Below are 72,089 nucleotides of genomic sequence, written 5' to 3'. Positions count from 1 at the left end.
TAAATATAATAAAAGAATTATAAATAATTTTAAAACAAATAAATATATATATAATAATATATAATATTAAATATAAACCTTTACATTAATATATATATCTGTGTATAGCAGCTGATATTACATTAAGAGGACAGGTCTCCATTCCAAAATGGGAAAGAAGAAAACCAAAGGATGAATGACACAAGGAAGATAAAAAGGCTATAAACAAGTACACAGCAAGTCAGAAATAAGCTTCTAATCATCACAACAGTGAGGTTTTAGAACAGCTTTCCAGTACTGTTTGTGCAAGTAAGAGTTTATTAAAATTGAAATGGTCCTAATGCTGTTCATGAGAAAAAAATTATGACTGATTGACTGTGAGTAAAATCTTGTAGCCCATACTTTTGGAATCTGGAATTTTCTGGCAAAAAGTACACTGTTAAAGAGGTAAAAGTTATACTTTCAAAAGTGACCTTCTCAAAAACAGTTTGTTTATTTCCACAAGCACTATAAAATACTTATTTGACAGGAATGATCAGGGTAAATAGAAAGGACTTTGACAAATTAAAGTGCAACAGAGCTAGCATTCAAAAGGGTATGGCCTATATGCATTCCCTGGGTTGGAATTTCTGGGTAGGTAACTAGGATGCTGGTGTCCAGCTAAAAAGAAAGATAGTTTCTGACTGATGGGTTCAGAAATCCCAAGAGGTCTTAATTTGGATTATATTTTAGTTCCATGGGCTTTCCAAGGTTCTATTATCCCAGATTTTCAATGTAAACTTCTGAGGGAATTAAATATTGTATGGCAAATTCCCTTATTATGCCTTTGCAATCTTTTACAGGTGCCAAATTTCAAATACCATTAAAAAGATCAGATGATTTTCCTGAATCACTGTGATATCACAATTCATATACAAGTAACTTTTCTAAATTTATTAATTTCCTGATGCCAATTACATATTTGAAAGGGCCCAACTCCCTTCTGGTTTCTATGGTTTTATGCATGTGAGAAACTTTGTTGAACCCAAGTTGCTATAGATTTATTTTGGTGGAGGAAACAAGTGATATATCTAATATTCTAATTTGTTTCTATGGTCAGAATTGTAGTGCCATTTAAGAAGACAAAAAATAGATTTATGTATATTTTTTTTTTCCTGGCTCCAAGATCCACCAAGGGCCTGCAATTCTAGTATGAGCTCTGCTTTATCTTGGTTAAAAATTCTTTTCTCATGTGTGAATCAAATTGAGGTTGTGTTGCAATTAACTTCAACAACATCTTCTGTTCATGATTACACTGTTATAAAATGAGTAAAAATTCACTTAAGTGAATGCAGTTCAGTGCTGTCTTGTCCAAAGTAATGACAAGTGACTATGTTTTGACCATAAAAAAATTGATAATGAGTCTCGCAAGGCTGATAAAATTTTCATTAAGAATACAATTCACTTTGGATTTTCAGTCACCCACATTTAACTATTTAGTACTATTTGTGATAGCTAGAGTATTTCACTTGGAATCTAACCAGTGTTTAAGAATTCCAAATATGTGATGTCATGTGTTGCAGTTCCTTGTGGATGTCTTAAGTTTCCTTACAATATTTTTATCCATTTGTATGAAACAGGATCAGGCCATATATTTGTATTAGGTGATATTCCACATTAAGAAAGAAAAAATATCAAAGGAAAATATGTTCTCAATGGAATACAATAGTGCAGCAAAAATAAGCTGCAGCTCAGAAAGCATTTAATATTTTTATTAAAAGTGTGTGTGGTAGGAAATAGCTACAGGAAGACTTGAAGAAGATTTAAAATGGTCACTTAAGATATATACATGGGAATGGACTGTATGGGTAATGCAGTGCACAGAAGTTCTTTTTAATAATTTTCATTGCTAATGCAATCTTTAATCAAGCAACAGAATATATCTTGAACTTGAGTCTGCCTTCCACTGCATGCAGTAACTAACTCTGTTTAAGTAATTTGGAATTCTACTAGCACAAAAGTGATGTAAAAATTTAATCAGGACTATTACATCTTCTGGCTGTAAACCAAATATGCATTTGGATTTCCTTGTGGAAATTCCAGTAGGACTACTATTAAAAACAAACTAACAAAACCCCAAAACCACCCCCACCCAAAAAAGGCCCCTCCAAACCCACCCCCACACATAATGAACTATGGAGATTAATCAAAACCCTGTAGCATCTTTTCATTCTCTCTCTATTCACTCTGTTTTCAGATGTCAAAACTCAATAATAAATAAATTTCTTTCTGTTTAGTCAGTTGAATGTATTCTTGCATTCCTACATTAATATTCCAGTAGTAAAGCTGCTCAAAGACTTGAGATTTTTGAGAGCTTACACACAAAAGAGAACATATAAAACAATCAGTAAAGATGAAAGTAAAAATAAATAATCAGATTCAGGCTTAAACGTTCTTAATAAGGAAAAGACTGGGTAGATCACTGTTGTATGTCTAAAATCCACAGCTATTTTATGTCTCTTAGGAAACTGGCAGGAATTTTCTTTTTAATTTCTATTGGACTTAGAACTTTCCAGAGCAAACTTTCCAGAGAACTTTATGTAAGTTTACAGTAGCATTTTATGCTATGTAAAAATTAGTATGTCAGTCACTTATTGTATTGAAACAGCACTGTGCTATGCACTGCTAAAACACAGTGGGGTACAAACCTTACATCTGAACACCTTTTGGGCTATGAAGGCAAGAAAAAGGCAAAGTGTGAGAAGATAAACAGCACTGGAAAGGTAAATCACTTGCATGCAGCCAGGACTGTGTCAGAGGCATTGAAAAAAATTCAAATGTCCCTGAGGGTCCCTCACACTGTGGGACTAGCTCTGTCTCTCTCTTCAACTCATTTCTCGTAGCAGATCAGCTGTGCAATTCTTAACAGATCTGTGGGCACCTTCCAGCAGCTATGGATGCTGACAACAGTTCTCAGCTGTTCCATGCTTCTTCAAACTTTTTCCTGAATCTATGTTTTCTTCTCCTAATGTTCCTTTTCTGTTCAGTCATTTCCATGCTGGGATAAATTTTGTAAATCTGTTAAGAACAAAATTAAGGACAAAAGATACCAAGTCTCCTGACTGATCCTTAAGTCTCCTGCTGGACAAGGCAGTGCTTTAATTTAACCTCCAAGCTTCCATTTTTTCATAGGAAACAGCTATTTGCAAATCAGTGTTGTTAAATTGTACTCACATGGGAAGCCAGTCTTGCTTCTCCAGTGGTTGCCAGTTCAATTTCTTTGAGACAGATTTTTTTCACGAGCACACAAGTTGGAACTCTTGCAGTATGAAATTGTCTTTGTGATTGGAAATCTCAGGAGGATGGTGCCATCTGATTCTCTTTGGGATCTTTTTGGAGCTGGACCTAATCTTGTTTAATCAAGATTTTCAGTTCTGTTTCTTTTGTTTCTCATTTTTAATGAATTTCCATGCCAATGTTTTTTTCTCCAGATCACAAGCCTTTTAGAGCACAACTATCGCTATCTCAACTGTTTCATGTCCATCTTTGCTTTTACATTTCTCATCTTGCATGGCTTTCATCTACAAACATCCCCCTAATAGCTGAAGGGTGGGTGGCAAGAGGGTGGATCCAGGTTCTTCTCAGTGGTACCCAGCGATAGGACAAGAGGTAACGGCCAGAAACTGATGCACAGGAAGTTCCACCTGAACATGAGGAAGAACTTCATTCCTGTGCAGCTGACTGAGCACTGGAATAGGTTGCCCAGAAATGTTATGGAGTCTCCCTACCTGGAGATATTCAAGAACTGCGTGGACACACTCCTCTGTTCTGGGATGACCAGAATCATTAGGCAGGGAGGTTGGACCAGAGGACCCACTGGTCCCTTCCAACCTGACCTATTCTGTTGATTCTGTGAAACTTCTGTGAAAGTCAATACTACTCTTCAGAAAGGCTAAATGAAGGTCACATAGCTGCGTCACATAAAACTGGGCTGTGTGTTACACCCAGGTGTTGCACAACAAATATAAGGATACCATAACCTTTATTTTCAGTGAATGTAGGCAAAATTCATTCCACCTACCTTTAGCCAAATGAATTCAAAGATCAATTATGTGGAGTGTGATGTCCCATACTTAAGGAGAAGGAAACACCTAAACTCATAAATAAACACTTAGACTCGTAAATACTAGTGACTGAAAAGAAGGATAAAAGTCAGAGGGTCCAAAAACAATCAGAAAGTTTTTTAGTAAACTGAACACTTGGCATGGAAATTGGTGTTTGTCCCTGCCACATATATAAACACACAGCAGTGGGTTTTGGATAAAAGGGTATGGTGGAAGGGAAGACATAAAGGAAAATATGAACTAAAGAGGGAGAGAGAAAGAGAGAATGAAGGAGAGAAAAAGAGAGAGAAAAAGAGATCCCCAGTCCTGGTTTTAGTGTCAATCCAGCTGATTGGATGTTAATCCTGACTTCAGCATGGATCCAGCTGCATCAGTCTCGCTGATGGGATGAGCAGGGTCCTGGGGCCACCACCCAGGCTCAGTGGGGTACATTTTCATGAGTAGATTTCTTTGCCTGGAAGATAGGTTTTCTTGCTTTCTATGAAAGCTAGTTACCATGTGAAGTCTGTTCTTTCAGACCATTCTGGAAACAAGTAAGAGGGGTTTGGGATTCTTGGGTGGTTTTGCTATTCCCCTACAGTCTGCTCCTACTTCTTGGCCTCATTCCTACACTTCTACTGTCTTTTTTCTGTTGTCCCTCTGTGGACTAGAACAAGGATATTTGTCTCAGAATAGTGCTGCCCTCTCTCTGTATGACTCCCTCCTTCTCCAGCCTTGTTCTTTCTCATGTTAATATTAACAGTCCTTTCTTATTAGTAACAATTCTTGTCTGTTATTTAAAACAGTCTTTGGTTGACTCCACAGTCAGCTGGCTATGGGTGTTTGAGACATACAAATTAGCCTCCCATATTCTGGGATTCTACACAGAATGAGAAAGGCGTCCTCCTTAAAGAAATTCATCCTGCCAAAAGATGGTTTTCCAAGCAAAGTGGGATGAATCAGACCCAGAGCTTCTGTTATCACTTCATTGATTTCTAAAGGAGTCTAAGTTACTAGTTTTGGCCAAAAATTTACCTGCTTTGGGACTGGGGGAAGGGTATTAGGGATGATTATTGCTCTATGTGATCAAAAAGATTTTGTTATTGTTATGAAGAAATAGAAATTCAGAAAACTGAAAATAGCTGCATTAATACCTCTGATAATTTGAAAAGGAACAACTTATAAAAGATCTTTTATGAAGTACACCAAGAAACCAGCTTTCAATTTATTCTGAATACATTTTTCCCCTTCTTTCTCTCATGCCTACAGGTCTGCTTTTTTAAAAGGCTTTTCAAAAAACTTAAATCAAATATCTTACTTAATCAATGCTCATTTATATGATATTTAGGAAAGCACAAACCAATAATTTATCTGAATATAAAAGTGGATGACAAAGAGAGGATGACAAGTGAAGAATTAGATCAACAGATTGAAAAGTGTTTGGATTCCATCTCATTTACTCCAAAGATCTAATTTAATAAAAAAAAAAAACTCTACAAAAGAACATATATGAAGTTGATCAATAGGGTTTATTTAAAATCAAAGATTAATTATTTGAACTGGATTAGAAAGACTCCTTTGAAAATAGATAACATTCACCTCTCAAAATTGGATGTATTTACAGGTGATGACTAATTAAAAGTAAAGAATGTCATTTGTACTGCAGGCCAAAAAAAACCATTCCTGTAATACATATTGAAAGTGAAAGTACTTCTGAAAAAAAACGCAGTTAAACCACTATGTGACAGTGCTGCAATATGCCCTGTCCTGTAGAGAGCTGAGTTCATAATCAAATGGGAATTTTGCTTTGTAGACTGATGGAGGCTGGGAGGCCTTTGAGGTGCAATGAAAAGATTTTCCTCTGTGAGGTTTCTGTTCATGTGCATATGTCTATCACCCACTGTGAGATAATTCAGAGTGACATGAAGCAGTAACTTCACATCATAGAGACTTTCTGCTACTTGGTGAGCACTGGTGATGGAACATTGTTAAAGAAGTATGACCTCACTATATAATGGGATGAAAAAAAGGCTTCTTTTAAGAAGGGGCATAATTGCATGTAACTGTAACCTGATGAAATGCTAATACATGAAAAGTAAGTACACATGGAAAAAAAAAATCCCCATTTAGTAAGTACTCTAATACACATTTCTCATGCTTCTAATATGTGTAAATCACCTATATTTTTCAGCTTGGCAATCTGTAAAAAATGTTTCCATAGAAAAAAATGCTGAAACTTTACTCAAAGGAAACAAAAAGCTTCAAATCTTGTAGTGTGGTATAGCAAGCTATTATCTGTTTCTGTTCAATAATTCTCATTAAGGATGATAACCAGGTTGGAACAATTTTGATCTAATCAAATCGCCTAACTCTGCATCACGTCCCAAAAATGCTGGTACTGTAAGCTACATCTGTGTTATGAGGATTTGCACCACAGGTAGGAAAACAGAGCAGTAATATAACATTAAAGAGCTGGTCTAACATCCTTTTCAATGCCTTTGAACATGGTGAAATTTGTTACTGTGAAATCTTATTGACTCTACTCAGTCAAAAGGAGACAGATTGAGAAGTGTTTATTAACTTACATTACTAAAGTTACGTTCCTGACCAAAAAAAATACTTCTAACATGCTAGGAGCCTTTGTGAAGGTTTTATGTGACTTATAAATTACACAGACCTTGTAACAGAAGAAAGCTGTATAGATATGTGACCTCTCATTTTCTTGTCTAGCACTTTTCCTCTCCTTAAATAGGGAGCTGCTCCTACCATCCCTGAATAGACAATGAGAGTAGCAAGGGCAGGGATGAATGTCAGTGTCCTAACACCTGGCTGACACACTAGAAAACAGATATATAAAACACAGTTTATTTCCTTGTTCTAGGCTGCTTTATCTGTTTTAGACAAATCAAATGTTGATTGGGGTATCATAGCTCACTTTTCCCATTGTATTCTCCCCTTTTCCTAATTCTCTTCTCAAATCTTTGCTCCCAATACAAGAGAAGCAGCCCATCCTTTCCAGTAGAAGTGTTCCATATACTGTGTCCAAATGGGCTACAAAGACATAGACCTTTGTTCTGACCTTGCCTACTATTTTCAATTCATTCTCTAAAAAAATTAGCTTTAAAAAGAACAACAGGCCTACTCATCAAATGGTTGCTCTGCATCATTTCAGTTATCACCTCAATTATATCTCAAGAAAGACCTGTCCCAGCAATTCCATGCTTTTGCACTTTTTGTACACAAGCCATTTTGTCAGCCATCATACTCCCAGCCCTTTTTTCTTTTCTTCCCACAGCTCAATTGTACATTTGTCATTCTCCAGCAGTCAGACCAGGCTGGGAATGGCGGCTGGGATGGAAATGAAAGTCTCAAAGCAAGTTATGTCTCAAAAAAACAACTCTTTCATGTAGTGAACACTAGCTTAATTATGTATTTTTCAGATTTTTGAAATGCTATAAAATTACTTCAGAGGTTTTGCCTTCACCAATCTCACATCTGTATGGCAAGTGCTATGATAAAATCTTTCTAAAACATTTATCTGAGAAATTAATTAACCTTTGAATAAAAATATTGCTGACCCAAGTTAGCTGGTCTGATTTGCTAGCTGTGACCCACTCACTACTCCTAATGACAACTTCTGCCAAAAGGGTGAGAAATATTTGGTCTTTGTAGGTTTCTTTTCATGTACTTCCAGAGTTCACTCTGTAATGGGAAATTTAGGTCTCTCTTTGCAGAGCTTCAGTGTTTCTGCAGACTTTCCAAACTTTTATATAATATCCTCATTTTTAAAGCAGCTGAACTGGGAGGTGACACAGGAGACTCCAGTTTAGCTCTTTAAATAGAAATTAAGTTTTATAACATCCTAGTTGCCTGAGGTTACAGTGCACAACAGCTAAAAATGTTCTTGGACTTTGGATGATTTTGATTTTACAAGTCCCTGTCTATTACAGTGTAAATTGTTTAGAAATGATGGAAAGATTGATTTTGTATCTCTTCTATGTTTTTACCTGTTTTATTTCCATAAAACTCACAAGAAATACATCCTGACATCCACATTATGTAATTGGGAAATTCCATTTCTTTTTCTTAGAAGAACTGAACAGCCTTTCTAGCTTTAATTTCATACCTATTGTTTATATGTTATATTTTATATCACAAGTATTGCTATGGGCATGAATCTGCAAAAGTCACTCAGAAACCTGGATTTTGGCAAGCATTCACTTAGGTTTCAAGAGACCAGGCTTTCCAGTTCTGTTGCTTGGGGTTTTTTTATGAATGTGTTCATCTCTTTCTGTGCCCAAATTACACATTTGTGAAATGGTCACTGTGACCCACAGCTCTAGAGGAGGCTGAGACAATAGAAGGGAAATATGTTTATTACGATTAACATATCTTAATATTTGATTAGATGTAGGTTGGGCCTGGATAAGAGACTACTTCAAGCTTAAGGTGTATCCCCTAATAAGAGGAGAGACCTCAGCTTTTTCTGTGTTTTGTTTGTGATTCAAAGACCCCACTGGGCACAAAGAATGGTTGGGTGTGCACTGACAAATAAAAGTCTGTGAAGCCTCTTTCACAAACGGGTATTTTCCACTGCTTAAATAATTATCAAAGCTTTTGTCAAAAAACAGGTTTTGGTATGAAGTTAGTGTGAATTTGTGACTATAACAAAGTTATCCTTCTCTACCAGTGTGTTCCCAACCCCTGATCTGAGCAGATATTGGGGATGGCCTTGACTCAGGTGCAGCAGCCTAACATAGTATCATTTGCAAACTTGCTAAGGATGCTTTGAAATTTACTAAAAATGCCATTGATGAAGATTTTATATAATATTCATTACAATATAGACCCTTGAAGGATACTACTTGATTTCCATTTGCACATTGAGAAATTGACAGTAACTCTTTGAATGTGGCCATTCCAGCCAATTCCTTTTCCATCTAACAGTCCATCCATCTAATCCATGTGTCTCCTACTTAGAAGTAAAAATGTCATGCGGATCCATATCAAAGATCTTACAGAAGATTAGGTAGATGATAACTGAACCTCTTCACTTATTCCCTGATGCAGTCACTCCATCTTGGAAGTCCACTGTTAGATTAGTCGGACAGAATTTGGCCTTGGTAAAGCCATGTGAGTTTATTCTAGTCCCCTGTCCCTATATTCTATGCACTTTATCATAACTTCTGGGATAATCTTGCCATGCACAGAAATGAATCTGGTAGTTCCCAGGGTCTTTCTTATTACCTTCTTTGATAGTGGTTGTAATACTCTCTTTTCTCCCAGTCACCAGGGACTTCACCTGGCTGCCACAACTTCTCAAATGCAATAGAATAGCTTAATGACTACATCTGTCAATTTTCCTGAGACCCTGGGATTCATCTTGTCAAGTCCCATGGACTTGTGTGCATTCAGATTTCTCAGATTATCTTGAAACTGCTCTTCTTCTATTACTAGAGATTTAGAGACATGGGAACAGTGATTGCCAGTAAAATCTGAGGCAAAAAATTTTAATACTCATGTTGCTGTATAGCAGAGAGAGTGGATTTCACTGAATCGTGTCACATAAAGCAGTAGACATCTGAAATTTGGAGCAAATTGACTTAGTGCATGACTTCATGTACAAGTGTTCAAGTACACAACAGTAATGAAAGAAAACTAGAGTGTTTGTTCAGAAGTATATTTCAAAATATACGAGCCAAGTGGTATAATAATTCTAAAATGCAGAAAAAGGATTTCCTCATCCCCTGAATGAGGCCATTTCTTGAAATTTTAAATGTTTCATAAATCAATTTTTCAAAATAATCCTCTTGATTTCAACATTAACAGAATAAAATTATGATTATCATATGTTAATAAAAGTCTCAGTTAAATCCAGCTCTTTTCAGTTTCTTTGTAGTGAAGGTGAAACCATCTTGTGGTCAGAGTTTTGGGTTCTCACATAGGGACACAACTTTTTGAGAATTAATCAATTTCTCTTGTGTTCTAGTTTAACTCCAGGTGACAACCCAGCCCCATGCAACTGCTCACTCACTCCCCCACCAGTGGAATCGGAGAGAGAGTAAAAGTGAGAAAACTTGGGGGTTGAGATAAAGATCCCTTTTAATGGGTAAAGCAAAAGCTGCACATGCAAGCAGAGTGAAGCAAGGAATTCATTCACCACTTCCCACAGGCAGGAAAGTTTTCTGCCATCCCTAGAAACTCAGGGGTCCATTATGTGTAACAAAGTCACATGCCATCACTCTAAACATCTCTCTCACTCTTCCCCTTTTATTTGCTGAAGACAATGTCATATGATATGGAACATTCCTTAGGTCAGTTGGAGTGTTCTGTGTTCCCTCCCAACTATTTGTGCACACAGAGCACACGCAGCTTTTTCTCTGCTGCTGTGGTGTCAGAGGCAGAAAAGGCCTCAAGTCACTGTAAACACTGCCCCTCTGTAAAAAGAACATCTCTCTGTTACCAATTCTGTTTCCAGAACATGCTACTATACCAGCTACTATGAAAAAGAATTATGTCTACCCCAGCCAAAATTAGCACATCTTGAAAGTCTGTTTCCTGGATCTAAAATGCAAATAGGACCCTGCAAATAAGAACCAAACTTCAGTTAAAATAACACTGTAAACCACAAAACAAAAACTAATAGGTTTGAGACATCTAAGCATCTTTACTTCTCCCAACACAAGGCTGATTATGAACATAAGTATATTCATTCAAGCTTCTCACTGGTCACCACAGCATTGCTTCTCATGACCAGAGACTCAGCTATTAATCCTTCTCCTCTAGGTCCACAAAAGACTGCAAATGGTCCTTACCTGAAATAAATAAATAAATAAATAAATAAATAAATAAATAAATCTTTTTTCTTTGCCCTGGCGCATTCAGCAGTGCAATTATATAGTACCTCAACCAAATAAAGGAAATGTGAACAGCCTATGTCCTTGGCACTATGTAAGTCAGAAGAAAAAGAAGTAAAAAAAACACCAAAAAAACCACCAAACCAAAGCAATAATATTAAGCTTCCTCATTTGGATAGAAAAGACAAAAGGGAGATAATAATCTGTCTAAGGGAGAGGCTTGGATTGCTTTTTATTTTGAAATACTAATTGTCCTGAAAACACACATGTAGCTTGGAACAGCTGAATGCCTAATATCTCTTTGTGAATTTCTGACCCGCTGAAGATAAGCAGACTTTTATTCAAGATCCAAACCCCTGTTTTAATGAGATCTTAAAAATGCTTTCACTTTGGCTTTTTCTCTCACCAGCTTTGTCTGAATTTCCTGGCAACTTTGTGTAAGAGAGTTCTGGACTTGGATAAAATACATCAGCATTATTTGGCAGAAGATTAGCAACCTACCCAGAACATGAAGGGTACATTGTGACCTGCTGTAGAGGACAGGTATCTGGTCTCCTAGTACCAGTTCTGCTAATGGATGTCTGAGGGACAATCTGCTAGAACCTGGTTCCATGTACGCTCTCAGAGTTTTTTATCTGAAGATTGCAGACTCAAGCCTTCAACCTTGTTATCTTCTACATTATATAAACACTGCTACTAAAGTCAATGAAACTAGAAAAACATCAAGAAAATAATGAAATTAAGTATCATACTATACTGGGGGAAAAGTGTTGTCAAGGAATTTCTTTGAAAAAGAAATCTTATTATAACTGTACCTTTGGATGTCAGGATGGTGGTTCATCATGCTCAGTTTAGTAGTGCAAATGCTTATAGGACACTCATGATGAAAGAAATGGAGTTGAAAGAGAGAAAGAATGATTGCTTGCAACTACAAGTTCTACATGACCTTGAAAATGGAATATCACAAAGAATTCAAATATATGATGCAGCATAGAAAAGATTTAAAATACTCTTAAACGAAACAGCTGTAGCAAGATGAGAAGAAAACAGATAATTGACACCAGATGTCCCTCTCAGACAGTGATGAAAGAGTAATTACAGAGGGAGAGATAGCATCCTGCAGAGAGCAGATGAGCTTTACCAGCAGCTCTACAAGAATGCATAGAGACAAACATGACAAGTTTCACCACCTCCTATGACATAAAGAAACATGAAGAAAAAGATCTTATCTTATGCCCTCAAAAAGAAGATAGAGAAAGTTGTGAAACCTTTAAGAGGAAAAATACCTGGAACAGATGGCATCACTAGTAATATCATAAAAGTTGGAGGGAAACCAGTAACCCAGGCAGAAAAGCTAATCAACTTGAACTATAGTGAATGAAGTGTCAAAGGACTGGAATTATATTATAATCACTTTTCTGCTTTGTAAAAATGCCAAAGGTGCTAAGAAACATGCAGCCTTCTTATAGACTTGCAGCCATTTCTTATATTGCTGAATTGCTCAGCAATTGACTTCTGTAACAGCTACAGTTCAACTACCCTAAAATAGATAAAAATACTTAATAAAGCATATTTCATACTTATCTAGTAAACTACTAAATACACATCATTTCATGAAATAAAGACTCTCTGTCAGACTGTCTACACACCTAAGTAGTAGGTGTGAAAAATGTGTGAAAAATAAATTCCTCCAAATCAAACTCTAACAAAATGCCTCAGTGCTCTAAACACACTCCCTAGGGAGAGGACAGGAACTATATATGACAGATGTTATCAGAGTGCTTAAAGTTCTACTGGAAAGCAATTGCATTATAGTGATGAGGGTGAGAATCTACAGAGAGGACAAAATTATGATCAAAAAATAACCTCTGAATATGTCTACATATCCCTTCTGCATTAATTTTAATATTGATAAGAATGTTTTCAATATATGACAGAAAAATATTTTGCAAAATTTAAACTTAATATTTTTAAAGAATTTTTAAAGTTACTTTAGACAAAATGTTCAGAACCAATCAGATTAGATTCGTTCAGTACCTGAGCTTGTATAAAGATCCTTAGTTGTTAGACAACACTAACAGCATCTTTAATAAACTCATCTGTATTTCATAGGTGCTGAATAATACTGATACCCTATTATGTATCTGTATCATATATTACTTTCTGGATACTGAAGAAAACAACTTTTAAATGGCCTTTTACTTTATGATTTTTTTCCTAATTTGATTCTAATTTGCTAACATTGTGTTAGTCCAAAAACCCAACAAATTTTTTTTGTTTTAAAACCAGAATTAGTTTTGAATTATATGTTCATGACAAATACGCTCTTCTATTTCCTTGGAACTTTTTAGCTAATTTTTTTCTAATCAGCTAATGTAGGTTGGAACACAGAAAGGTGAAAGCATGTTAGAGCTTTTTTGTTACGCTGTCAAAATGCTTCCTGAGGAACTCTAATTGGATAGCTCAGTGTTAAAACTGTATTTCTAAGATCCTCTGGTAAGAATATTGATGGGACAGTGAGTGAAGAATTTAAATGTGACTTCAGGTTAACCTTCTGAAATATTAGAAAATGGGAAATTTTCCCTCATGGGAGAGTGAAAACATTATAAAATTACACAAAGGAATTATTCAGTCATCACTAAGAGTGCATTTATGCTTTAGTATTAAAATGTTGTGTTCAGAAATAAACCTTAACTGATGGAGAGTGCCTTATCAGTAAATAGACCAAATGTTGATAGACCAAGGCATAATTGTATCTATTCACTGAGCTTTGGATTAGAGCCATGGTGAAGTACGTTGGTTCTTATTATCTCTTTCTTTAAAAAGCACTGGTAAAATAATTTGAATGTCAATCTAGCAATTATGCTTTCTTGAACACTTGAATTGATATGTGCAAAAAGGTGCTTCTGCACTCAAGAAAAGCTTGATACTATTGGTGTATTTATGGTTTAAAGTAGTGGAAATTTCAGAGGGAAAATAAAAAACCTACAAAATACCTTGAAAATGAAGGCATGAATGTTCCACATAGGGAGCTTATGGTCTTGAATAACACCATTGAGTCTACTCCATCAAGACAACTGTCAGCCCAAACAAAGTACATTACCAAACACATGTGAATGATAATTATGCAATTGTCATTAGTCAAATCAGCAGGTAGTGGAAGCAAACTCTGACAGAGGGAAACATTCTTTATCCTTTATCCATGTCCATTTCTTTCCCTCTCTCTGCCTAAATGAGACCTTTTTTATGCTGGAATTTCCTGGGAAAGTTGGGCATTCAAAGTTAAAATGAATCACTTTCCCTTCAGTTTAGCAATACTTTGTGAATTTTTCCAAAGCAGGTAAACAATGGACAGCGTTGTCCTCTGATGGACTCTGGTTTTCTCTGTTGAGATGTTCATGCAAATATACATGAAATCATTCTATGTCTGGTTTTGTGAAGAGAAAGGCAAAAGTAATTGTAGAAATAGAGCCAAGGAGCATTTTCTGGAGAGATTTATATGACTTTATGAAAGGGACTAATGTCTTTGTGAAGTAAAAATTTGTTGAGATGTCTCCCTAGCTAGTTTACAATGTGTATTCCCTTTTAATAATGCAACTTATTCTTCTAGAAAGCAATAATGTTTTCAACTGAACTATTTACATTTAATCACAAATTTAGGTGTTTTGCCAGATCAGGACCTCATAATATTATCAATTAGTTACCACAATAGATAGGAGAAATTATAAGACCTGACTGAATAATCTCTAGAAAATCATAAAAACGTGAAGCAAACCTTTTCAAAGTTTGCTGTTCCCAAAAGGATTGAAATATCAGAGCAGTTTTTGAAATTCTAGTTTTGGTATTTTCTTGATCCAATGGAATTGTAAACTATTACATTGACAAGAATCCAAAGGAAAAGAAAGAAATTCAAAATGTCTGAAGGTTTTTTATAATATGTGATCCATTTTCCAAACCCAGTAATCTTCATATAAGCTCCAACAGATTTAGAAAATTTTTCTATACTAAAATTAAAACTCAAACTGTTAATTATCAGAATTGACTCCCAGCGTTTCAATTTGAGTTTCCTTCATTACAAAAATCAGTATCAAAGTCTGCCAGTAGAAATGTTTTGGAATTCTCCCCTGCTCTGTTACATACCCATAAACTAGGGACATAAATCTGAGAAATGTATAAATTTGATTTTATAATACTTTCATGCTTTTAAAGATAAAGAGAGAAGCAAATGATGCTCAGCAGAAATAGTAAGTATGTAAGTAAATAATATGTAGATGAAAATTATACCACTGAAAATATTTTCTTTTCATTCAGAAGATACACCTCTTATACAGAATCATGGAGTCATGAAATAGTTTGATTTGGAAGGGACCCCTTGAAGGTTATTCAGTCCAACCCTCTGGCAATGAGCAGGGACACCTTCAAATAGATCAGGTTGCTCAGAATCCCATTCAACTTGACCTTGAATGTTTCCAGCGTTGGGATATCCACCATCTCTCTGAGCAACCTGTTCCATTGTTTCACTATCCTCATCATAAAATAAGTCTTTCTTATATCTAACTTAATTTGATGCCCACTCAGTTTAAAACCACTATCCCTAGTCCTGTAAAACATGACTGTTTCTTGCAGGCCCCTCTAAATTTTCACTTTATTTTGGTCAATTTTTATAGATATATCCTTCTCAAAATTTAGATTTTTTTATAATGCTGGGTTTTTTTTTTCATAGGAACTCATCACAAAATCACTGTATACCTGATTTTTTTTATTTGTCTTCTTTGGGTAGACACAAGAGCACAAATACGAATTTATATGGTGACTATGGAAGAGAAAATATAATTTTGATTGAATTTCTATAATGCTACATGCCTCCATGTAGCATTATAGAAATAATAGCTATATATTTATTTTCCACATCTTCCTTCCCCACTAAAAAAAAACACATATATGAATACAAGCAGGGACATTAGTAACAGAAATCAGAAACTTGTGTTTCCTTTTTCAGCATCTACATACATTCAAGACATTCATACATTGATACATAATTAATTTTTAGTTTTTTTTAAACATACTGTTTCTTATTCACTCTTGAGTTTTGTGGAAAGGTAGTGTGAATGTTTATTTATTCCAGTTTTAAAATACACACAGCATGCAATTGTTTCAGATTGCCATAATTACTTTCTAATGCTTCTTTTAGGTTGCTTGCTGATATCTAGAAGCTGCATAAGATTTTAGGATGAGAATTCATCTAATGGATTGAAATGGAGACATGACACTATTTTTGATATAAAAATTTAATGATGACTCAATTTTTAGAATAGTCTTTACAAGCTATTCTTTAAGACAGAAAATAAAGTAAATTACTCAGTTTTTATAAAAATTAAAATCTTAATAAAAAGAGAATAAAAAGAGGATATATTCTCTTTATAAAAAGAGAATGTACCTGGAGCAAAGTAAATATGTTTTATAAGATGTCCCTGAATATTCAGTCAAATAATGTTTCAGGAAACATAACTGATCTCTGTATTACAGTGGCATGCAGCTATTTCTTTATTCCTGTTCATAAACTAATCAAGTAGGAGTAGAATTACTGGATGACTTGCCTGAATATTTGGCTGAATCGATCTGTGGCTGTTTAGAGAGGTGGATTTATTGAATTTTTTTCGTCATTTCAGCCTCAAAGAACTGCTCAAGATGACATTACGTCTCAGAGTGTCAGAACAGAAACTAGAGCTGACAAACTGATCTATCTCCTGCCCTCATTTACCTACCCAACTTTTCGAATAGATTAAGAAATTGTTGGAATTTTAGTTTGCATTATTTCAGTTAGCTTCTTAGCTGGTTAGCTAGAATTTTAGAATGATTTAATTATAACTTTATTACCACACATTTTTTACATACCTAATTATAAAAAGGCAGTAAACACCTTCATGAACATATATGTCTTGTCAATGAATCAGCTCAATATTTCATTTCTCCCTTACAAAATTATATTTCAAAATATTTTATATCTTTTCTTTCATAAGTTTATTTTGGAGTCAAATCAGTTTCCTATATGCCACGAGCGCTTTATTTTAAGTTTATATATAGTTCCTTTGACAACTGAGGTGTAGAATGCCTACTAAACCTAATACATGATATGTGGTTTAGTAAATTTGTTGTAAAAAATACTCTTTGAATACTTTTTGACAGTTTTATAAGCCTTCTTATATCAAAGGCATCAATGAAGCACACCTCACTAATTGTGTGAACACCTTGCCCTTCATGTCTAAGTTTTAAAGTTAGAATTCAGGTTTTTCCTTCCTGCAGTCACATGAAGGTACTTGTCTTTCTAAGAAGTGTTGCTCCAAAAGAAAATAACTCATAGCTTTTCCACAGCTCTCTGAGGAATTTACTTATACATCACTTTAAAGAATGCAGTTGACTTATGCAGTTAAGAAGGAAAATTGTGAAAAAAATTGCTTATCATTCACCAGTTGAAAAAGAAAAGCTGAAGTGCATCCCAGAGTATAGGCCTAACTTTGGAATGTCAGCCCAAACCTCATCCTTCTGTGGCTATAAGATAATATGGTTGTAGACCCCAAAGCTGAGAAGTCCTGTTAGATTCCGCAATCAAGGCTTGGAAGAAAGCAGGAGTAGAATCATTCTGTGAATGAAGAATCCACCCAACTAAATATTCAAAAGACCCTTATAGTTAGAAAATCAAAGAGCAGGTTGTCTCAGCAGTGATTCGCAATTGTGCTCTTTCTTAAGAAATAACTAAGAGTAGGGAAAAATACAGTCTAATATAATTCAATGTAAAATAGTATAAATATAGGAGAGATAAGAAAATTGTGAAGATATAAACTGATAAGAAATCAGTTTAATCAGCCATTTTTTAACAAAATTAAAATATATAAAATGATAAATTCATACAGATTTTTAATAAAATACCCAATATCATAAAGCCAGAAGAATAGCTAGTAAACATCTATCACTTTCTAAATGCAAACAAAAACCTCTAATTACTTTAAATTAAAGCAAATTGCATAGAAATAGCAAAGTGACAGCAATAATTATTGAATTTTTAGATTCATAGAAAACTGTGACTTCATAAATACTAAATAATTTCCTAAACCTTATACAGTGTATGCTAGTTTTCAATGGCTATAAATGCAACAATTATATCTTCTTATCCTTTATTTACCTGTCTTTGTCATTATAAATAAACAGTAAAGCTGAAAACGTCTATTGGAGTTGAAAAAATACTGAAAACCTACCATTGTTTTAAAAGGAAGGACTTCCTCAGATTATACTGCACTCTTTGCTTCTTCAGATAGACACCTCAATTTTTTTTCCTCATATATTTGAGACAGACCATAGCAAAAAAGATTTTTGCCTTTAGTGAGATTGCATGTACTAAATTCCACAATTCTTTTCACATCTCAGGTGGTTTAATTGAAACAAAGCTTCACATGAAAACATAAGATAGTCATTACTATCTTCAGTGGAATTAAAAATATTCAAGTCTGGTTCAAAACAGAAATACTGTTGGTATTTCTGAATAAATATAAGAAAATGTACGAGTTATTTAATGTTAGAGTAAATTAAATAAAGCAGAATCCTAAAACTGTGGGAAACAAAACATTGGTTAACATGAGATGCAGGGCAAAAGGCTGCCATTTCTGTAAGTTTCTTATTGCATCATTTAATTTGTATTATTTGTTTACTATGATAAATGTAACATAAGTCTTGAAGGCCTTTCCTAATATTTTAAAATATGAGACAGGAGGCTGTGGCCATTAATAGCTATTTCATAACTTAATAAACAACAGGAATAAGTTTTGCAATGGAATTTGACGGGATGGAAAATCTGTTTTCTTCCATGCTTCCAAAAAGTTTACTGCCAAACTCAATAAAATAGACATCCAGGTGACATGCTAAGGAGGGACCCAAAGTCTGCTCTGCAATGTGCTGTTTTGGTACTTTGGAGATATTGACATTCCCTTTTGGAGATTTGGCTCGAGTAAAAGATGTTGCCTAAAGATGCTACAAGTTTGAATAGTCAAAACTGGGAGGGATGACATTGAGTGAGACCTTTGACACAACTGTCTCTGGAAGGAAGGGCCAGTCTCTGTCTCTGGGTTCACTTTGAGAGGGGAAGTTTCTTAGAAACCAGTATAACTGGGGCTTGTCTTTTTTGAAGTAATGGAGGCTAATTCCTTCTTTAAATAAAACTTGAGAAAGTGTCTATCCTCATCTAGTAAGCAAATTATTTAAATTTTTTTTGTTTGTTTATTTGTTTGTTTTGGGAGTTTTTTGGAGGGGTTTTTTTGTTGTTGTTTTAGTTTGGCTTGGGGTTTTTTGTGGTTTTTTTATTTGTTTGGTTTGGTTTTTGGGTTTTTGTTTTTTGAGTTTCTTTGGTATTTTAGGGTTGTTTTGTTTTTGTCAACATTTATTTCATTAAAGAACTACTCCATTTTGTTTATGCTTAAAGCAAATGGTCACTTGGCAGAAAATAAGCCTACTGACTCATCAGGGAAGTGCAGAAAGGATTTATGGTGTCTAAATCATACACTCTCAGTCCAAAGGTATGAATAAGAATGCAGCTTGTAAAACACCAAGTGGAACTTGCAAAATAAATGCATATTGAAGGCTGGTGGAGTCAAAGACTAGCACTATTAAAACACATATTTAGAGATGATTTTTTTTTTAAGATTTAAATAGTCTAAATATTTTTTATACCTTTAAAGAATATGGTTGCAGTGTCTTACGACTCAAAGGAAGGACTGACAGATGCAATAAAACACTATAAGTAAAGAAAACTTTTTGTTAGCACTATGGAAGCATAATTTAGAAAATCGAAAGCAGTAGCTGTTCATATCACACTTTGCTTGACCTCTGGTAGTTTCACTTCTTTTATAGAGTGGTCTCTCACTCTATGAAAAGAGGATTTCTATCTATGAAAAAAAGTATTCCTTTCCTCCCATAGATGGCTGCAAGTCTATTCTGTTTTAATGGCAAAGAGAATTGAGATGAACAATTTTCCACTCACAGTGAATGCTGGCTTGACATTGTCCCAGGGTTTTGTTTCTGGCTAAAAAACACTATTTAAGCAAGCAACACTTTTTATAAAATTCCTTCATCTTTTACCAAAATTATTTAAACTAGGAAAACAAGAAGATTAGTGTTGAGAATACAGAGTATTTCTCTGAACACTGATTTTTTTTTTTTTCAAATTCTTTTTCTGATACTTACTTCTGAATTTCCAGCTATTGAGTGATGTCCAATTTCATCAGTTATCCTGGCTTACCCCAATATTTTAGCTTTTTTAGTGCATAGAATGGAAGTCTAGGGTTGTATTAAATTTGATGGAAGAAACAGGTGCTTTTGAGAGAAAATTGTTTTAACTCCATCATGAGAAACAGGAAAATCAGAGATGTTCTTACTCTAAATCAGTGGCTCAATTTGTATATTTTAAATCTAGGGATATATTTTAAACACCTACTGGGGTTTTCCCATGAGATGGGTTGGCCCATCTCATGAAAAGGTAGGTTAAGTCTATGAATCTAAGTACTTGAATTTGGTCCTTGGAATGCTTCACAAACTCTTGGCCCATTGAATTCATAATAAACAAATGGCAAAAATGAGGAAGGGTTATTCTACATTTAATTAGAAAGCTGAGTTTTCTGAAGCTGGATTAGTGAAAAAATAGGAGACAAAGTTATTGATCAGCTAGCAGGTAAGTGCTCCCAAGACCACGTAATGAACACATCAAAGCTTTAAGACTGGTCTCTTAAAGTCTTCAAGAGTATCTGCAGGTCAGCTTTCAATGATTAATTCAAAGTGAAGGTGCTCAATTGCATATGGATATATTAAAATGTATTCAGATGATAAATACATCTGAACAACAGGGATATGGACATGTTGCAGAAGGGCAAGAAACTACCCCAGAGTAGTACTCTATTCTTTGTAAATTATTCACTCAAATGTAGTCAATATTAAATAATGTTGCAACAGCCAATGTGCCAATATCTCACAAGTCACATAAGAAATATTTCACTTGAATATGAAATAGATACTTGATTTTGACTGTTTGCAGTTACTGAAAAAAAAAATATGTTGATCAAAGATAGTTCAAATGAATTTTAGAAAAGGAAAAGAGTTTATTTTGTGTTTACCCAAAACAATGCTTTATATTTCTCCTGCAGTCATTAAACGGTATTTTATTATTGAGCAGAAAATCAGAAATACCAAAACTGAAGCGGACTATTGGAAAAAAATTAGCAAAACAATTACATTTTTAGTTATTCTCTTCCAGGAAATTATGCATTACACAAATTTGCTGAAGCCCCATAAATCTGCTTAAAGAGATTAAGGTTTCCTGTAGTTTCCACCACAGTAAGAATAACTACACTCTTTGTGATGATAATATGCCTAATGCTGCAGCAGATCAGATTGGGATTTTTTATTACTCATATGACATCCTACACTTTCCAGAAGAGTTGCTTTTCATAACCATTATGTCATCCAGTAATTTGTTTGGAGGAAATATCTTTCCACCATTAAAATGAAATTCACTACTTGACTGAGAATCTACATTTTGAGCTAAAACAGATGGAGCCTTTTCTACCATTCATGAGTGTCTTTCTCCCCATCTAGAATAGCATGCAAACCTTATGTGATGCTCGTAAGATTATTTGAATGGCTGCATTGATCATTCTACCTTGGTAAAAACACTTGCAGGAAAACATTAGCATTTCCATCTCTTCAGGCCCTATAAAAAGCCAGGATCAGAAGTCAGTAAAATATTGTTTCCAGTCTACTGTCCCTTCTTCAGATGCAGTAACATAGAAGCTCATAAAAGCCACAGAACTGACAGAAACAATTAGAAGATCTCAAAACAGTCAATCCATTCTTTGATATGACATAGATCCTGAAAGTGTTCTTGCAGAAAAAACAATATTTGGAAACATACAAATCTGTCTTGGACACGTAGTCGTGTTTTTTAAAGATTTAAAGTCTCACAAGAGGCAGATTGCACAACTTCTTATTTAGACAATATGATGGAGCAAATTTCTTCTTGGTGCTGAGTTCAACCTCAGGTTTGGTTAGGTTCAGGAGCAATGCATGATAACATTTAATGGACTGGCAAACACTGATGTAAGCCAGGACTGCTTTCTGGTCATGGTAGAATCAAGGGAATTTGATATTTTCACTACTTTGCAGTGGAAAGATAATGATTTGCAGATAATGGCAACAGAATAAATACAGTAATTTATTTTGCTCGACTTTAATTCATGGTTTTAAAACAAAATGGTTGAGATATGTCAGATCTAAGTAGAAGTTAAATGGATAATCTATTGTGTGTTTTGTTCTCTGTGTTGTGTTCTTGCTGCTCTATTTTTCTTATATGTTCTTAGAATATTAAATACTTACACTTCTCTAAAACTATTTCACTTTTGACTTCCAGTTAGTGGAATTTTATCTTCAGCTTTTAATATTTTAATAAGACAGACCAATTTTGAAATAGCTCTCCTAATAATATCTATCTAATCTGCAAGAACAATGATCTTGATCAACAATAGCAGGTGGGATATTCACTGAGTTGAGTTCTGATGTAATTGTATTTAAATCTACATTTGTATTTAAATCTACTGAGGAAATATTTTCTCAGTCTTTTGCTTTAGCTCTATACTATCCTCCTTATATCTCTAACTATCTCTAGTTGATTCAAATTTGCTATGAAGTTGTTTTATCTACAGTGAAAATGACAAGGAATATTTAAGATTGACCATGTTATGTAAAATGTAGGTAGAAAGCACAGGTATGGTTTAATCACATAAATGTGAAACTAGAGTTTGTGTGTGTCATTAGTATGGGCACATCAGCTTCTTTCTACCTACCCAGAGAATTTAACCATATATATCCTCTTTGCCTGCAAATTTACAGTCAGAAAGACATTGGAAAAAATGGCACCATTAAGGATACTATATTTTATTTCATTATAATCTAAATACCAAAAAGCTGCTTCTGCAACATCAAGATATATTTAGACATTCTTCTAAACCATTAATTTCTGCTGCTATCTTTTAAAGTCACCAGCCTGTTAGAGCATGCAGCAAGTATGTTTTTATGGTATTCTCTCAGTGTGAATATTGTGGATAGTTCTGAATCAGTAAAGGGATTTAGACTTTCTGATGGACCTTATATAAACGTAAGATTTACAGTTTAGGGATGCAAGCAATATTCAGCCCAAAGCTAGGGTACTTTACACTGAAAAAATATTCTTCTGTAATTGGTTGACACTTGTCAGTCTCTGAGTTAACGTAATATCAATTAAAACTTCCAGTTTTCTGGAACATATTCTATTGTGAATAAAATTAATTTTAGTCTTAATTTACTGATAAGGAGCTCCCATAGCATTAGAATCTGAAAAGTCCATTTCAAAGTCTAGTGTTTATGGAGTAAGGACAAAAACAAAAAAGGACAAAAAGAAAAAAAATAATCCCCTATTTTTCTAATGCAATAGGAATGGAAAAAAATATCAAGGAAAGAAAATCTCTGCAGAAGGGTAAGGGGCTAAAAGTGATCATCAGTCTTCTACAGAGGAAAGTTCTTCCTAGATACTCTCTGTGGGTGAAATGAGTCAAAGGAGAAGACTGAACATTGTGATACAGGACACTGACCACTACAGCTCAGTTTGAGCAAATACAAAGTTTATACACAGGTGAGGGATGGTGCAGACTGTTTCATCAGAGTATGTGAAAAACTAAGGCTCATCCTGAGAGTATTTTGCAAGAAAAGTATATAGTCTTTCTTTATTGTACAGTGATATGAGATTTCAGTTTCATTTCATGGCTAAACTAGTGACACAAATTTTTCTACAAATGCAGCAAATTATACAATTTTTTTTTGTATGTTTGGTTTGATTCTACTGAGGATTTTTAGAATCCTTTTACTAATACCTACATTGAAGTAACATAGAAACCATCAATGTACTTGAAAACTTCAGAACAGAATTTGAAGTGCTTCAGTAATCATATCACGTCACATAATATTATTGTACAAAAAGTGAGCAATTTCTACCTGTGCTACATTCTGAAAAAGTCCACAGACTTTGAGGTGAACACAACACTGAACATATCAGACTTCTGAAATTGAGTACAAATCTGTTAATCTACAATGGCTGTGAGATGAGCATGTACTCATCACCTCTATCTTATTCATGGAAAAAAAATCCAAAATCCACAGTCAGAAAAATTTGCAAAAGGATTAGGACATTCAAAAGAGTTGATCACAGAATCACAGGATAAGTGATAAAATTCCTCTGATTGCTGTAGGTTTTAGTTTTGACATCAGGAATTAAAAACTCCTGATGAGAAAAATTATTAAAAAATCTAGGTACTACAAGTAATTTTCCATGTGTACCTATATGTATGTTCATATACAGAACAAATCCTCTATGCATAGAAAGATTAAAAATTCTTCACAATTCAAAGATAACTTCACATCACTGGTTATATCGCAGTGACTTGTTTATATGCCATGGGAGGCCTACCTTCCATTAGCTCATTAATTGCAGAAATTTTTAAGTTTTTAGCTCTTGCTTATGAATAAAATCACATTACCTTCATAACTTGACAGAAAACACAGTTCTTCACCTGATACTTTGTAATTCCCTTCTCTTTCCTTCTGTGTATATTTTATGATGAAAAAATGAACAATTCTATTTATTAAATATACTCTGGAATTTATAATGACATTATATTACAGAAACTTTCCTGAATTTAGTTCTCAGGCAAGTGAAAAACCATGTTATCAAGGTTAATTTAAAAGAGAGAACAAAAGAGTAACAAGCAAATGGTTCCTAAAACAAAGAAGAATACAGATGTTATGTCATGGAAGTGAAAATGTTTGCATGAATTTTTTAACATGTATAAGAATCACACCTTTTCTTTGGACTAATGGAAAAAAAATCCTGTCTTGGTGTAACTGAGCTGCAACATCACTTCCTCAAAGACAAAGAGGGAAGCTCCCAGGCACTCTGATACACATTCATCCATACAGCATGAGTCTGAAGTGGGTGTGGAAAGGCAGTTACAGCTCATCTTTCCTCAGGTGAAGTAGCAGAGCCTTTCTTCTGTCGTGTTGATTCTCTGGTCCTACCCCACAGGTGCTCTGAGTGCCACTCTTCATACTCCTTACAAGTGGCCATATACTGCACAGGAAAAATCCTCTCAATGACTGTACGTATGATGCAACAGGAAAGATGAAGTTCATTAAAATGAAAGAGCTATCACAGATGCATGTAAGACAATTAGAAAACAAATACTAGGCACACATACCTCACTGTGATTTAATATTCTCATTTTCCTCTTCACAACATACACTGCTCTTATTTTTATTTTTTTCCTTTGTCCTTTTAGGGAGCACCTGGAAATCAAAAATGAGACATTCTTCTAATGATTGACTGGCAACCAGACAAAATTAATGACAAAAGTTTTTGAAAATATCTTCTGATTTCATACATCTCTGCTCTTGAGATCCAATTTAATATTCCTCAGAAGACAATGTTTTCAGAATCTTGAACAATTTCTTGAACATAAAGAGGCCTTAATATGCCTCTTAGATCACCTCAAAGTGCTTTTATTTGTGCATGAGAAAATGAAAGCGTCCAAAATCAAAGAGAGAGCAAAGACTAAGATGTGATGCTCAAAGCTTCCAGCATGATCGCTACTTCTGTCTCCTCAAGAAAAGAAGGAATCATTGGCAGTGATTTTTCTAATGCAGGTTTTTTTTCATCCTGTGCATCTCTTTCAGATGTGTTTTTCAGATGCAGATGCAGAATCTATTTGCCCTTACTATTCACTTAAGGGGGAATTTATTGTATGGAGTGGTTAATTTTCACCACTTTGTCTGCTGTCAATACCCCTCCAAGTTTGCTGTGGAGTAGTGTACCCCAGGACATATGTAATCTGTTGTATACTGAGCTGAAGTCAGACTTGAGTACATATTATTTTACACTGTGCAGTTGTTAAAAATGAGGGTGAGCCACAAAACCACTTTTTTTGGAAAAAACAGGTATATTTCTTACAATTACTTCATTCAGTAATTTGTTGTTCTGCACCAATAAGCATTTAAATATTCTGACACAAGAGAAATAAAATTTGCAATTCATGAGCAACCATGTTTTTCAGGACAAAAAGCTAAGGATTAAGGGACCAGATTATGAATCTTCTCTTAATACTGCAAAGTACCTATTTATGGAAGTGACTAGGTCTTCTCAGCTGAGCATGTGCACACAGGGTAGAACCTATGTTGGTAAGTAATGTCAGTCTGCCCCTGCAATTTTAAAGGTTATTATACAGCTAATGAGGACTAGCAAGTCATGATGTGACAGAAGTCTTTTGCTCTGCAGCTGACACTAACTTGCTGAAACGTCCTAGATTAATTATAACATTGTAAGATAATGCCTTATGAGCCCATACCAGGCAAATTACTCTTCATGGAGCACTGACAGTGCATCTCTCTTCCACCTATGTAATTTATTCTAAGTGTAACAGTCACAGGAAACACACAGCCTCCGAAAATTATAGCTGCAAAATGACAAACACAAAGCAAACTAGATTGCAAGCTTGAAACTATTTCTCATAGAGTGTAATTATAATCACACATCAATCCCCCAGAAAGAATAATATGCTATGGAAAAGCCAATGCAAAGCTTCATTATCTGTCACCTACACTAAAACATACTTCAACCTATCTGATTACCATTGTTTCCTTTCTCATATATTTGAAAAAAGAAACCCCACAACAGTGCATACCTTGCAGTAATGTTACTATGTTCTGTGTTATACCTGCACTGCTTTCCAACAGCCTTTTACTACGAGGCTTCAATTTTTAAAATAATATGTATCAGCAGTGCTGTATTTTCAGAAGAAAGAAAATGAGAAGTTTATGTAATTCAGCATTAAAAAAAAAACCCAAAACCAAAACAAAACCAGAAAAGAACCCAGGAAAAATATTGTTAGGATATCTTACTGCAATCCAATTTTCTAGCAAGCCAGAATGACCTGTCCAATTCAAAAGGGAAAAGAAAAACCCAGTGTATTCAAAGCTGCTAAAATAACATTTAAAGCCTCTAAAAATGAAAAGGATCAGACATCCCTTATGTCACTATTATTAGGAAACATAATTTTTCTTAGATGGGCTAAGAAGGAGTGGACCCTTGGGGTGAAGCTGAAGTAATAATTTCTTTTTAGTAATGAATTACTTCCCTTCATGAAGTACATCTGGATACCAAGAATCATATTATTTCTAGTCATAAGTAATAATTTTCTCAGTGTGAGATGTCTGCAATATTGCAGTTGGGCAGGAGAAAATTTTGTCTAAGATCACAAAACAGCTATTTCATCACTAGGCATCTAGAGACTTTTCACCACTAAACTCTTTCATGCTGAAGAGGTCCAAAGCCTTCTATAAAAGAAGTCAGAAGAAGAGTGAACCACTAGAAAAAATGCTAGATATGCTTTGAAAATTAAAGATTGTTTTGTTGGGTAACAGCACTCAGAAAAAGTATAAAGGACCTTGCAAAAAAGAACATAATAACACAAAAAACCTTATCAGAAATCCAAACAAGTAAAGAAAGAGAGGGAAATGAGATTTGATTCTAAGCTTCTTCAGTATATCAGTGAGTTTATTGAAATTGATTAATCTCAGATCTTAGATAATGGAAAAAAATTAATATGAACATTAAAGAACTACAATGTGATGAAAAATCTTTTTGAATCTGCCTCAATTCATGAGCCACACAGACTATTTTGTACTCCAGTGACAACATTGAGTACCTGTCTTACTAGGAGGTGTAATTGCCCGTAGTGCCACTTAGAAGGAGAATCTAATGGATATATTTAAATGGATTTAATAGTTTATATTGATATTAAAACACAGCAATCAGTCAATGAAGGTAAACATGTGAGAAAGTTTAAATGAAATGTGGGCCTAACCAGTGCATAGAAATTAAATTCACAAGCCACTCAATTCTTGAAGAGAAAAGTGAAATAGTTTCCAGAGTTTGTGATATGGTAGTGAAGTTATACTCCTGTGTTCATTATTTTCAGGTTATAGTCTCCAGTTAATACATCATTTGGTGATAAAGTGTCATGTAACATTCACAGTTGTAGATCACATTAACAAGACCAATCTTTTGCTAATGTAGAAGTACTATCAGAAATAGAGATATATTATCCCTGGAAAAACACAGGGCTTATGTGTTAGATGTGTATATTCCATGGGTTTTTCTTATGTGCCATAGCAATATTGACAAAATTTGTCATTAAAACCTGCCTCAGATACTTTATACCTTGTGGAGGACTTAGACAATGTGGCTGACATTTTCTACACTTTTTCCCCTGGGAATTTCAGCACATATGATTCATTATAGAAATGGATAAGTAAAAGAAACAACTCAGTATTTAAAGCTATGCATGATTTCCTGGAACCGTGGTCTGGCAGCAGAAATTTGTAACAGACATAGGCCTCACTGAAAAATCTACAGCCTCATTTTTGTCAAGGTCTGGGGATCTAAGAACTGGAGTCTATGCATACATATTAGGACTGTGTTTTAAGTGGAAAAGATTGACCCAGAAGCAATGTTATCCTAGGAGTACCATTGGAAAGACAGCTAATGAGAAGTTTTCACACACCAAAATTGAAAAGGATTTCTTTTTAGATGAATGTGTATTTGGAGCAAGTATGGATGTTCTTTTTTGCAGAACTACTCACAACATGTACTTGAGGACTAATTTTACCAAGTTGCACACAAAATTGCACATGTGGCCATGTACCTGTCTCACCCATAACAAGAAATTATCTGGGTTTTTTTGCCTTCTTTTTAGGCAGGTCTCTGACAATAAGGTATTTCTGTGACTATATAATCAGGTCACGCAAGAATGTGATACTTAAATGTTAAAAGCTTTTGCCAAATTTCATCTCATATGCTCCTTTCTCCATGTTTCTCTCATTTGCATCATCTCAGGGAATATGGAGCTCCATTTTGAAAATAGAAAGTAATCATTTGAAGGAACAAGGTACATGGTGGGAGATTCTGCTGCCATCTTAGACAGAATATCCTAGCTGTCTCTAGAAGATGTGGAAATTGACATCCACTTGCAGAGCTGTGCATACTTTCTCAGAAGGGACTTGTATTTGCAAGTTGCACAGAAAGCCCTTTTGTTGTTACCTTCAATTCATATTACTTTAAAAAGAGAGTCAAAAAAAGCTTTAGCATAACTTCAACAAAACAGGCAGGGCTTGGTGGAGAAAGAAAGGGGTCACAGAAATGACAAGTTGTTCTAGTGAACACTGATGCCATGAACCTCAGGGAAAAATATTCAGCTTACATGCTTTAACTCCTGTCAACATCGAAACTTGATTTCTGCATCTATGAATTGCACATAATTAGCAAGCAGTCAATGAACAATCATTTAAAGATAATTTTCGGCAATTCTACGGATAAACCAAACCACAAGACTCTTACAAAAAGTAAACACACTTTTTAAGTATTCTTCTATGAGTAATCCACCTAGGCTCTGATGCAACAGATGCACTCAGAGCTCTGCATTCCCTCTGCTCATACACAGCCTTACTGAATGTATGGCTCACAGGCCCCAGTCCCTTCTCCAGAGAGGATGGATTTGCCCATTTCCCCTGCTTCTGAGGCCTCTCCAGCCTAACATATGCCCCTGCAGCTGCTCAGAACCCACCAACATGGTGGTGGGAAAGCCCCTATACCCCCAAACACTGTGGGGTGGTGGTCCCACATGTTGCTGCACATTGCCATCAGCTGAATGTCAACTTCTTCATTGACAACTTCTTCAGAGAATGGTTGGCTTTGGTGCAAATATCCCTCTTGGTGAGGACTTTGGGTGCTGCAGCCAGGTAGAGGGGCTGCCCTCCTACTCCTGTCATGCCAGTTACTGTTCTCAGTCCCTGCCACACAGAGGAGGTGGTATGGGTGGTGCTCACTGCCACACAGGGCTCCCAGGCTGCTTGCACAGCTATCAGGAAATTGTGAGCACTAGAGAAAGATGGAGGGAAATGGACAGAGAGCAGCTCATTTTGAGGGAGAGGAAAACTACTCATTCTCAAAGCAGACAACAAAACAACAGCAGGAACAGCATGAGTTAGGACTCTTCAATTTTTAATTCACCAAGCATGCTTCTTAGCTGCCACAGGTTTTCAACATTATCTGCATCCTTGCCATGAGGCATCACTTCATAACAAGGTGACTCTTTTGGCATAAATGTGCTGTGCAGGGTGAGTAAAGCTGGTATGAGTTCAAGTGAAAACCTGCCTTTTGGGACAGAATGTAATCACTTGCCATGCGCATTTGGTAGGAGATACATGTTGTCAGCATTTCAGTGGCAAATAAATAAAGGAATAATAATTATAATCACATTACCAATACTGCATGACTGCTCCAAATTACAACAATATTAATTAAAATTACCCTGTAAGTTATGAAATTTTAAAATCTGTCCCTTGTGTACTTCCATGAAGTAAACACAGAAGGTTTACAAAGGGAACATGCTCTAATCAGGCAGCTTCATTCTAAATACAGCAGGGATATGAAAGTAATAGCTATAAAGAATTTTCAGAGCCTCATTTTATAATTATTTTTAAATTTTAGATAAAAGTACAAATAAAAGAGAGGTACAGAAGCTGTCCACATTCATTACAAGGATGGATTAATTCTGTCTCTATGATGTACCTCATCAGTTTTACAAAAATACCTTTCTATACAGAAATGTCCCCCCTCAAAAAAATAAAAGTCAGCTGACAAGTTGTCTTTTTTAATACAGGATCTTTAATTTTTTTTTAAACCTCTGATTTTATTTAAATAAAGTTATATATATAATTGTCTGTCCTCTTCTTTTCTTGGTACTCTTCTGCCTTTAATTAAATAAAGATCAGAACCAGTCACTAAAAGAATTTGAATAGTCTGCAAATTTTCAAAGAAACATGATATTTGTTGTTCCTGTGTACTGGCTAATATGTTACAAATGTAGAGGTATACACTGGGTAATCTAAAAACATATAAATTATGCATAGCATACATTATGAATACTGATGGCAATAGCAGTCCTTATACTTTTCCCCATTGTTTCCTCTGGTTCTTCAAAGTGGAAGTTTTATCCCCTGCTTCTCAAATTCTGCATATTCTTTGAGGCATAAATGGTCTGCTTCTCTGTCCCCAAGCCAGATGCCACATCTCCACATTAAGATAATACACAGTTACACACTGTCCTTATGCAAACTTTTTCCTTCAGGGAAGAGATATTGGTATGTAACTCTGAAAGGAGCCCAGATCTCAGAGCTGGCGACTGGAGACATGCTGCAGCTGCACCTGCAGTGAGGTTTAGGTGTTGTCCAAGAGTTAAGAAGTTCTTGTTTGTTCAAGAATTTAGAAAGAAAAGCACAAAGAATCTCTAAATTCTTTTCAGAAAGTGTGGCTGTACTCTGTTGGTACTCTAGAGCTAAACAAAAAGTCCATTTAACCACTGAAAAAGAATAAAAAAGGGATATATACCTAGGAACTTCAGCATAACTGCAGAAAGTTTAAAAGGTTGCAAGTACACTTCAATATCCATCATTAACCTGATTTTAGGAAAAAACCCTGAAACTTTTCAGTTATGTATATAGGATGAGTTTGAAGTGGTACTTGCCCACTTATCCATTTGTAATTTTATCTCCACATTCTTATTTATAGCTTGGATTGCAATATGCTTGAAGTCCTTCTATGCCATGTAAAACAAAAAGATAAAAAATGTATTTAAAAAAATATGTTTTCTTGTAAAATATCAGAACTTACATTTTTAGAAAGCCTGAAAATCATCTGAACAAATGATTTACAATAAATAATTTACTTCATTTTTTTTTGTAGTTATGTAGATTAACAGAAAAATTGAATATCCTTAATAATATATATCATTTACTAAGTACTTCACAAAATGTTTTCAATAGAAAAGCAGGGTACATTCACATGAAATTACAGTTATTACATCTGTATGTGGAATTAAGACTGTTTAAATTTATGTTATTTATGTTATTAAAATAATGTGTATTGCATTTTATTTCCATGTTCCCAGTTTGCAATCCTCATTGGCTACCATAAGAGAGATATAATCCAGAAGGACATGCAAAGCTATCTGATCTTTGTGATGGTTCAAACTGTCAGTTTCACAATTCAACATTAAAATCTGAATTTATCATAGAAGCAATGTATATGCATGCTGGTTATTAATCATTATAGCCATGCTTCTGTATCAGGTGCCATGTTACTCATGGCAGCTGTAAGTTCATAAGAAGAAAAAGAATATTGACAATTTAAAATTTCAAAAGTTTAAAATGAAAATAAAATCTATTTTTTTTCAATTTAGTTCTCCTGAATTTCTTCTGAATACATGTAATATTTATTACACTTATTACACAAGTGGATGAGCCAAAACAAAGTTCTCTTTCTCAGGGTCACAGAAATCTAGCATTGCTGGAAAGAGAAATTCTGGATTTATCATGTTTCTAACTCTGTAAGGAAGAAATATGCTAAGTGAAAATACAAATTATGCACTGTATTATCAAAACTACTAAGGAAACCATAGGTAAGCTAGCTAAGCACCTAGGTATAACAAAATTTGAAAGCAAAGTTTGGCTGCAGTGTCCCACAAAGTGTCCATTCCTCTGTAGATGTGAAAAGCTGTGATCTTTTACACATCATGCTATTAGAAGAATTAACAGTTATTCTACAACCAGTTGACCACCACATGTGTTATGAAAGATCTAAAAGTGCTTCAGGATGTTTATGAATTATTTTTTGCTGAAGTACTGCACAACTGCATTTTTAAGTGTTATCATAAGAGTTAAATAAAAAAATATGTTTGAAAAATTCATCCTCCACTGAGCTGGGTCACCATCCAAAACTAATTATTCCCTGTGAATTGTGTGCAAATATAACGTGCATGCTGAACATGCTTTGTTATGTTGCTGGTCTCACCCATTTCCTTATTATGCACTAAGTCAGAGTTTGGAATTATTTTAAGAACATCAGGTTATAATCAGAGTTTGCTCTTAGATGTGTTGGTGCCCACCTTTTGCTACCTGACAAAACTCTTGTTACCTAATGAAGACTTTTACCTTGAAAGATGCAGCTGGACTCCCTTTACTGAACAAAAAAAAAATGTCAGCTGTCAAATTTTTAAAGAGTCATCATATGAGAGGGGAAAGAGGCTATAAACAGTAAAAATGTTCTGGAGAGGGATGGGACAGTGGTTAATCTAATGCATAGAGGTACCTTTTCTGCTTTGACATTTCAATTTGAAATTCTCAATCTCAGCCATATTTCTGCTGTCTCACAAACCACTGCTACAAAGAGCAGGATATTTTACTGAAACCCTTAGGGGAAAACAAAACCATTCTGAAATTATTGGTTATTCTTTGTGCTTTCTGTAAAATTTCATGCTATATCTGTATTACAGAGCTCAGTATATTGTCTCCCTCAACTTCAGCAAGGCTTTTGGCTCTGTCACCCATAATATCCTCATAGGTAAGCTCAGGAAATGCAATTAGATAAAAGGAGAGCTAGGTGGATCAAGAACTGGCTGAATGGCAGAGCTCAGAGTATCATGATCAGCAAAGCAAAATCCAGTTGGAGGTGTGTAGTCAGTGGTGTTTCCCAGGAATCAATACTGCTTCCAGTCTTATTCAAGTTGTTTATCAATGACCTGGACAAAGGGATAAAATGTACCCTGAGCATGTTTGCTGATGGTACAAAACTCAGGAGAGTGGCTGATACACTTGAAGGCTGTGCTGCTGCTCAGCAGGACCTAGATAAGCTGAATTGTTGGGCAGAGAGAAACCCAATGAGGTTTAACAAGGGCCAGTGCAGGGTTCTGCACCTGGGGAGAAATATCCCCAAGCATCAGCACAAGTTGGGGTTCAACCTACTGGAAAGCAGCTTTGCAGAGAAAGATCCAGGAGTCTTGGTGGATTGCAAGATGACCATGAGCCAGCAGTGCCCTTGTGGCCAGGAGGGCCAATAGTCCTTGGGCTGCACAGGAAGCAGCTGGTCAGCAGGTGGAGGGAGTTGAGCTTGCCTCTCTGCTTGGCCTGAATAAGGCCACATCTGAAATACTGTGTCCAGTTCTGGGCTCCTCAGTAAAAGACTTACCATCAGAGGGTCGCAAATATGGTGGGGGATCAGGATCATCTCTCATATGAGGAGACTGAGGGAGCTGGGCCTGTTTGGTCTAGAGAGGAGAGAGAAGAGATTTTATTAATGCAAATAAATACCTTGAAGGTGAGTGTTAAGAGGATGGTGCAAGACTGCTCAGCGGTGTGCAGTGACAGGATGAGGAGCAACGATCATAAACTAAAACACGAGTAGTTCTACCTCAACATGAGGAAGAATTTATTTACCTTGGCATGGAGGTTGGATTAGATGATCTCTAAAGTCCATTAGATGAGGTCCCCTGCCAACCCTATTGATTCTGGGATTCTGTGATATGCACTAGTCTCAGAGTATTTCCTGCACTCCAGTCTTCACCAGAGGAAAACAACTCCCTCCTGTTCCGAGTAGCCGCCACAGTGTACTGCTTTAATACATGCCCATGCAGGATAAACAGGAGATCGCAATCTGCTTCTATGACAGGACCCACTTTAGCAGATAAATGGAGGACCTCTCTACTGCTGAATTTGTTAAAAAAATGTTTGGGTTTTACCACATAAAGTGTTCACCCTATAAGCTTTGCTCTATAATCTAGCTCTACTGTCTGGTGCAGCTTTAATAAGAAAGAAATTTATGATTTGGGGAAAAATCTCAGAGAATGGAAAAAAATGTTTCTTTTTTACACATTGGAGAAAAACAGCTAGAACATGAGGAAAAATCAAAGTGAAAAAGAATTTAAAGTAATTATTCTTTCCTTGGAAGTGTCCAAACTCTGCTAATCAACAAGTCACATCCCTAAAACCTGGAATGCAGGCTGTTGCCTCACTGTTGGTTATGACCACTTCATAACTCATTTCATGGCTCAGACTGTGCATTGCAGGTTGGGACAGACCAAAAGCCTCTTTCTTGTGCAAATAAGAAGAATCAGGCTCACATTTGAAGCTGTAATTTTTTCTCAATCTCCAGTAAATTATCTTAGAAAAATAAGCATATAGTATCTAGTAAAACTTACTTTATGTTTCCTTACCGACCAACACAAAAAGAATAATAAGTTTTATTCTAACTTTTCTGGGACCCCACTGATAACAGAGCTGTTAAGTAGAGCTATCTGAAAGTCATTTACAGTCCTCGCAGGGGGTCTGTCTGCAGACTTAATTTCAGATCTTGAACATGCTGTATCAGTTTATGCCTTTTAAATGATCTTCTGATAAACACAACAAAAAGAATCTTTTGTACAAAGAATAAGTTGTAACACATCTTTGGGAATGATTGTTTTTGCAGGGATTTGTGTTCTAGGGGGTTTAGTGGGAAACAACTTTTATTACATTCCAGCAGTTACAGATTGTGCAAGTAAAACCTGACTGAAAAAATAAATAGCATTTGAGTGTATTTTAACATTGTTTTATGTGTTTTTCTTACACAATCTGTCTGAGGACAGTCATTTAACAAAAGAAATAAATATATCCACAAAGAAATCTTCAGCATAATTGAAAATTTTCTCATTGTGAGATCATTTTTCACGCCAAAATATTCCTTTCTCCTTTTAAACTAACTTCTCAAAGGAGAAAGAAAGATACACATTGTTCAGCCCTCTCTTAATGAGTAATAACATAATGAATATTATGGTGCTGTTGTTACTATTATGTTGGTACTTAAGAGAGAATTCAAACAGGGTTGAATTCCAAATACTTTATCGTTCCTCTTTAAAGAGCTTAAAAAGAAAAAAAATCTTAAATAAAAAAGAAAAAAATTAATATAACCAGACAGAATATGTTTAAAAACAGGTTGACAATGATTTTTAATGGTACACAATGTATCCATCAGCATATTTAGCAGACACAGGGATATAAAAAACAGAAAAAAGGCAAACGAGTCACACATATGGTTGTAGGTTAAGCTGTAATGGAAATGAGTAGTCTTGGTTTCTTTGGTGAAAAAACAGTTCAAAAAAGCTTTATCCTAAACCAATTCTTTGAGACAAGTCAAGACGCAAATATGTCAAGAAACACATTTTTAGCATATTAATATCTTCTTTCTCTACTTCTTTCTCTTTATTTTATCCATAGGTCTGTATGTGAGTACATCTAGAAGGATTCTAGATTTTCCAATTGTGGATAGTGGCATTTCATGTCTGAGTACAAAGCTACATATATATATATATGTATATATGTATATATGTATATAGACACACATTTTATAAATTATAATGTTAATCTTAAAACCCCAGCCAGACATGATTAGAGAGTGGAAAGTAGAGTTACTGTGATTTATGTATATATAGATGTGTATAATGACATTGCAAGAACTGATATACTGTCTAGTCAATGGAAACATTAACATATTTTTTCTAATTTTAGGTCAAAACAATTACACAAGACTTAAAATTGCCATTATAAATCAGAAGTCGACACAGGACTAAAACATATTCTCTTCAGAAAAATTTTCCCTGAAGAATATTAATGTTAAAAAATTTAATTTCTCAATTAAGGTGACAGCAAATTATAAAAGTTCATTATGCATAGAAGTGACTTTTTTTAAATCCCACATAAGTGGAAAAGAAACCACTGATGAATAATTTACACATTAAAACAAAGAATTTAAGGAGATTCTCTGGCAATAATTAGAAGAAAAATAGTCATTTATAAGACCAAAAATGGTTTTAGAAAAGGAAACTATGAATAAAGTTTTAAATGGAATTAGAAGAGTTCAGAACTCTCAAACTTCATGTATGCTTTGTAGTGACATTTTCTAAGAACCTGTGGACTCAAAGTTGAAGCAAAAAAAGATGATGTTTGGAACATTTATTATTAATTTGTACCATAATTTCAATGCTGTTAGGAAAAAGAGAAAACTAGACATTATGCACTGTATCAAACCCCATGTTTTTCTATATCCTTCTACTGCTATAACATTTATTCATCATTATCATAATCTGGAAATATAAAAAAACCCTCTATTTTGCTTGCTTAACAAAATTGTAAAATCACAGAATCACAGAATAAGCTGAGTGGGAAGGGACTCACAAGGGTCATTGAAGTCCAGCTCTAGGCCATGCAAAGCACTATCCCCAAGAGTCACACCATGTGACTGTGAACATTGCCCAAATGCTTCTTGAATTCTCTCAGGCTGGTACTGTGACCCCTGGGGAGCCTGTTCCAGTGCCCAACCACCTGCTGGGTGGAGAACCTTTTTCTAATATCCAGCTAAATCTCCTTTGACACAACTTCAGGCCATTCCCTCAGGTCCTGTCACTGGTCACCACAGAGATCAGGGCCTGCCCCTCCTCTCCCCTCATGAGGAAGTTGTAACTGCAATGTGGTCTCCCCTCAGTCTCCTCTTCTTCAAGCACAACAGACCAAGTGACCTCAGCTGCTCCTCATAGGGCTCTCTCTCAAAGCTCTTAATCATCTTTGTTGCCCTCCTTTGGACATTCTCTAATAGTTTAATGTCTTTTTTATAATGTGGCACTCAAAGCTGTCACCAGGACTGGAGGTGAGGTTGCCCTGATGCAGAGCAGAGCAGGATGATCCCCTTCCTTGGCTGGTGATTCTATGCCTGATGCCCCCCAGGACATTCCTGGCTCTCCTGGCTGCCAGGGCACTGCTGACTCATGGTCCAGGACCCCCAGGTCACTGCTCTCCAGCATACATCCAGGGTGCTCAGTCCATACATCCAGGGTTATCCCATCCCAGGCGCAAAATCTGACAATTTTTCCTTGTTAAAATTCATATGGTCTTATGGTTCATAAACTTCAGATTGCCTAGCCTTCTAATTTGTTCAGGTCTCTCTGCAGGGTCTCCCTGCAGGGTCTCTCTGCCAGGGCCCTCAAACGAGTCAACAGCTCCTCTCTGCTTTCATCATCTGGGAACTTGCTTAGCATCCTGTCCAGTCCTGCATCCATGTAATTTCTGAAGCTGTTGAAGAGCACAGGGCCTAAGACGGAGCCCTGCTGAACCCCAGCAGTGACAGGTCACCAGTCTGATGTCACCCCATTCACTGTAATCCTTTGACCTGACCTGTGAGCCAGTCACCCACCCATCCCATGATGTGTTTATCCAACAGTGAGCTGGAAATTTTGTCTAGATGGATCCTGTGGGAGACAGTATTAAAATCCAAAATCATTACATCAACTGGCCTCCCTTGAAGTGGGTTACCTTGCCATAAAAAGAAATCAGGTTTGATAAGCAGGACTTTCATGAAGCTGTGCTGGCTGTGACCAATTACTGCACTGTCTTTCAGGTGTTTTTCAGTACCTCCCAGAATAATCTTCTCCATAAGTTTACCAGCCGCTGTAGTGAAACTAACAGGCCTAACATCCCTTCTGGGGTCCTCCTCCTTGCCCTTCTTGAAAATCAGGACAATGTTTTCCAACTTCCCGGGACTTCTCTGGATTCCCAAAAACACTGTCTTCAAAGTGTACTTTGATTCCTTAAAGAATATTTTGTCAGCATCAGTGTCCTGGCTAGGAGGTCTATATTAGACTCCCACAATCACATCTGTATTATTTGTCCCTTCATTCTTATCCAGGTGCTCTCAACAGTGCCATTGCCAACTTTGAGCTTCATACATTCTACCCCTTCTATTATACACAATGCTACCCTTCTGCCTATTCTGCCCTGCCTATCCCTCCTAAAGAGCCTGTAACCATCCAACAGGGAACTCCAGCCACAGAACTCATCCCACCAGGTTTCACTTATGCCAATGATGTTATATTTCTGGGACCAGAACACAGCCTTGAGCTCCTCCTCCCCAAGCTGCACAAATTGTTGTAGAAATATTTCAGGTGTGATACTTTGCAGTCAACATAGCCAACACTTCGTGAAACAGATTGAGGGATCCTATCAGTTCTTGTTTCCTCAAATTTAGGCACACCATGCCATCACTCATCACGGGAAAGCTTGGTTTTGTCCCTTCCCCCCTTCCAAGCTAGTTTACGGCTCTGTCAATGAGCCCTGCTAGCTCCTGTGCTAGAACTCTTTTTATCCTTTTGACACAGGTGCACCCTTTCAGATGTCAGTCAATCAGGTGTTAAATAGATAATTCCATGGTCAACAAACCCCAAATTTTTCCACTAACATCCACCTAAGAGCTGTGTACTGACTGCCTTTTCCTATCAATATTATTCCTTGCTCCTAGAAAAATAAAGAAAATCACTACTTGTGCTCCTGATCCCTCTACCAATCATTACATGACCCTGAAGTCTCTTTTGATTGCCCCTGGACTTGTCTTTGTTGTCTTGTCGTTGCCAGTTGGAACAATAAAGGATAGTAATCAGAGGGCCTTGGCAGACATGAGAGTTTTCCAGTGCCCCTTATCCATGCTTCTAGGAGACAGCAGACTTCCTGATGAGTTGTGTCCAGTCTTCATATTGGACCCTTTGTTCCCCTGGACTCCCTGGGAGTATCATTTTACAATTATTCTTTTCCGGCTAACAGTTGTGGTCTTGATGCTGGATACTTGCAAATTTAATAAAAATATAAGTAATTTCTACTAATTAAAAACATTTCCAATTAGCATACAGGAATTTTGGGAATGTAATTTGCCACAAGGAGTATCCAAGATTTCTTTTTTATTATATATGTAAACAATTCAACATACCAATGCGACATATAGGTTGACCAGAATTTTCCTGACTTCTATATATGTTCCTGACAACTATATATGTTGTCTAGAGTTTTCCCAACTTTTTCTTCCTATTTCATGCGCTTCTGAGCAATATGCATGCCAGCAGCATTGTCTTGCCTTCTGTGCTTGTTGATGTTTCAATGACTCTTGAATGACCTGAAAGGGTTATGAAAGGGCATGAAAGGGGAGGAGGAAGAATTACTTTTGTTTTGGTTTTGTATTCCAAGTTTTAACATTACAGTGATGCTTTGAACATGAAGTTCTCACACTGCCATGGCACCTCCCACAGTCTGTGTTTGGCCTGTTTTCTCTAAGGGAAAACTTTCAGAACAATTAATTTTATCCATTACAAAATCAGATATTGCTAAATTATATGTGTTTCAAGTTTATTCATACATTTTCTATTTGTCCCATATCAATGTAGAGCTGTGAAAAAAAAAAGGCTCTGGAATTTATAATTTTGAGTCTGACATTTGATAAAGTTCTTGAATTTTCATTTTTATTCCTTTCCCTGTCCCAGGACTACAATTTGGTAAGTCTATATTTCCCAGTGGATATATAAATAGATAGCTATCATCCATCATTGTTACAGTGCAGTACCACTGTCAGGCAGAAGTGTAATAAAATGGCAAATATTTATCTAAACTGCAAGGAAAGTATCAGTCTTACCTAATATTTGCCAGAATTTATATGGTTACTTTCTTAGGTATTTTCAAACATATCTTTGGATAGGGATACTTAAAAAAATGAATTTTACTTCTTTTTTTACTTGCTTCTGTGAACAATAGATTAGAAAGCCATCAAGTGTTTGGTTAATCACTATTATTTTACTGGGAAGGACTAAATTATTTGTGTTACTTCCTAAGACCAATAAAGTTAAGTTTAGTCAGATTAGCCTAATGCTTCTCACCAAACACTATTATCTTTCTACTAGTGCATGTATATTTTTCCTAATTGCAGTCTACTGCAGTGCAACCTTTCATTTAGCTTTTAAAATTAAATTCATATCTATGATTACATAATTCCATTTTGGGGTTGTGTAATGAAATAGTATTGGAAGTGATGTAGACTCTGGAATATAAGTCTGTGTATCTTTGGGAGAGATCAAGAAATAGATTAATACCCATCTATATTAGCTGTTTCAAAAAATTTCCTCACGAAAAGGGCTGTCAAGCCTGAGGAAGTCGATGAGTCACCATTCCTGGAGGTATTGTGGACATGGGGCACTGAGGGACATTGTTTAGTGGTGAACTTGGCAGTGCTGAGTTAACAGTTGAACTGGGTGAACTCAAAGTTCTTTTCCAACTTAAACAACATTATCATTCTCTGATTCTCTATATTTTGTCAGGCTTTTTTTTGGTATATCTGATATCTGATGGGGAGGAAGTCAAATCATAAGTGGCATACAGGCTTTACTTCTGTGTCTCCAGGTTTTAGAGATGCTTAAGGATATTTCCCATACAAATATGTTTGGAGAGACTTAGAGGCACTCTCATGGACATGCTTGAGCTCCCTGTCTTAGGAGAGAGAAGATCAAATCTCAGAGGTCATAAAAAGGCTCAGAGGATATCACAGTATGGTGGGAAACTACACATGTGGGCCTTTGATGAATTTGTGCAAACAGAAGGATGGTGCCTGCATTGCCATTTATGTGTTACCTCTGGGATCCTCTGGTTAGCGAGGTAGTGAAACAAATTTTCTCTTTATACTTCACCTGTGGTTTTGTGGTTGTTCCAACTGCCTGCCTGTGTCAAGTCACACAGTCCCCTGCCCAACACTCTGGCTCTGTGTATCTCTCTTGGAGGTGACTAATTTTGTTGGCCACAGTGTCCTTTGGAAAAAGGACACAAAACTCTTGGCTTCCAGGACAGGAGTCAGTAAAGCTGCAGCTGAGGATTGTGGCACTTTATGGTTAAGACTTTCAGCCCAGAAAAATAACTTTTACCTCTAGCAGTCCTACTAGATAGAATCCCGAGCTATAGGAATTTGGCCTTGATGGGTTTTCAGTGGGTTAAAAATTACATGCTGACACTATAGACTGCTTTCAGATTCTTTTTGAGCTTATTGATCAAAGGTACATGTTAGGTGGGGTCGTTGGCTGGAGATAGGAACAACATGAACTCTCAGAGATCGATGTGACATGAGCAATGGATTATTATAGAAGCCCCCTTATATAGGGGGTTTGAAACTCCCAGGCTCAGACAACTGATTAGTCTGGTCTTAACACTACCCGAGCTCCTTGACCAGTGATACGTCTGTTTTCTGGATTGAACATGACGGACTGAGATCCCTGCTTGGGTTTGATTCTAACCCATCCCTGCCTCATCCAGGGACTGTTTTACTTCTAAGCTGGTTGAGTTTGGGAGTCTGATATAGCCAAATTTATTTAGCAGCTACAGGCTAGCTGCAGCTGTGACAGGTACATGGTGAGGCTTAACCATTTTTTTCCATTGCTTTATACAAGTCAGCCAATGGCAACAAGAGAAGAAGCTTGTTCTTGAATAAAAAGTAGGGGTGAGGGTTTTTCTGGGCACACTTTTTTCATAGGGTGTTTCATTAAAAACCTATTAGGAAGAGAGATGATCAAAGCTGCTTCTGCCTTGGCCTTGAGAATTTGTCTTCTTTCTTCTTACAGGCAGTTCAGAAATTACAGGGGAATCTTATTACCCTGGACCTCGCCTACATAAGTCTCAGGCAGCTGAAACTACTGCTGCTGTCTCTGCTGCTCCAGCTACTACTGATTCCAGCTATTGTCCTGTTTAGTATAGACACTTTATATGTTCTGTTAAAGTGCTCATTTTTTATTAGAAAAAAGGAAAGCAGTCACTTATTTGTGGAATATACAACTGTATGAAGAGTTCCTTCACTGGGGCTATGCAAACTGTGACAGGCTACCACACTGATGCAATAAGGAATGAATATTGTCAGTAATTGTCATGTTCCAATCTTGCATGTATAGTCTTAGTACCAGCAGATGGTAGGACAGGAACAGGATCTTACCTTTGCATTTAAGTGGAGACTAGAACTGTCTATATATGGTGGTGTATGCCTCAAACCTGACAATGCTGAAAAGGAAGACAACCATCAGCAGGATCAAACAGTTCCAAGCGAACTACCAAGGTGGAAGAGCCTGCTCCCACAGCTGCTGTGAGTGTGTTTATGTGTAAGTGCACAGAGCTCTGAGCATGCTTATGGGATTAGGGCTTTTGGGAATTATGTACAATAAATGTTCAGAAACTTTCACAGGGTTGCCAATGATATTTAAGTGTTCTGTAGCATTTGGAAACTGTTATATTTGAGATATTGATCTTGAAATTCTTGTGTGCAGACTGCTGGTCAATTATGTGTTGCTAATAATGCAAGAAACTACTTTCACAGCGCCACAGGACCACATAATGACAAAACTTGGAAGTAAACTCTGGAGGTCACTGGATTGAACCCCTTGCTCAAGCAGAGCCATCGAGAGCAGATTGCCCAGGTCCATATTCAAATAGCATTTCAATAACTCTGAAGACTGAGATTCCAACTCTCTGGGCAACCTGTGCTGGTGTTTTACCACTGTCAAAGTGAAAAAGTGTTCTTTATGCTCAGAAGGAACCTTTTGTGCTTCAGTTTGTGCCTGTTGCTATTGGGCACCATTGAGAAGAGTCTAGGTCTGTCTTCCATGCACCATTCCCAAAGTATTTACCTAAGATATTTATATACATTAATGAGATCCACCCTCCTAAGCCTACTCGTCTTCAGGGTGAACAGTACCATCTCTCTCTTCTTGTCCTCATATGTGAGATGTTTCAGGTCATCTAATGATTCTGATAGCCCTTTGTTGGATTCTTTCCAGTATGTCCATGTCTCTTTTGTACTGAGGTTTCCCAGGAATGGCCTCAAACTAGACTTTGAGCCACTGATCACCACCCTCAGGCCCTAGCTGTTTAGATAGTTTTCAATTAACCTCACTGTTCATCCTGCCCATATTTTGTAATCTTCTCTAAGTGGATCTTAGACAGGGTCACAGGCCTGACTCAATTCCAAGTAAACAGTATCCACTTCTTTGCCCTCACCTATCAGGCGGGTAATTTTTTCATAGAAGGTTATCAAGTATCCTGCACTTGGGTCACCACAACCCCAAGCAACAATATAGGTTTGGGGAAAAGTGGTTGAAATACTGCTGAGAGGAAAATGGTGCTGATTGACAGCTTGCTGAGTGTGAGCCAGCATGTGCACAGGTGGCCAAGAAGGACAATGACATCCTGGTTTGTATTAAAATTAGTGCAGCCATCAGGAGTAGGACAGTGACCCTGTACTCAGCACTGGTAAGGTCACACTTTAAACCCTGTGTTCAGCTTTGAACCCTTCAGTACAAGAAGATTAAGGTGTTGAACTGTGGCAAGAGCAACAGCGCTGGAGCACAAATTTTATGAGGAGCATCTGTGGGAACTGAAGTTGCTTAGCACACAAAAAAGGGTACTCGGGGAGGTCTTGTCACTCTACAATTACTTGAAAGTAGGTTTCAGTGAGGTGGGGGTTGGTCTCTTTTCACAAGTAACAAAGTATAGATAAAGAGGAAACAGACTCAATCTGTACTCCAGGAGGTCTGCATTGAAGATTAGGAAAATTTCCTCACTGAAAGGGTTATCAAGCATTGGAACAGGCTACCCAATGAAGTGGGGAGCCAGTGTCCTTGGAGATATTTAAAAGATGTGTAGATGTGATGCTTAGGGAAATGACTTTGTGGTTAGCTTGGTAATGTTAGGTGAACAGTTGGACTCAATGACCCTTTCCCAATGAAAATGATTCTATAGTTCTATAATTCTATGATTGTGTGATTAAATTGGCCAATCATAACTTCCCTCTGGTAAAACCTACCAGGTTTGATGACTGCTCCTCATCACTTGCTTGTCCTTCATGTGTCTAGAAATGAATTCCAGGATTAGCTGCTCAAACACCTATCCAGGAAACAAGATGAAGCTGATTGGCTTGTAGTTCCCCAGATCCTCCTTTTTGCCTTTCTTGAAGATAGGAGTGACATTTCCTTGACTAGAAAGTCCTCATGCACCTCTCCAGGAGCCTTCAAAAACAATTGAGAGTTGCTTCACAATTACATCAGCCAGCTCCCTCAGAACTCGTGGTTGCACCTCATCAGGGCCTGTGAACTACTACCCTTAAATCAAATTTGCCTGATTGGTTTAGACTGTGTGAACTTAGCAGTTTTTCTCTTCAGCACACAGTTCTTTGTGCAATTCTAACTCGGAAATGCAACTGAGCCAGTCTTCAAGAAAGAATGGAAGACACCTCTGTTTTTTTTTCCAGAAGACTGTGAATAATCTGTTTATTTATTTAAGAGATTGATGTCGTTCTAATTAGGAACGGCGAAAAGAACGACATAGACTCTCAAGGGAGTCAGAACAGGAGAATTCCTTAGTTTATTGCTTCAGGCCTGTTTTATAGACAGATACGTGGAAAGTACAGAAAGGAAACTCTTATTGGTTAGTAAACTGCTACATCACCATCATTGGTCAGTGGGGCTCACCACCCCCTTGACTTTCTTCTGCAAGGAAAACAAGAGGACAGACAAACAGCACCTGGCAGTTGTTTTCTGTCTCTAAGAATTGTTTTGAATTCCTCCTTAAAACTTCTCAGGCTACTTTCTCAGGCTGAACTGAACTCCGCGGCCTGCAATAATCACAGGCACTCTGGTTCAGATTTAGCATCCATAGATTGACATTTAAAAGAAAAGTACATATGAATGTCTCTTAAAAATGTAATGCAATATTAAATTATAGGTAGTCCCAGGCTTCTCTCTTTGTTATTACATTAAGGTATTTCAATGTGAACATTTTTGTTCCAGGAACTGCATATTGTAACATTAATTAAATAAAAACCCCTCCACCAATTATTTGATTTCAATCCCTGGACTAAAAAGGAAAAAAAAACAAACAACCAAAAACCCACCACCATCACCATCACCAAAACAAAAACAAACAAAAACACAAACAAAAACCAAAAAAACAAAACAAACCCAAAGCACCTAAAGGAAACACCCCTACAGAAACATTATTTTACTTTATAGCCTTCCAACACAATTTTGGAAATTCACATAATTTTTGATGTAATATTCAGTAAATTGAATCATAAAGTACTTAGCTGCATGACTGTTCTTTAAACATTTTGAATTCTGCTGCCATTAATTTTAAGAAATATTGATTTGTTTTTCATTTTGTCTATGGCTTTTGAAAAGATATGTCCAGTTAATATCCTGTAAATCAGGTTAGATGGATTGATAGTGAGTGGGGTTCATCTATATGAACATAGTCACAGTGAGCCAGGGTTAAGAACTAGAGAAGTGTTAAATATTAATTTTCTGTCTTTTAAATTAATTTTTGGTTTGTCTTTATTATGTGTGCATGTTTCATTCTTCCACCTTTGCTGTTAAGATCCTTTGCATGCTAAGAAGACAACCATCACATTTAGCTATTTTCCTACTAGTCATGTTTTTCTATATGTGGAAACATTAGGTAAAATCTCAACCATGGAAACAACTGGAAATAGAGGCTGCAACACTGATAATTAGTAAGAATAAATCATCCAGAAAACCCCAGTAGAGTTGCACCAGTATTGATTTTTCAGTTTAAGAGTGGAGAGTTTTTACGTCCCCAACAGGTCCTTCCTAAATCACTAATATAATCTGCCAGAATTGCAGCATCACAACATAATTCTTCTAGATAAGCCCTGTGCATGTCAAGAACAAGACAGAAAAAGGCTACACAGCATATTGCAATAAGGGATTCTGGAGAAACTTTCTTCCAAAATCTAGTATAGTGATCCCTTGAACTTCTTGTGAGGATCCAGTATGCCTGATTTAAAGAGGAGCAGAAAGACAGACCCAGGAATGAGTGTCTCATCCTTAGAAGCTGCCGGCATTTATCACGCATCTTAGAGGAGCAGGAATCTATAACAGAAAGCAATGATTATTTCCCCACCTCACCCCTAGCCTCTGGTATGGAGACATCTGTGACTGCTGAGAAAGCTTGGGTCTTACCCATAAATGACATTCATCATTACTCAGAGAAACAGCAGAAGCCCCAGGCAGTGCAAGCTAAACATTTTTTTTTCTGTCTTCCTTTTCTCTTTCCAATAAATTTTTCCAAGGCCTCCACATTCTGCTAAGTTCATTTTAAGCTAATTAATCAAGCATTTCTCTTGGGACATTTTTCTACCAGATTTAGACAAGGTTAGTGGTCAGTTCTTATTATGATATTTTTTGTCTTAAGAATGATTAAAATTATTCCAAAGAGATCCTATTAGGTTTATACGCCTTTCTTAAAGATATCACTTAATTACAAAGTATTTAATATTCTAAATATATAGATAATATTATATATAATCATATAGAATAATATGTTAATAATATTTAATAATAATATGGATTAATATTAATATATATTAATATCTGATTATTAACAAGCACTATAGTATGGTAATGGGTACTGTCTCTGATCTTGTAGTGTTCTTTCATACATAAAATTTCTGATTAATTTGCTGGTTTTATTCATAACAGAAATAAAGGAAGACTGGATTCCTTCTCTCTATTGGAAACTTCTGGAAAAAGAATTATTTCAGGAAGAGACCAGTAAGTTACTCAGGGTTGCAATAGCCAATCAGTGGAGCTGTAATGTAAGTTGTAGAAATAATGTAAGTAAGAACGGCCCTAAACTGTGCTGATACTACATTTAATGGTCAACCACACACTGAACATGCACAATATAACATGTTACTCTAAAGATATGGAGTTGTCAAATTTATGAGCTACTAAATATCTGAAAGTGGAAACCTTTTGCAAAATTCAGGGGAATGTACAGAAGAAATACACTTAGCTCAGGAATGCAATACATGTGCCTTTTCCCTTTCATATCATAATTCTGAGAAAGTTTTCACTTCCAATTAAGTTGTCTGAGAAAGAAAAGGTATGTGTCCACCCCATCTATTTTTAGGTATAGAATAGCTTGCAAATATGAAGGTTGTTTTTTTGCCATGATTATCTTCTCGCTTGCTTCCAGCCACCAGGAAAGTAAGTTAAATCTGCTCATCTTGGGCATCTGGTTTACATTTCTTCTCAAACAAACCCCAATATATTGTGTTTTATAGACATTTACTTTCTTTTCCTTTAGGTTGATATGCATCTGGCTTTTGAACATATATGTATCTAGAAAGGAAAAGTAAAACAAGATAACAAAACACAAACCATAACCTTCTCATGTAAGTGGTATTCCAAAGAGTAGTTGTAAGCTTGAAATCAAAATATCTTTCTCCCTATGTATTCAGAGATACTGACACTTTTCCACTAAGAGTTTTTTGTTATACCAAATTAGTTCTGATGAAAAATCAGTACTCACATACAGTAAGAGCGATGTAATAAAGTGATGCAACTAGAAGTAATATCTAGGGCATCAGCATTTGAGACAGCAGAGTACTAAAAAACCTGAATCTTAGTACTGCATGCATCGTTTTACTGCATGTGGAATTTAAGAAAGTCAGAGATGATTCTGTGTGTCTGTTTTTCCTTTTGAAGAACTAAACAAAGATAGAGGACTGCAGAGGTTACTCTTGTCAAATGATTCAATATTGTTCCATTTGGCTGTGGAACTCCTGGAAATAATTACAAGATAGTTCAGAATATAAGTTTATTGTCATAAAATATCTGGCATAGTTCAGGGGTTCATCAGACTTATGTAAAGAATGAGACTCTTCTTTCAAAAAACAAGAACATAAAGAGGTATGCCCATGACACAAAGAAAATCCTTTTATTTTCTTAAGTCTTGTTTAGTAGTTTCAGATATATCTGTTTATCTTTGATGCTGAAGATGGGTATCCGGAAATTTTGTTTCCTCTGTATTGCAACAGACAAAATATCTTCCCAAAGCTATGTATTGACTTAGAGGTGGTTAAAAAACTACAGACTCCCTATCTCATGGGACAGTCCTGATATTTTTTCAAAAAGCGGAGGCATTCTTCCCATTTAACATTTGTTTACAATCAGTTAGGAATCAGTTCCAAACATCAATTTCCATCCTTTCTCTGGTCTTCAATGTGTAAATCTTCTGGCCTCCGTATGCTCCTCATACAACTGGCTTTGTTGGCCTGTCTGAATATCCTTTCACTCATTCCACTTATCAGTCCTCTATTCTACTGCATATTGCAGTCAAGATTCTTCCTAATTTTCAAAAATCTGAGTTTTGTATGGTTACCATGGCCACAAACAGTAATTTGCAATAAAAATGGGAGAAAAATCTCACTTCCTTTTTTATAGTTCAGAGTAGCTGCTGCTCTCATTCTTGTGCTGAGAAGAAAATCTACAGGGAAGAAAGAAACTTCAGTTGCACTAATACAGGGCGGTACCAAAGTGATGGAGTAAGTGTTGTAAGACTCCTTGCTGCCCTATTTCAGGACAATGAACATACAATATTCTCATTTTCTTAATAATTACACTGAGTCCTTCCCTTAAGTATTTGTCCTAGTTTAGGGCAAATTAGGGAGGAAAACTCCAGACAGGATTTCCCCAGGGAAATGCCCCCTCCCCACCAACTGGTCCGGGAAAGGAAAAAAAAATTCCTTGGAGAGAAGTGGAAAAAGCTGTTTATTTAACAGAAATTGAGTAATATTAAATAATAAAACCTCTTGCTGTTCGATGGGATGGCAAGTCTAGGAAGAAAAAAAGTCCTTTTCATGTGGTGTAGCTCGGCTCGCTCAGGTTCTTATCAGTCCCTCTGGCGCTGGAAAGTGCCGAGGCCCAGGCCCTGGTGGGCCAAAGGTGTGAGCTCCCGGGGTTTGGCTGGGTGTTCAGTCCAGAGCAGGCTTGCACAGATCCAAGAAAAAAGGGAAAAAAGAAAAAAAAAACAAAGGTCCAGGGAACTCCTCTGCCTCAGTTAGCTAAAACTAAAATTTAGCAGCGTGCGATAAGCATACGCTAGGGCTCAGCTTATTGCAATGATATTTTTCTCTTTAGAATCATCATGACAATTCTCTTCCAGATATTTTCCTACTTTATCTGGGTTCTGAATTTGTTCACGTGAAAATTCTTAAAGAGGGACATAACAGATTCAAAGGAGAAGAAGGAAAGAAAAGGCTGAAAAGCCTCATCCCCTGCTCTTCTTCTAACAAACTGGGTACAATTATTAATAAACTCCCAAAATGTGCTACTGGGACTGGGAGGCAGGGTCGGGCGAAGAAACCATAAGTTAAACATACCTGACAGAAACTTCAGTAGTTCTATAAACTTCTTATAAATAATTATTACCGAGCTCAGCACAATAACTATTCTAAACTATTAGTAAACTAAACTAAACTATTAGTAAAACTAACTAAAAGCCAGAGAGAAGCTCTGTCCCGCTGTCTGTCCGTGCTGCAGACACCACAGTCCAGGAGCGGGATGTGTGGGAGTGATGTTTTTCCTTAACACAAACTGCGCGCTTCTTCTTCCCCCTCTCTTGCTCTCAAAGCCAGTCTTAAAGGTGCAGAACTTAATATATAACATAAACCAGACGATTGGGGATACCAGTATCATAAAGTCACCCCAGGACAGTTTTCTAAACTTAAGTTTTTTGAAGGTTGATATATAATGGTTGATATTTAATTTACATTAACTGTAAACTCATAATATCAGTGGGAAAATGATACAGTAATTGCATTTAAAACTGTTATGCTTATTTATTTATGACCTGATTCTCACGGAAATGGGGCCTTTCAGTGCCTTGATTCCATTTTAAATATTAGCTATAATATAATATAATGTAATGTAATATAATATAATATAATATAATATAATATAATATAATCGTACAATACATACTATATATTATTATATATTTATATATTATAATATATTTATATATTATATTATTACTATACATTAATATTATATTTAATTAATTAATATTATATAATATAATTCTAGTATTAATTAAGCTTTCCTGACTCATTTCATTAAGCAGTTTTACAGCAATTTCTGGTTTTCATTATCTCCAAGATAATTTCTTTCTTTCCAAACTTAGTAGACCCATACACCAAGACATTGTAATTTTTAGGGTGATACTTTTTTGTCACACATAATGTGTGTATACAACACATAATACCTGTGAATAGAATAAGTTGTACATGCACAGTTTCAAAAGTCACAGCATTTCACCTGACTAAAATGTATTAAAACTCCTGTGATATGTCTGTTGGTTGATTTGTTTTTAATAGGGAGCTATAACTTAATTATGTTGCTTTTCTTACTTAAGAAATTAGAGAAATATGCAAAGTTAATATTACATAATTAGAAATGAAATTACAGAAAATAACTATATAAAAATAGAACAGAAGTTAGTACAATGTAGAGAATGAGATAAATGAGATAAATAAAAAGAATGTAGTATATTTTTGGTATGTTACATGAATTCTAATTCAAAGTAATCCAATCAACAAAATACCTCTATGAGTGTAAACTCATAGGCCAAAGCCTTTCCTAAACAACCCATATCTAGGACATGCAACACTTTATCAAGACAAACACAAAAGTCTACTAAGAGACTTTTACACAATCACATAAAAATGACAAGTTATTTAGAGCAGAGTTATTGTTTATGAGGGTTAATACAGAGGTATTTCTGACCCCAGTGGTCATAGGTGGATGTATGCCTGTCTCTCTCTTCTCTGTTACCAGATTTCAAAATGGGAGTGATGCCAGGGTAGACATAAAAGAGCCTTCTGCATCCAGTGCTAATGAAAAATTTGCCAATGTCCTCAGCTGAGGCTGTGCATCAGGCACAGATTGAGTGTCATCCAGTCTGTCTGATCAATTCATAACAGCGCAGTCAACCATCAAAATATAGATTTGATTGAGAAACTTCTGGCTTCCATTATTGCATTACAGTTTTCTACATCTATAGATTAAGGAACTAGACAACCTGTCACATAAGGAAAGGATAAGAGACCTGAGACTGTTCAGCCTAGTATCAGAGCCCTCTAACCAGGCTGTTTTAGTAATTTCAGAAATGCAGAGTATGATGTCTAAGATTTACCTATCTGAAGAATGTTGATGTCACCCAGGATTTCTGTTTTAATGCTTCTGAAAATACAATATAAATTTAAATTACACATAGAAAATGTTAGCAATTGCAGTACAGAGTTCAATCACAGTGCAAATGTGACTCTCACTACTGTATCATAGAACATGCTTATCACCACAATTCTGGGTGTCCTCTTTTACCAGAAAGAAATATACTCTTCCTCTCATGCTGGTCGCAGTAACTCAGGGAGATATTCACATTGTTTTAATGAACTCAGGGAGAAATATTTTTACCACCTGTTGATCTACTCCACTGTTAAGCTATTTTTTTAAGAGAAAGGCTGCATTTGGCCCCCTTTGTATTGGGAAAATGTTGCCTCCTTTGTATTAGCTGTGGTCAGTCACACATTTCCTGATCTTCATGGGATCATCCCCCTTTCCCACCTCCTCTGGGCTTTCTTTTGTTTGAGTAGTTTATTTGTCACACCTAAAAGAAGAACTTAAGGATTTCTATGAATGCTCATAAACACCTGAAAGGATGGTGCAAAGAAGACTGATCCAGACTCTTTTCAGTGGTGCCCATTGATAGAACCATCTGCAGTGGTCTTGAACCAGAAACAAGAGGATCTCTCTGAGCACAAGGAAACACTTTTTCACTGTGATGGTGACAGAGCACCAGCACAAGTTGCCCAGAGAGGGTGTAGAGTTTCCATCTTTAGTTATACACAAAAAACATCTGTGCATGGTCCTGCTCTAAATGGTCCTTCTTGAGCAAGGAATTCAACCAAGTGACCTCCAGAGGCTCCTTCCAAGTTCAGCCATTACTTGATTGTAATTCCTCTGCAACACTGTGTCTGTGTTGAGTGCTGGTAGTGAAGAGGTGTGATTATGTCTCCTGTACAGCAAATGACAAGATTATAGGAAGAGTTAGAGATATGTGGGCTGGTGAGTTTTTGAACACTAATTCTGGAGTAAAATCTTTGTGTTAGTCCCTTTGTTAGTCCCTTATGTGAGTACAGACTCTTCTGTATCAGAAGACTTCAGACACAGAGGTCATTTCATGACACATTTAGCTTGTTGGTATGGATGGTGACACTGAGTCTGTTCCTTTGTGATCCCAAAAAGCTATTCAGACAGCACCACAGTAAGACTTTTGTAATTTCAGTCCAAATCCATAATGCCATAACTTAAAATACTGGAAAGTTAAGCATCTACTCTAAAATGCTGTCTAACCACAATCCTGTTCAGTCAATGAGCAAGTAAGATCTCCAGAAGCTAAGTTACCTATCCAGTTTTGGAACCTTGTCTAAAATCAGGTAGATCTCTCACCTCTGATGATAAAAGGAGCCTTAATGACTGACTTGGATAAAATATTAAGCTTCAGAGGTTTTTAGGCATTTTAGGCAAGGTAAATCTCACCCTTAGGATCCGAAAACCTTCCCTGCACCCACTGAAACTACAGAGAAATCCTCTCTTTGCCGACGTACTTAAAGATCTTTAGAACAAAAGGCCAAACACATAAAAACATCATAAATATGCCACCAGAGGGGAGCAGAGGAGATCAGACACAGACAATCTTATAAAACTTAAAGAAATAGAGATGTCTCTGTTAAACATATCCAGCTGATCCAAAAGAGACATGGAAATTAGGCTGCATAATCCAATTGAAGGTTTGTTTTTTCTCCAGATAAGTCAGCTCTTGCTGATCAACAAGTGTTTCTCCTACTAGAGATAGTACTAGGATTGATTTCCCTAAAAAACTTTCTTTCAGCCCACTCTTTTAGTCCACTATTATATTTCCAGCTATCTGGACATCTTCCCTTTTTACTGTCTTGCCTTGCAATTTCCCTTATTGTTTGGGAGAAGATAGTTTTGCTCCAAGCATTCCTTAAACAAAAATTATCTTCTCAGTGTTGTGAACTTTTATTTGTGAAGTATTTTGACTTCTCCTATTTTGTGGCCTTTTAGTGCACTCTATGTATAGATGAAATCATCTATCTGAATACTTAATTACTTTGTTTAAAGATTTTCAGAATAGTTAAATTTATTGATTTATTTTCACCTGCAGGAGTGTGATTTGAATAAACGGCATTCAGATCTAAGCTTTTCCACTACTATCACAGCTAGTCATTTCACACCTCTTGTAGAAAGGCTTTAATATCTATTCCTCACAGGTGAGAAAAACTAAGGTATAATGAGAAGAAGATGCTTGCAATTTGTTATACTGAATTTAGTTTGGATATCAAGCGACAGAAAAAAAATCTGTTCAGTATGAAGCTCTGAAGTTATTCTTGATTCTCAGCAGACATAAACACTAGGAGACATTTCTTTCTAAAAAATATATAAAAATTGGAAAATGTTTTAGAAAGGTACATTTTGTCTCAGAAGGAATGTGAACACTTGTTTGGATTTTGTCTAAGAACCACAAATAACCTGTCCCACAAGCTATCTTTACAATAAAGAAGTATTAAAACATAATTCTTGATTTTGATTTAAATAAATTATTCAATGTAACTAATCAGTATGCATAATCAATTATGCACTCTCATGACATGATACAGTAGAAAATTTTTAAAAAGCCCAAGAGCTATCTAATCTTTAAACATCAGTTTCTTCAGGTAACCTGGGGTCAAAAGTCCTAAAAGCCCCACTCCTGAAATTATGGCAATTTCATAGCATGCCTATGGGGTTTTTTTGATCCTTATTAAATATACAGCATCTCAACTGTCTTTCCTTTATTTCCTTTGAGCAATGCATAAATTTAACTCAAAAAATGTAATGTTTCAGTAAGTTATGAACATGAAAAGCCCCATTTTAACATAAAAATGTTTTTGCAACCTTTTTATGACATATGGTAGCATTTTCTCGATAAACACAATGTATTAAGAATATAAAGTCACAGTTATTGAAATCAAAACATTTTGTATTAAATTGAATCTGTTTCTAAAGTTGTATCTAAGTAACTTCCATATGTATGTGCACAGAATGGGAAATGTATATGCTTAATTCAAACCTCTGGTTGGTCCCTTGGATGGCTTTTGTGCCTAGAACAAAATACACTTGCAAGTATTTGTATCTGCAAAAGCAGAATTTGACTGTATGGATGATATGCCTGTAAACTTACTGTTGAATTATGTAATAACTGTACAGTCCAATTAATTCCAGTAAGTGATAATGATAAAATTATGCAAAAACTATGCTACCCCATTACCCTCCCAAAAAACCCCACAAAGAAACCCCCCCAAAAAACACCAACAAAACAAAACAAAAAACAAAACAAAGCAAAACATAACCAACCAACCAAACAAACAAAAACATAGAAAAAAAAATCCCAGCAAAACCACCAGCCTTAGGACAAAACTAATTTTAGATGTAGCTGTGTAAGGAACTCTGTAATAGAATGAAATCCAGAATATTTATTTTATGATTGGATACTATTTATATTCAAAGGGGAAGGTGTAACTGATGTGTGTCTGATCTCTGAAAGAGGCAAAGGTTGTAAACACAACAAAATGTGGAAAGGAAACCTCTCAAGATGACCAATTTTCAAACTTTTACTATATTAGGGATTTATTTCAGTAAGCAGAAGCTGTTAATGTGATAAATAATAATTAAAACAATAGCTGTAATACTGTGATAGTACAGGGATGATTCAGTAACATGACATGACGTATGAAGGATTCAAACACCATTCTGTTGTTTTTGACCATGTAACTTTGTCAAAGACAGTTTGTAAATCTCTAATCTGAAGCAACAATATTACTATGAGGAATACAGGTTTCAAATTATGCATATAGAAAGAGATCACAAACTTTAAACAACAGAATTCAACAACAAAATTACTAGATTGGAAGAGACTTCTAGGATCATTGAGTCCAACCCATGCAATTATAAACTTATTTTTCTATAATTGTAAGTAAGAATATGTATTGGCTAAGTAAGAAATGAGGTATATATTAGAAATATATTTCACACCTAATATATTAGGTATATATTAGAAATTAGTAATATATTAGGTAAAATAGTGAGAGGTTTGAGCTGTAATAATGTGACTTATAGAGTAGGCTAGGGATCTAGAAGCTATAATAGAGGTGTGTGTATGAGTACATGACCTGTCAGCTTAGTGGCTAAGAGACAGACTCAGTGCGGCAACATTAAGCAAAGGTGATACGTTATTATTATGTAGAAACAAGTTTTTTGTTAACTGTCCATTGGACCAAAATGTTATATGTTGCTGTGTGGAGAAGAAACCTGTGACTACCTTAAGCAATGGATGACTTGTTCCTTTCCAAATCTCACACGTTTGAGACTGATATATTATCTGGTTTACTTGAGCAATAAATCATCTTAAATAGCATGGTGGTCTCATCCCCATTTTTCATATCAACAACTGATAAGCTCAAACACTCTGCACAGGAATGGGTCTGTACAGAGACATCCTTTTTGGATTGTTCTATTTGGTATACACGCTTGTACTAACTACAGTTTTGACTGGGTAAAAACCATTACTAACAAAAACTCCAAATACCAATCAACCAACCAACTAACAAAAACCCAGCAAACACCAAACTAACCTTACTAGCAGGAAAAACCTGCAACCCTGCCTGTGCAAACTGCTGCACAAACTGCCATGCCAAGCCCTCAGAGATATTCCACACCTCTGTTTGCACGCGCCTGTTTGCTGTGCTCCCTAGAGCCTCTTTTATTCAGCCCACAGGCTCACCTGTGGAGGAAGTCCCTGCACATTGCCTGTGTGACTCAGATTAACCAGCCTTTTACATACTGTACTTTTGGTTGTTTCTCACTTGGCTATATCCCTACAATAAGGTAAGATATTGTTCCTAAGAGGAACTTTAATAACTGAGAGGGTCATACTGTCAAGCTCACATAAGATATCTCTTGTTCAGCTCAGTTTTTGACATTTACTCCTATGAATTTCATATTCTCTTCTTAGTAAATCACACTGTTTAAGAAGGCTAATTTCCTATTATTTATATTTTTTCCTCTTAATTTAAATTTATTTCTTATTTTTAAATGTCACTTGCTTATCTCATATTCCACAGGTTTCTGCTGTCTTGTCTCTAGAGGGAGGGAGGGAGGGAGGGAGGGAGAGAAATACTCCCCCACTCCAGTCTCCTGTATAAAAAAAAAGAGCTACTTTAAAACAAAGTATTTTTAACGTAATCTTATTTTCTCTGTTTCTGTTTAGGGGCAGTTTTGAGAACATTAGTTTTCAGCTGTTCTTAGACAAAGCTCTGAGTCACAGCTGCTATGTATCTATTTGTGCTTTTTTAATCCAAAAACTGGTGACTGGATGTGGAGGAAGAGAAAAAAATCACCCATCAATGCACAATACAAATATATAGCCATATAAATTTACAGAACTCCATTGTGGGTCTGAGAGGAAGAGAAGACAAAAAATAGGAAAAGCTAGTAGCAGCAGGCTTTATGCTTAGTTTCATACAAAAGTTAAATCAAGCCACTTTGAAAGTAATACTTTATATTTCAGTATAAAATGTGTTTCTCTATATGTGAGAAACATGAAGATGCAAAATATGTGAGAAATGTGAAATATGTGATGTACTGCCTGAAAAAGCATTATTCTAGTCAAGTCTCCCTTGAACATTTCAGCAAGGTGCTACAAAACTTGCTTTCTAAAAGTAGTTTGAGGCAGTATTCCTTAACCTAAGATGACTGTAAAGATTGCTCAGTTGGTAGGAATAGTTGCATTTTTTCTACTAATACCACAGAAGAGACCTATTTTTTCATAGAAGGAAAGTGGAACAAATGAAGTCTCATAGCTGAAATATTTATGTGTTTCTCCAAAGATCGCAATTCTCTTTCTATTCTTAAATCTTCTTGGAAGTTACAGTGACTGTAGAACAACTCTTCTTTACTTTCAGATAGTCAGGTGAACATCCCTGAATATTCATCTGCCTTCCTTTCCTCTTCCATTCTCATTTCCCCTCCTAGAAATATTTTTCACTTGTGAAATGATCAGGTAGAGAGCAATAATACAAATGGCTCACAAAGATATCATGATTAAACCCAACATCTTAAACACTGAAATAAGGAAGGCTATTCCCTAATTGCTACAATGTTGCAAATACAAACCCAAAACCTTACTAACCAAACAAAACCCAGCGAAAACACCTTTGCAGCTAATTAAGAAGGAAGTATCTCAAATTATTTGTCAGACAGATTTCTTTGAGGCCTAGTAAAACACTTTGAGGTTTTAGCAGAAAGAGAATTTCTATCTTGCAGGGACATCTACACTTTAGCTGTCAAAGTAGTTTAAAACCTCAGTTCACTTATCTGACCCATCTCTCTCTAGCAGACATCTGGATAAAGATATTAGCCAAAAAATCACCTTTCCATTTACGTTGAGTCTGGCATGTCTGCAAAGTGCCCTCCTCTTGCCTCCTAGTCTTGATCTCAGCTATTTACTGCTTTTAAGATGAATTTCTGCAGTACAGTCTGACTGTACTAAACTCCCCAAAAAGCTGAGAAAACTGCCAGCATCAGAATTAATTCAATTCTGTTGAATTCAATTCAACACTGTTCAATGACAGTATTCCACTCTCCCAAATTCTGCAGAAAGTCCTTTCCCTCTGCAAAGAAAGCTCTTGTACAAACCAGTTAGGGTTAAACCCTTTAAAATCATGATGGCATTTTCATATTATTACTGCCAAAATATAACTAATTTCAATCTGGAAATTCTATTTACAGGAAAAAAAATCACAGAAAGTTTTCACGGTGCTGAAAGGAAGGATTTCATAATAACTCTATATCATTCGCAAGGCTGAATGAGGTTTGATGCTGAACATGTATTTAATACATTGCAAGACTCTGCTCTAGATAAAATGATTCAGTGTTTTCAGAGAGAAATGAGCAGGTGAACATTTTCCTAGAAAATAGAATAAAAAAGCTTGGAAGCAGGCCTTGATTACTTTTCTCTTTCCTTTACCCTCTTGCTTCCAAATCCATGTGTGAATATGTGTGTCTCAATTCATACACACTCACACACTCACACTTAGTTTATGTCCTACCACTAAATGATAGAGTATGATTGATATATATTAGGTGAAAGCCCTCTTAAATTTCTACCTTGAGTGTGGATGTGATTAATATGATCCATTACTTTGCACAAAAATACTTAGCAAATCACTTATCTCTCTTTTATAGAAGTGGAAAACCATTTACCATTCCCTTCTCCCTGGCTGCAATAGCATCTGTAAAAAGCAATGCATCTTTGACATCATGGGATGTAAATCTTTTTGTGATAAGAAACTGCAGCTTACAGGACACTGCAAGTGTATAACATCTTTTGTGTCTTCAAACATAGTTGTTTTTTTTTTCTTTTTAAAATAAAAAGGAAGTTTTTGTGCTTACAAAGATTCAGAAGTAGGACATCAAAAATATCTTTATTATAAATCCCTTTATCTGTTCCAGATCTGGAGTGCAAGCAATGTAGTTTAAACTTCCTTAAACTAAGACCCCAAGGCTGCTTGAGAATGTTCAGGGGGTCAGTCTTGGGAAGCTAACAATGCTCAACTAAAGGGATTACTTTTACTTTTTTGATAAAAAAAATCAAAACAGTCGGAGGCCTGTTGGGGAAGATGAAACAGGGAAACCTTATGAATATGATTGTTTAGCAAAAGATTCTGAAAATATGAGACCTAGGATCGAAATAGAATTGAAAACTAGCTTTGAGCTATAGGATACTGAGTGTTAGTTACTATGTAACCAAAGAACAATAGCCTAGCCAGCTGAAAGAGAATCCCTGTTGATTAAACAATATCCTTTTGCTGACAGTGAATTCAAAGATCAAGCAGCAAGAGAAGAATTTGAAAGATAGCTTTTAGAGTTTAAAACATAACTCTGTATGGTAATGTATTCGTTCTTGTAGGCTATATGTAAATTCTATAGAATGTGTGTGTACTGGTTGGTCATGAGGAATTAGAATATTCACTATAGAAAAAGATATAATGTATTGTAACAAGAACTTCACCCTCTTACCTGCTCCTCTCTTAATCTCTTAACTTCTCTGCTCTGCTCTTACCCGTTCCTCTCTTAACTTCCTCTGCTTTCTTAACTTTCTCTCTTCCCCTCTCTTAATTTCCTCTCTTATTCCCTGCTCTTACCCCCTCTTAGCCCCTCTTGCCCCTCTCTCTCTACCCCCACTGTCTGTCTCCCTCCCTGACCATATTTACACTGTGGCTGGCAACGTAAATGGATCTCTTCCACCCTCTACTTAAATAATAAACTGCTTTTACCTGAACAGTCTGACCCGGGAGAAGTCTCTCACCGCCAGCCTGTGTTTTTTACACCAATAGAGGCCTATTTAACTTAATGTGAGAGTCAGGAGACAAAGACATCAAGTCTTATACGTGGTTTTATTTTTCATGCATAGGACTTCTAGAACAAAGAAAAAACCAAGTGAGACTTTGCAGTGTGGCATTTACAATACTCAAATATTTTCTGTTCTGATCCATTCAACCCTACATCTATTTGGATACTGGGGATTGCCTTGTCCCAGGTGTGGCACCTTGCACTTGGTCTTGTTAAACCACATGAAATTCCCTTTGAGCCCACTTCCTGATTTTGTCCAGATCCCTCTGGATGGCATCCTATCACCTAGGTTTGTCAACTGCCCCACTCAGTTTGGAGTCATCTTCCGAATTGCTAAGTATGTACTTGATCCCATTATCTTTGTCATTGATGAAGACATTAAATTGTACTTGTCCCAGTACTGATCATTTAAGGTTATGGAGAAAAAATTGGGTTGTTAGGAGAAAAAAATATTGTAGACTTGCCTCAAAGAATCATATTATGTAATAGACATAAATTAATCTGACGCCTCTTTCAACCTATTCCCTACACTCAAAGAAGGAAATCAAAGCAACTGTCTGGACTGCATGGCCCAATTAGAAAAATATCTGAAGATTATGTAGCTTTGTTTTTAATAGAAGACCATTTCATTATATGAAAAGCTAGGGAGACCATTTCTCTCCATTAAAATTGGAGCCTGTCACTTAAATTATCTTCTAGGTTTTGTGTTTTATGCTTTGAGCAGGTCTCTTTCACATTTCTTTTAAAGAATGGTCTTCAATAGTGGCATTAATTCAGACATCATCCTTTACCTTCACTCTTTACTGCTGGTATGAAGAACATAGGAAGAAACTATTTTGAAAAGGCAAGAAAAATAAATGAAAGACTGGAGAACATGCATAGGGGACAGAATAGTTCAAGAAGTCCAAGTCCAAGTCTTTTGGAGGCACAATACAAGGTTCTCAGAAATAATTTGAGAATCCTGTAGTTTATCGTGTGTGCAAACTGTTTACAAATGTAGTCAGTCTACAGTAAGACTGCCTGCACATTTCAGTTGTTCAGGGTTGGCCATTAATCCTGCTAAGGGAGGGGATGGCACGTACAGCTGTGTTACATTTGGGCAGTACCCTGGGGCCCACACTGATGAAGTGTGTTTATGCTATAGGACAGAAAAAGCCTGTATCGCTGGCTAATCCTCCATTCCACATACAGAAAAATAAGGAGTATAATGTTGTGAATAATAGAATAATATTCCATTCTCTATGTTCCCCTGAACCTTGGCATGTTTGTGGTACTCATTATCACTGAGAACCAGGGTTAGTAAGTGTCAGAGATGTACCAACTTCAAAGCATGCAAAGCTGTTTCTGTGGTACACACTTGCTAGGCCTATTTTCCCTCCATTCTTTCCTTTCATAAGGATGGATGTTTTAACTTAACTCAGTGATGCCTTACAGCTCTGATTTTTCTAGCAGCAGTCACAAAGATTTCAAAATATAAAAGTGGCTCTCTAGCATGGTTCACTGGCAACCCTGAAGTATACCCCCCAAAAAAAGATTTTGTTCAATGCTTTCAGTGATTGCTCATTTATGATCAGGAACATATTGTGCACTAGGACAGGAAGAAATCTTTCTGATTGAATGAGTTTGTGCATGTAAAAGTTAGCAGGGTCTGAACTAAAAAATCTTTATCACATTCTGCAGAATTAGTATTATTATTAGGATACAAAAATTTGTCCGTCTCTCATGTGAATTGAGTGATTGAAAACTGGGATTATGAGAACTGTTAGTGTTTTAAATAGAACTTTCTTCTCTGTTTGTACAGACAGGAACTACTTGCTACATATGCCGCAGACTGAATAAAAGTGTCTTGACCATTTATCTTTTTGCCTTCCTGTATGTGAATAATAGGACAAACGAATACAGACTTTTTTTTTTCCTCCAAGACCATGGACGCAGGAAAAGAAAAACCCCAAATCCTTCATGATTTTTTGATTTCCATGCAGTCTTTGGATTTACATGCAACTCCTCTAAATTATGACAAACATGTGAGGAATCAAGTTCACGCCTCTTCCAATCCCTCTTTCTTGTTTTAAAGTACTATCATAATAAAGTAAAACCAAATTCTTTCTAGAGTATTAAAAAATTCATAATTATTTTTTCTCCCAGAAGTAAGAAATCACTGATTTTTGAGCGCTAAAATCTTTACATTATTTGCCCATGGTGGGGATTTTTTCTTTATATGATGTAGTAAGAAGAATAAGAAATTGCAAACCAATTCTGTGTAATGTACATTGTGCATTCATGTTATTTGTGCTGCTGTAAGTGAAAATTTATAATTGGAATGTTATTAAGGAGGTCTATTTTATACAAAAGTTGCTTTTTCTGTCAATTTTCTTGGCTGTCTAAGATTAAATAAAGAAAAAAGTGCACACTTGAATCTTCAGATAATTCGTTAGTTTTTTAATCTCTGTATTTTCTCTTAAAACCATATTCAGAACCTGTAATTCTTACTGTTTCTTATTGCTTCTTCCTCAAACAAATAAATTGAATTATGTACAGGAAAGTACTTTTATTAATTCAGTAGAGAATAATTGTGTAGAAATCAGAGACTGTTACTCAGAAATTGTTTTTTTTCCTTTCAACTTACTCCTGTCAAAATGCTTCGTGCTGTTGTCTCACCTATAAAGACAGCTGTGAATATGGGGCTGTTTGGCCTGAAGAGAAGGTTCTGGGGAGACTTAGGTACTAAGAGTACCTTCCAGTACCTAATGAAGAGCTATAAAGAAAGTGGAGAGGGATAATTTACAAGGTCATGTAGTGAGAGGAAGTGATGAAGGCTTTGAACTGAAATGGGGTAGGTTTATGTTAGATATAGGGAGGAAATTCTTTACTGTGAATGTGGCAAGGCACTGGAACAGGTTACCCAGAGAAACTGTGAGTGGCCCATGTGGATGCTAGCTTTGGAGCAGGCTGCAGGCCCCATGGCCTCTCAGTCATGTCTGAGAGCTAGCCTAGGAAGTTCATAGGAGGAATTCAAAACAACCCTCAGAGACAGAAAACAACTGTCAGGTGCTGTTTGTCTGTCCTCTTGTTTTCCTTGCAGAAGAAAGTCAGGGGGTGGTGAGCCCCACTGACCAATGATGGTGATGTAGTGATTTACTAACCAATAAGAGTTTCCTTTCTGTACTTTCCAAAAACTAATCTATATAACAAGCCTAGAACAATAAACTAGAGGATTTCTCCTGTTCCGACTCCCTTGAGAGTCCGTGTTGTTCTTTCCACCGTTCCTCATTAGAATGACAGGCCCATTCCTGGAAGGCTTTATGGCCAGGCTGGATGGGGCCCTGCACCACTTACTTGATCTAGTGGAAGATATCTCTGCCCATAGAAGAGGGGTTTGAACTAAAGGATTTTTATGGTCCCTTCCAACACAAGACAATCTATGCTTCTGTAATTCTATGAATTATTCATATTCCACATTCAAACAATGGTCAAACTAGGACAAGAGAAGACAAAAGGATAATCTTATAAAACATACTTACCTAAATTATGATGGTCAACTATGATAATTTTTGTGCAAGAACAAATGCAAGTGACTTGTAAGCTAGTTCTCTGTGATCTACTACTGGGTTTTATGTTTAGTTCTGGTCTGTTTTTTTCTGCAAGGAGGAAACAGCAACACCAACAAATATGCACATTTAATATTATAGTATTAATTATTTTTTATTTTATAAAAAAAAAATTAGAATGCCCTCAAGTTTTATTTACTATTTTATTTATTTATCTACTATTTACTATGGTAGTAAATGCCTTTCTTTTGTAGTTGTCTCATTATTAACTGAGGTATAAGGTATTTTCCTGAAATTTCTCAGTGTTCCTTAAAGTAGGTGTCTAGTACCAAAATGAAAAAAGATAATTCAGTCACAGATCCATCTCAGCCACACTGTCAGGAGTACAGATTTTAAGCAGTTAGTTAATGTGTGCTGATATTCATATATTCATAAATAAGTGGAACAACTTGCCTGGAGAGATTTTGGAGCCTATTGTTCAATAATATTTAAAGCATACAACTTAACATGGTCCTGGGCAATCTGGTCTAGGTGACCTTGAACAGAAGGGTTAGAATAGACTTCCCAGCCTCATTTATTCAGTGATTTAAGTATTAGTATTGTAAATTATCCTGGTGAACACTGCAAGAAAAGCATTAACAGAATTACATACTCAAACAAATTATTTTATTGACTAACTAACTATAGGCTCTTACATTTTAAAGGAAGAGCAATAGATTCATACACTCTCCTCTGACAGAACCTGAAAGATTATTTCTAATGCTAAAAAAGTTACCACAAAACAATATTTCCTTGTTCCCATATAGTTCTGACAATAGTTGGATTGGGACTACGTGAGACTACATGTTTAATATTAACTTTTCCTTCTTCCATCTTTCCATCATGGAGGGTGCCATATCCCATAGGCCTGAGATATGTAAATTCATAGCTCTGCAATAAATTAAAAAAAAAAAAGACAAACACAACCCCCAAAAACACATAAACTCAGCAACCTCCCTCCTAAAATCCTAAAAAATTTCCTAACTTTTTTTAACCTCTTTGCTAAGTGGGATAAAACGAAACTTTGCCATTTCACCTTAACTAATAAATCATTTGAACAGCTTTGCTACTTTTAATTACCTAACCTTGATATTCCTCAAAGGTGTGATGATGACAGCAGATAATTCTATAATCAGATTGCATTGATTTGGCACAAGAAAAGGATGAATAAATTTCCAGCAAATTACAAAAAAATAAAGCTTCATCTAATTTTGCTGTTAATATCATCCACAAAATCTCTGTTTCAGGAGAGATTTCACTGAAAGTCACACACCCTGATTGACAGCAGAAGGCCTGTAGAGGAAATGGTCAGTGCTTTCTGACCTCGGCTGTGTCAAACACTGAAACAAATGTACATTAGTAATAATAGCTGTCTATTTGTTTCACCTTACCAAATGTCATTTGAATTATTACTCCTGTCCTCAAAGTAAAGAATTTTAACTTGATGTTTCCTAGGGGAAAAAGAATGAGCTATTCCTTGTTCGGCCTCCACAAATAGAAGCATGGCATTTGTCTTTTCATTGGTAACATTAAGGCTTTCTGATCTGAGTGACAAAAAGCAGAGATTATCTATTCCTGTCTGTCATTTTTGGCAAACTTGTGAACTTTTCATAAAAACAGAAAGATAAATCACTATCAGCAGCTATTATTGTCTTTGTCTTAATCTTTCTAATGGATTAGTGTAATTTTTGGTTTCCTCTAGTAGGTCAGAGAGGTCATCACTGTAGAACAGCCTTGTCTACTTACTGAATGCTAAATAGTAGTCTCTCACACAAATCCAGATAAAGACTTTGCACAGGGGATTAAGCTACTGGCAAAGCAGAGGAGTCCTGCAGATCTGCTCAGCTGTTGTTAACAGACTTCTCTGACATTTAGTGGTCTCTCCAAGGTGGGGCCTGAGCCATATAGCTTAGGGAGAGCATTCCTGATCCTAATTCTGAAAATATTCAGTGTGAATTTACAAATGCTTAATTACAAAACTGACATGCAAACTCAAACATTAAAACATATCATCATCACGCTGCCCATAGTTTCTGATTAAGATAGACAGGAGAATTGCAATTATGCTTGTGGATAAAGTTACAAATTTCACTGAAGACAAAACCAGGTATGACAATAGAGGAAATATCCATTATTTTAAAAATATTTGTGTATTCTGTGTCAATGTTGAGGAAAGGAGAGAAGACTCGAGGAGACTCGACTCGACTCGACTCGACTCGACTCGACTCGAGGAGACTCGAGGAGACTCGAGGAGAGGAGAGGACACTTGAGGAGACTCGAGGAGAGGAGAGGAGACTCGAGGAGACTGAGGAGACTCGAGGAGACTCGAGGAGAGGAGACTCGAGGAGAGGAGACTCGAGGAGAGGAGACTCGAGGAGAGGAGAGGAGACTCAAGGAGAGGAGAGGAGACTCAAGGAGAGGAGAGGAGACTCAAGGAGAGGAGAGGAGACTCAAGGAGAGGAGACTCAAGGAGACTCAAGGAGAGGAGACTCAAGGAGAGGAGACTCAAGGAGAGGAGACTCAAGGAGAGGAGACTCAAGGAGAGGAGACTCAAGGAGAGGAGACTCAAGGAGAGGAGACTCAAGGAGAGGAGACTCAAGGAGAGGAGACTCAAGGAGAGGAGAGGAGAGGAGACTCAAGGAGAGGAGACTCAAGGAGAGGAGACTCAAGGAGAGGAGACTCAAGGAGAGGAGAGGAGACTCAAGGAGAGGAGACTCAAGGAGAGGAGAGGAGAGGAGAGGAGAGGAGAGGAGAGGAGAGGAGAGGAGACTCAAGGAGAGGAGACTCAAGGAGAGGAGAGGAGACTCAAGGAGAGGAGACTCAAGGAGAGGAGAGGAGACTCAAGGAGAGGAGAGGAGACTCAAGGAGAGGAGAGGAGAGGAGAGGAGACTCAAGGAGAGGAGACTCAAGGAGAGGAGAGGAGAGGAGAGGAGAGGAGACTCAAGGAGAGGAGACTCAAGGAGAGGAGACTCAAGGAGAGGAGACTCAAGGAGAGGAGACTCAAGGAGAGGAGACTCAAGGAGAGGAGACTCAAGGAGAGGAGACTCAAGGAGACTCAAGGAGAGGAGACTCAAGGAGAGGAGACTCAAGGAGAGGAGACTCAAGGAGACTCAAGGAGACTCAAGGAGACTCAAGGAGACTCAAGGAGACTCAAGGAGACTCAAGGAGAGGAGACTCAAGGAGAGGAGAGGAGACTCAAGGAGAGGAGAGGAGACTCAAGGAGAGGAGAGGAGAGGAGAGGAGAGGAGAGGAGAGGAGAGGAGAGGAGAGGAGAGGAGACTTGAGGAGACTCGAGGAGGAGAGGAGAGGAGAGGAGAGGAGAGGAGAGGAGAGGAGAGGAGAGGAGAGGAGAGGAGAGGAGAGGAGAGGAGAGGAGAGGAGAGGAGAGGAGAGGAGAGGAGAGGAGAGGAGAGGAGAGGAGAGGAGAGGAGAGGAGAAAATTTCTCCAGGAAAATGTAGAAATTGATGTGGGTATATCAATGAGCTATTAAAAAAATGACAAATGCAGAAAAAAGTCCATGGAAAAATACTGATATTTACATGGAACAAAATGAGGGGAAATATCTCTTTCTTGTCCTATATAGTCAAACTGCTATTCCTATTACATAAATTACTGGGTTAACTTATTGCTAAAACAAACTATATTTCCAATATTAGTGATCAAAGGAAGGTTCAAATCATTCAAGACCCTCAAGAACTTCAGTTTCCAGGAGTTTCTTGTTTAGACAGGAAGAATAAGGTACATGAGTGGATTCTCTTTCCTCTCAAAATGATATAGATTTTGACAAAAAGACATGAAAAATGCAGAAGTAAAAGAAAAAAAAAAAACCGAGGGAGAAATGGATAATTTATGAAGAGAGATCTAAAGAAGAACAGATTACTTCAAATAAAGAAAAATAAACAAAATACAAAAATAAAAGGCTGGCACATTGCAAATAACTAGTCTGACCAGCTGTCTTTAATTGTCATTTCTATCCCTCCGTTTTTGTTTTATTCCCTTCTTACCAGTCCCTCCTCCTGAGTATCTCAGCTTTTTTCCCTCTCTTTCACTTGCTCTGCATATCTTGAAGAACAAAATCATACTCCAAGCCCCTTTCTTTGCATTTCCTCATAAAAACAGATCTACCACCCTATTAATTCCATATGCATGTTGTTCTGTCTAAGCAAAATCTCTCTCAGATGGATTTAACCTAAGAGATTATAAACATCAGATGGAGAAATAGGAAACTATTCTAGCCTGACCTTTCAGACCAAATTTGATCACACTACAGCCTGATTGAATAAGTTTTAATCAGCTTCGTCAGTGCTGAAATTTAAGTTCTTTTGTAATTGAATATCATTTCAGCTGATTTAACAACAAAAAAGACTATGCTCATGTAGAAAACAAATGCTCTTTTAAACATTTTTTCAAGCCCCCCAAAAAAAAGAAAAAGCCAACATTGTAGGTTTTCAATACTATTTAAGAAAAAAAGTTTAAAATAATTTCCCATTCACCTGAAAATATTAGTTACATACCTGTGGTGTGTTTTAGCACTGGCTAAAATCACCAGTGTGCTTACTCATTTTTTGCTGTGAGATATGGATTAGGAGAAGGACAAAACAGGTTTAAAACTTAAAAGGTATAAATAAACTTTATTAACAGGACTACAAGAATAAGAGACATCAGAAAACTTTAGAACACCTTTCCTCCCCCTGCCCAACTTTTTCCTTTCCCAACTGACAACGTAAAGACAAAACCTGGGATGTTAAAGCAGTACCAACTATACAATAGTCTTTCATCAGTCCTTGTAGGGAAAGGAGTTTTCTCTTGTCATGACATGGAGACTTCTCCACAAGAAACATTTCTCTCCTGGCTTTTCATTTCCACGAATAGCAGCCACCTGGGGAAAAAAGTTCTGCATTGTGACATTTTCTCCCATTTTAACAGCCCTCCTAGAGGTGTGTCCATGGGCCATGAACTCAAGGGGTATTATTTTAAGGATGAGTTATTCAAAGGCAAAAGTTCTTTCCATCTGTCTCTGTGATCATCTCTGGGAACAGAGGTTTTCTTCTTCTCTCTCTGGCGGCAAAGGGTCTTCATCAACTCTCATCTTTCTCTCTCTGTTCAAGCTTCTCATGGGATCACAGCTACTCCAACATCTGCTTGGCTTCATCAGTGGCTACCTTTACTCAGATTTACAGCTTGGATACTTCATTCCCCCATACTCTCTCATGAATTAAAGGAGATATTTCAGTATATCATTGTCCATCTCCATGGTACTACCAAAAGAATATTTCAGCTTATTAAAGCATCTCTCTCATTCTCCTTCCATCTGAGGCTTGACTCTTTCTTTACTGACCTTGGTGTTTTCAGGTTGTCTTTCTATGTGTCGATCACTCTTTTTCTCTCCCTGGAGAGAGGACTGAGGCTTGCAGGTCTCAGCTGTGTAGTGAAAGGGTTAAATCTTGCCCAGGCCTGTGGATGCTCATGTGATCTCTGCCAGGGGCAGCAGCTGGAGCTGTTTATGCCGGATGATTTTTTGGTGGCTGCACTGAGATCTCAGAAGCCAGGCCAGCCCGGTGGTGCCGCTGGAAAAGGCTCAGTGGGCTCCTTGGGAAGGGCCTGGCCACCCTGGGAAGGGGCCCCAGCTACCCCGCCAGAACGGGACCTGGAGGGCTTCCTGTGAGGGCCCAGAGCCGCAGCAGAGCCTGGCCTGTCCCCACCAGGCCACATGGGCCGAGCAGGGGCCGGCCCCCAGTACCTGTTCAAGGCAGGAAACTAAGAGAGAGCCAGTTCCTGGGTTTGTGGTTTTTAAAATGTGGTATTCACAGAGGTGGATCTGATTTCTAAATCATGCAAAATGTTGTCAGAACTAGCCGGCTATTGGCCTGTCCTAGGCATAGAGGAAGCTCCCAGCAACTTCTCTTAAAGAAATCACTTCCATGGGTGGTTTCTTACTCTTTTCTCAGATGTCAATCAATGTGAAACAACCACACATACACACTATCATCTTAAGGAAAAATTAAATTTCAGAGTACTTAGATCTAAACTTTCAAACATATAGCTACACTTTTCTACAACTGTCAAAAGAGTGGACGTTATGTATATTATTTGTACATCTATAAAAAGATAAAGGAATACAAAACAAATTTACGGTTTGTTTGATTGTTTGATTGTTGGACAGATTAATCTGACAGATAAGGTGCTCATCAAAATGGATTCTAAAAATATAAAAATACTTCTTCAGGCATAATTGCATACATGCAAACAAAAACCCCAAAACAACTACCACTTATCTCAAGGGCCCAATACCATTAGGATGTTTTTTTCCCTGAGATCCTTGTGTTATTTCCAGACTATATTTCCTCCATTGTGCACATACACAAATGCACATACATTCAGATAGTTGAAGGCAATGAAAACTTTCTTAAAGATTTCTATGCAGGTAGGATTTCATGCCAAGAACAAAAAAGAAGTCTTCAAGGTCTGAAGCCATGGAAATTGTAATACTGGGAATATGTATAAGGGCTGAAAGAGATTTACATTCCCTAGGATAGAATAATAATGTAAACCTATTACTTAATATATACACACAGACATACTCCAGGTAAGTCAAATATGTTGGCTAATCTATCTTTTCATATTCTAATTTACACTTCATACTTCAAGGAAGTTCAAATCAGTCCATTGTCTTGACAATGATTATAACAACATCTTATTATTTTTACTCTCATAAATTATTTTTTTTTCCCTTTGGAGACAATTAGCTTGGAGGATCATACTACCTTGAAAAGGCCTGGAAAAACAAGCTATTTTTTTTTTGTGTTTTTTTATTCTATAGTATGCTTTTCAAGGCACTTTCAGCTTTATTTCTAGAAAATTACAAAAAAAAAAAAACACCCCAAACAATTCCATTTCTTGATTTAGCAATTTTGTCTTTCACCTGAAGTTTTATAATTAAAAAGACTGAAAATCAGTAACTGATTTTCCTTAGAAATTGACTACTGAAGAAAAAATATTCCAAGGTAATTACTCAATAGCTTAAGAAAGGGATGCAAATATTTTTTTCTCCAAATAAACCAAGTTCATCCAGAACATTTCTGTTTCTTCTTATATTTATTAGTTCAATGTAACCCCATCAATATAATATTTAAAATTTCCCTTTGACATATATTTGTTAAAACTTGACTTTTGGAATACTAAATTCAAAAGTCAACAATGAGGTAGGCAGTAAGAGAAAATTTCCCCACCTCAGTGTATTATGTCTAATGCTTTACCCTTCTTGTTTCTGAATGATGCCTATATGGCAAAGATCTGAAGGAGTTTTTTGCCTATTCTGAAGAACAAAAACAGTCTTTGTGGCCATTGGCCAAAGCACACTAGACAAAAGACTGAAATGGACAAGATAATTATCAAGTCTCAATTCCTGCAATTGCAGGCTAGCTTCTTTGACTGAAGGACTCTAAGTCAGCAATGATGTGATGCTTTCAGCTATGTAGTGGCAGCAATTTTTGTATATTTCTTTCTCCTTGTGGGGTTTTAGCTATCAGAGAGAGCCCTTATATCTAGTTTTGTGGATTTGGTTACTTCAGCTGGAGGCAGGACTGTGACTAAGCATGGATACAAAAACTGAAGAAAACTTGGATATGAAAACTGATAAGATCTAGAAGGATGTCCTTGGACCTTTGTATCTAAAGCAGTGAGCAAGTGCATGTAAGCCTCATACTCTTTCATGCAGTGAACAGCACGTCAAAACCTAGTGACCCTAATGGACTGACAGGCTGAGGATTGAATAATCCGCTGGTGTCCCTTTGCACTGGTCAAGAAGGTAATGTTTCTCCTCCTTTTTTATAGACATACATGCTGCACCTCATCACCTACTTTTGCCAGTAGGTCAAGGAGTGTGCTGTAGTCCTTTGTGCTTAACTGAGGATGAATCTCCCATCTAAGAAAATGTAGTATCCACTAAAACAAAGTATGAAGTTGATATTTTTTTTCCTAAGCTCTGTTTCCAAGCATAGACACAGAAGGGAGACTGGTATTATCTGCCAATTTACCTCTGTTAGAAAAGTGGAGGTGTGGGCCAGAGTTGGGAGCAAAATTGGGGAAAAGCTTCTCTACCATGTTAGTGGATCATTCTTATTGCATAACCACCAGAAAGTTCATGTCATGAAATCATCATCAACATTATGAAATGCTATGCTTATAGTGTAGACATGGCATGATTGGATTGAGGCCCAGCCAGAGTAGTAGAAATTGTGTTGCCTGTGGTTTGTCTTGATCATCTTATATCCCTGTAATTTTTCATTGGTCAAAAATAAGAAGATTTGACATTTTTTAATAGTATGAAATACCCACTGTGTGTACTGCTGTAAGAAAAGAAAAGC

This window comes from Pseudopodoces humilis, chromosome 1 (genome assembly GCF_049639895.1).
Source record: "Pseudopodoces humilis isolate 2021_Gansu_Grassland_sample_001 chromosome 1, ASM4963989v1, whole genome shotgun sequence".
NCBI classification, from domain to species: Eukaryota; Metazoa; Chordata; class Aves; order Passeriformes; family Paridae; genus Pseudopodoces; species Pseudopodoces humilis.
Note: the sequence above shows the minus strand (reverse complement) of the source record.